The sequence below is a fragment of the Oratosquilla oratoria genome, chromosome 41, assembly GCF_046742065.1.
Source record: "Oratosquilla oratoria isolate Oo_2021 chromosome 41, ASM4674206v1, whole genome shotgun sequence".
Lineage (NCBI taxonomy): Eukaryota > Metazoa > Arthropoda > Malacostraca > Stomatopoda > Squillidae > Oratosquilla > Oratosquilla oratoria.
The window spans coordinates 25407197-25459696 of NC_134817.1; the positions used below are offsets into that span (position 1 = coordinate 25407197).

The 52500-nt window shown below is 39.3% G+C and overlaps 2 protein-coding genes across 2 annotated transcripts; both read left to right on the top strand.

The window, feature by feature from the left end:
* The first annotated feature begins 12484 nt into the window (after positions 1–12484).
* On the top strand, positions 12485–30617 carry tw (Protein O-mannosyl-transferase 2). Its single transcript, XM_076178259.1, has 18 exons — positions 12485–12703; positions 17362–17463; positions 17766–17850; positions 18451–18555; positions 18714–18822; positions 21644–21752; positions 22923–23082; positions 24333–24439; positions 24558–24640; positions 24809–24956; positions 25047–25227; positions 26253–26404; positions 27148–27236; positions 27338–27486; positions 27740–27899; positions 28074–28214; positions 30109–30220; positions 30347–30617. The coding sequence occupies exons 1-18, from the start codon at positions 12639–12641 to the stop codon at positions 30450–30452; spliced, it is 2163 nt and encodes a 720-aa protein (XP_076034374.1). The 5' UTR covers positions 12485–12638; the 3' UTR covers positions 30453–30617.
* An 18635-nt stretch (positions 30618–49252) lies between these two features.
* On the top strand, positions 49253–50854 carry LOC143021052 (A disintegrin and metalloproteinase with thrombospondin motifs like). Its single transcript, XM_076178260.1, has one exon. The coding sequence runs from the start codon at positions 49254–49256 to the stop codon at positions 50733–50735; it is 1482 nt and encodes a 493-aa protein (XP_076034375.1). The 5' UTR covers position 49253; the 3' UTR covers positions 50736–50854.
* Positions 50855–52500: the final 1646 nt, after the last annotated feature.

Here is a 52500-nt window from a genome sequence, read left to right on the forward strand (position 1 = left end):
AATTAATATAGGTGTAATATATAGGCCAAAGACATTATCATTAGCAGACGACAAACTGTTATTTCAAGAACTGTCTAGTTTCTGCGACTGGGATTTATTGATAATGGGTGATTTCAATTTTACTGACATTGATTGGATGACCCTTGAACATGGCCATATAGGTAGTCGCTTGTTTGATTTTCTTGGTGACAATTACTTAATTCAGCATGTAAAAGAGCCCACAAGATATGGAAACTTACTCGATCTTTTTATCACTAGCCGCGAAAGCATGGTAACTGATGTAGAAGTCGGTGAATCTGTTGCAAATAGCGATCACAACCTAGTTAGATTCAAACTCCTAAACAATTTTAGAATAGATACTTGTGTTTCTAAAATACCCGATTTCAGTAAAGCTCAGTTCATAGAACTACGTCAGGAGCTTCAGCTTACAGATTGGGAGGCAAAATTAAACGAAAGACCTGTAGATCAGATGTGGGAAATATTTCAAAATACGCTCACTAAGATGATTCAAACTTACATTCCTTTTAAGGACAGACGTCCCCCAAATCAGGCTCGCCCAAAGTGGCTCGACAAAGAAACTGAAAAAAGTATTGCTAAAAAGAGACAGGCTTATAAGAAATATAAGTGCTCGGGTGTATCTAATGACTATGAAAGTTATGTATCAATACAGAGAGATTTAAAAAAGAAAATAAGAAAAAGAAAACGACAATACGAAATGAACATCGCTGAGAAATCCAAAGAGAATCCCAAAGAATTCTATAGTTACATTAGAGATAAAAAGGTTGTTAGGAATCACATTGGTCCACTATTATCTGCTGACGGTCAACTTGAATATTCAAATGAAGGAATGTGTAATATCTTAAACAATTATTTTAGCTCGGTATTCGTAAACGAAACACCTCAAGGTGAATTCCAAACTGAAACCTGTGAAAAGTCTCGGGAAACTTACTCGGTACGGTAAATATAACAAAAGAAAAAATTAAAAGGTGTATAGACAAACTCAAAGTTAATAAAACACCAGGGCCTGACGGTTGGCATCCAAGAATCTTAAAGGAAATGAAAAATGAGATTGTTCTTCCATTAGAAATTATTTTCAAGAAATCCATCATATCCGGAGATGTCCCAAGAGAATGGAAGCTAGCTAACGTTACTCCCATATTCAAAAAAGGTGACAAAAAGAAACCAAATAACTATAGGCCTATAAGTTTGACTTCAATCATAGGAAAAATAATGGAAACTATCATCAGAGATGCTATCGAACATCATTTAGAAAGTAACCGTTTGATAAATGATAGCCAGCATGGTTTCAGACGGAAACGTTCTTGCGTGACTAATTTACTCGAATTCTACAACACAGTTATCTCGAATTATGACAAAAGAAACAATATAGATTTAGTATATCTAGACTTTGCAAAAGCTTTTGATACCGTCCCACACGAAAGACTACTTACTAAATTAGCTTTGCATGGAATAAGTGGTAGCCTACTAGGTTGGACTAGTAATTGGTTGAATGATCGAAAACAGAGAGTTGTTTTAAATGGAAAAACTTCTGGATGGAAAAGTGTTGCAAGTGGAGTTCCTCAGGGTTCCGTTCTTGGGCCACTTCTATTCATAGTATATATAAATGATATAGACCATGGACTAAAATCTACTGTTTCCAAATTTGCTGATGATACAAAACTGTGCGGAGTGGCAAATGATCACTCAAACCAATTAGATATTCAAGAAGATTTAGATAAATTACAGCAATGGTCTGAAAAGTGGCTAATGAAATTTAACACAAGTAAATGCAAGGTAATGCACATAGGTAAAAATAACAGTAAGTACGATTACAAGTTATTTGGAAATTCGTTAACAAAAGTGGATAGTGAAAAAGATCTCGGCGTAATTATCAGTAACGACCTCAAATCATCCAAGCAGTGTATTTCAGCCTCTGAGAAAGCAAATAAGATTCTAGGACTGATTGCGCGATCTTTTGATTTCAAAAGTCCATCACTCATTAACAAGCTATATAAATCGTTAGTTCGTCCACATTTGGAATATGCTGTTTCCGTATGGTCACCGAATCTCATTAAATACATTGACAGATTGGAAAGAGTACAACGGCGAGCCACAAAACTGATTCCATATATCAAAAATAAATCATACGAAAATCGACTAAAACATATGAATCTGTTTTCCCTAAAAAAGCGTAGACTCAGAGGTGACTTGATACAGGTCTTTAAGATTCTAAAGGGAATTGACAACATCAAAAGTGACCAAATTTTTACATTGAATGAGAATCAGACAAGAAACAATGGTCTCAAACTGTCCGGAAATAGATTAAATTTGGAAGTAGGTAGAAACAGCTTCGCCAACCGTGTAGTTAATGAATGGAATAAACTTCCTGCACAGGTAGTGCAATGTAGTTCAGTTCAAAGCTTTAAGAATCATTTAGATAAATACCTAAGTAAGATGCTGTAATGATTATAATTTATCTTATATTATTTGTTTTTGTTTTGTTATCATTTGTCTGTCTGATTTTGATTTATTATTAGTTATATGTCAATTTATTATTATTTACTATTTACCTGTTTGTTTATCATTTAACTATACCTATGCATTTATTTATGTATTTTATTTGTTATTTACATTATCATAGTTTTTATTTATTATTTTATCATTAATATGATTTTTTTTTCGCATCCGACCTAGATATGGATCAAAAGGTCTCCTGTCGGCATGCTCCGCCTTTGTAATCCTTTGTAATTTCAGTGTCGCTACGCTGCGGGTTGTTACTCCAACTCTCGAGGGCGGGGAGTTGGGTGTGTGTGTGTGCGTGCAAGGTCATATATGAGCTCTGAGCTCTCTTCCGGGAGGAAATAGCTGTCGATCACGAGTCCAACACGTGGTCCAGGACCATGGTGAATCACACAAACACATCCGCATACGCGCGCACTAACACATATACGCATATACGTCAAAGGGTGGCATCAGAGGAAAATCATTGGAATGGATGAAAGACTTCCTGATTGGGAGGAAAATGAGAGTTGTAATTAGAGAAAAATTCTCCAACTGGGAAGAAGTAAAAAGCGGTGTCCCGCAAGGATCGGTACTGGGCCCGATCATGTTCGCCGTATACATTAATGACATGAATGAAGGCGTGGAGTGCTATATGAATTTTTTTGCAGATGATGCAAAATTACTAAGAAGGTAAAAACGGAAGAGGACTGCAACTCATTGCAACAAGATCTGGACACGATATGGAATTGGACTCAAAAGTGGGAAGTGAAATTTAATATAAAGAAATGCAGTATAATGGAATTTGGAAAGAGTAAAAACAGAATATCAAAAGATTACAGAATTGGAGAAGAAAAAATAAAAAAGCAAACTCTGAAAAAGATCTTGGAGTGATGATTGGAAAGGACGTGAAACCTGATGAGCATATAAATAAAATATTCGGAGAAACCTACAATTTATTGAGGTCAATCAAAGTGGCATTTACTTATATGGATGAAGAAATGATAAAGAAAATACTAACTACACTAATAAGACCAAAACTTGAGTACGCAGCATCACTTTGGACACCCAGTACCAAAAAGAATATTAAGAAACTAGAAAGATTACAAAGAGCGACAACCAAACTAGCACCGACTCTCGCCGAACTAACATATGAGCAAAGACTGAACCTACCAAACTGAACCAAACTGAATCTACCAACTCTGGAACAAACAAGAGAAAGAGGAGATTTGCTGACTATCTACAGAATATTGAAAGGAATGGAAGTTTTAGACAGGAACGACCTGTTAGTGTGGGACAACGGTAAAACAAGAGGACACGAAAAAAAAAAAACTGAAAAAAAGATAGTTATAGAAAAAACTTGAAAAGGAAGTTTCCCACACAGAGCGATTAATACATGGAACAAACTAGACAACAAAACAGTATGTGCAAACACTATACAAGATTTTAAGATAAAACTTGATGCGGAGAGATACAGAGACAGGTCACCACGAGCATAGCTCCCCTCCCGTATATTACAACTAGGTAAATACAACTAGGTAAATACATACGTGCGTACGAATATACACATGCATACGCACATACGTGCACACGAACACACACACACGCGTGCGCGGGAATGCACACACACAATTTGAGCTTTGAGCTCTCATTTGGAGGGTAATAGCTGTCGATCGGGAGTTCACCACGTGATCCAAGACCATGGTGAATCTCGCGCGCGCACACACACACACACTCTCTCTCTCTCTCTCACACACACACACACACACATACACGCACGCACGCACACACACACACACACACAGAGCGCTGAACTGGGAAGCAGAAATGCTCCCAGCACCCAGTTCGAATCCTGCCCAGGGCCGAAATTATTTCGGTATCGCTGTGCCTCGGGTCGTTACTCTGACTCTCGTGGGTGTGTGTGTGTGTGCAAGGTCATAGCATTACCCATAGATCGGACCTACGAGCTCTGAGCTCTCTTCCAGGAGGGAAATAGCTGTCGATCACGACAACACGTGATCCAAAGACCAAGTGAATACACGGCACAGTGGTAGCGCTCGCGGCCGCCACTACGACGGTCCGAGTTCGAATCCCGTCCACGGCTGAAATAATTTCAGGATCGCTGCTCTGCGAGTCGTTACTCCAACTCTCGTGGGCGGGGAGCTGGGTGTTTGTGTGCGTGTAAGGTCACAGTATTACCCATAGATCGGTCATATATGAACTCTGGGCTCTCTTCCGGCAGGGAAATAGCTGTCGATCACGAGTCCAACACGTGATCCAAGACAATGGTGAATCGCACACATGAATTTGAGGCTAGATATGGTAAAATTGGACAGTGGGAACCAGGATCCAACGCGCGTTGCTCATGCCTTGTAAACTACACATAATAATAATAAGTTTCTTTTAGCAATGAATCAAATACATGAAATACAGATAATGAAAAGAACGACTAGTTCGAAATTAGTTACAATTGCCGAGGATAACACAAAAAAAGCGTGTTGGCTTATTCCCATTGTGGTCCTAATTACACTTATTCTACACTAAGTTACATAGACAACATACGTTATGCGTATATTCAATTAAGTGCATTACACACACGCGTATGCACACAAAGCTATTCATCTCTCCTGTAAGACAGAAATAGGTATCTACAAACGGCGGATGAATCTGAGATACCTGCACTCGAGAGCTGACCAGGGGAGGTGAGGGACGTGGAGGTGGGGGGGGGGGGGTCAATGCCCAGGGCGTGGGATGCCAAATGCCTCTGTTCGCGCCATTCCAGTGGAAGGACAAGCGGTTGAGGTGAATGACCGAGATGCAGGCTACATAGAGGCCCTAGCTGGGTTTCTGCACTCAGTATTTGATTAAATTTGTAACATTACCTTTATGTCCGTCCATTCATTTTGTATTCAGAGGTTTATTCGTTCGTTTATCACTTTTTTCACTCCCTCACTACGGCAACTTCCCCCCCATGCCTAAGAAAAGGGCTTGGCTTCATCCAGAGTACGTCGCCATAGCGTTACAATATGTTGCCATGGAACACAAACAACTTGTAGACCAGACGTACTGATAGATAAACAAGTATATTCTAAGTTCCCGTGTATTTTATTCTATTTCATTCGATTTTATATGATTTGATCTGATTTCATATAATTTTATTCATTAATCTCCGTATCCATTTTCATCCTTTCTTTTTTTTGTGAGGAAATGCAGTGACCTAGATGATCTAGATCCGCATTGTTCCAGCTTGCACCCCCCCCTTCTAGCGCGACATACGTTGTTAATATTCTGAAAAACACCTGCAATTGTCTTCGTTTATAGTAGCTACAGTGGTTGATGTAACCTTGGGAGGTGCAGGGTATCTTCGGGTCGTAGATGAGCATAAATAAAATTTATACGACCCACTAGAACTATTCCTGGTGTTAATATTTGATGTAAAAAAATGGGCGTGATACTGGTTCGCAGATGACGCTAGCTTAACCGTATCTTGTTCATTATGAGCTCAAGCCTCAGAGGGTGGGAGTGAACTGGCAATTATTATAAAGTGTCCGCGTTATATCACGTCTTTTAGGGGTGAAAAGAATGTATTATAATAGTAAATTGGTCCATTCATATATCCAATAGCAATATATAATTTTTTTATGACTGCCACCAGTCGATTTTATTCGACAGAGGAAAACCCTTTATACAGTCTACATAGTGAAAGTATTTATGACTTACGCACCTGTACTGGATGCCAGGCGATTCTCTAACTGAAGGAAATTCAATGTTCAGCGAAATGGTCAAGTGAGCCATACTTAAATCAATGCACTGCCATGCGAATTGGTATGACTACATTTCACCTTCATAAAAAGATCAGTTACACACTCCTTGATTTTAATCAAAACTTGAGGAAAGGTAAGAAGTTTAGACCTGCTAGCGCTTAGGTGCGACCAAGCCCAACTTTGCCATAAATGCTCATCACTGTTCCCCACCTTATCGCTCTGGCCAAAGGCAATGTAGTGAGGCACAGCTTCTCCACAACAGGGCCTGACAATCGTAACTGGTTTATCCTCACTGCTTCATCGTATGGCGAACCCCATCACCTCATATATAATCCATTTACAATCCTTCCATTTACTCCTGCCTTGACTACTCTTTTTTCCCTGCTCGACAGACATTCCCCTTGTACACTCAGAGCCCTGTATCACTCCTACAACCCAGAGTTCCACAAAATTCATTTATGTAGTGGTTAGTCCTCACTGGAACTACATATGAAAATATTCTTTTATTCATAATTTATATACATTTCTCCTATCCGCTTTTCTTCTGCAAAGGAATAGAAAGTTCGTACCACTCTCCCCGCCTTTTTTTAAGTATGAATTGACAATTCATTGATGGTTGCGTTGGTGATCTGTTGATGATGATATACATCACTGTAATCAGCATTATTATCGCCACAATGTTGGTGCCATTTCCTCATCGTATTGCAAATAATAAGACCCGTACATAGCTGAATTTGTCAATGTGTGCACAACATTCATAAATGCATATTCAAGCCTGCAAATATCGTACATAGCTGAATTTGTCAATGTGTGCACAACATTCATAAATGCATATTCAAGCCTGCAAATATCCTACATAAAATATTAAATAAAAACGATGTTCCCATGGACCGCTCCTCGTTTCATCGCCACCACCGTCGCCATCGCAGCCGCCATCACCACTGACCACTGCTGAGGTCCTGTTGTGGTAGCATCTTCGTTGTAAGCCCCCCACCCCCCAACTCCTAGAGTTTGGGCCCAGTCAGCCACAGCACGGCTCTGCCACCGGATCTTACGCAGGTGGCACCAATCCACAGTTTAGTTCTATCTCCTACACTCTTAATCTATACATGCACGATATACCCAGAGTCCCACACCTGACGCCTCAGAAATACAATCTCTTCTTACGCAGACGACATAGCAATTACATGCACACACCGTAACGCAAAGCTGCAGAAATACTACAACCATACCTCGACACACTCAACACCTAATACACTACAAATAGGCTCAAAATACCCCCAACCGAATCTACAGCCACACTTCTCACCAAGTGGACAGCGGAACACAAATACATACCACCTCTACATCAATAACACTCATACCAAACACACGCATACACCAAAGTTTCTTGGCATATCATACGATACATCCATGTCGTTCAAACAATACATCACAAACATAAGGACTAAATGTACACCAAGACTTAACGTGCTTATGTCAATTGCAGGAACACAATTTGGACAACAACAAAAAATTGACTACAGTATACAAAGCATACATTCAGTAATGAATTCTGCACACATACAACACCTACTGACCATTTGCACCATAAAACGAAAGTCCTTAAAGTCAAGGATCATCTTGACATGAGAAACACACAAACACTTGCCACAGCCTCCACAAACACAGCAAACCCACTACACTACATAGCAGAACACCCACACACACACACCAAGAAACCTCAAAACAACACCCAAAAACATATACCACACACAAATACTCTCCTCTTCCTCCACAACCACCAGACACCAAGTCTCCAGAAGCATATCCATAATCCATAATCATATCACTCTCTGCTCTAGGAACTTATTGAAAGATAACATTGCTTATATGCCAGACTCCCCTGATATTCATCTTCTGAATACTCTCTCCCCAATTAGAGTCCACCTGGCCAGGCTGCGGTGCAGCCACCATCCAGGCCAGGAGAGGCTGGATGACCGCATCGCAGATAACTGTCCAGGATGTGACACTTCATCCCATACTATACAACACATCATGGAAGACTGCATTGTACACTCCCACGTACAGCAACAACACAATATACATTCTATAAAGGATTTGTGGGAAAACCGCGTTCCAGCCGTGGCGTTCTTCAGGGAGAGGGGACTGCTCGGCAACAACAACAACAACAACAACCACTTGCCGACGGCGAGTCATGGTCGGGGAAAGTAGAAAGTGATTCTTTAGCATGAGTTTTATATGCGGGCTGTATCACCCTCGTTGCCGAAGAGGCACTACACAACTTCATAAAATCGCCTGAGATTAACCAGAATAAAGCAATTGCCGCTATGTACTGCGGGAATCAAAATGAGAACTCGAAAATCAAGTACTGTAATAGTCGGTTGATCTTCCGTCTCGGGCAATTTGCTTTTCGTACTCTGTTGCACTTTGAGAGTAAAAGTACCTTTTTTTGCGTCTCCACTTTCACTACAGCTTCTTTCATGGGAATCAATACTTGTGCAGTCAAGAAAGTGCCATGGAGATAAAAAGAATTACCTGACGAAATTCAGAAGAAATGGAAAAGTGTCTACAATTATGGAAGCGGTTAAACCGTTAGAACTTTCCAAGTAGTGAAGCAGCATCCAACGTGTTTTCATTCTAGCGTGAACACTTTCACTCGTTTTCGTTTTTTCCTTTTCTTTCACTTTTATAAAATGATTTGGGGAAGCTTAGGCGAGTGCGCTTAGAAATAAATTCGCAGAGGAAAAGAGTTAACTGTATCTATTTTATTGAAACTCGATCACAGAGCTACATGCCTAAGTGCCGAAAGTTCTCAGTGATAACCCCCCCCCATCACCACTTCCCACCTTCATCCCTTACTGCCTATTTTAGTTATTGGTTTGCAAAATAATAAAACATATTTAAAACTTTGTATGTCCCTATTGCAGAAAGGATACAGGGGGAAATCATATTTTGTTGATTCTAACGCTAAAATCGTCGATTACGGTAAAATATTCAGGGCATCTTTTACCTCTTATTTTTTTTATTATTATCATTATTTTGTCAGCTTTGTGGGTGGCAAGACCAGGCTAGAATTGCCGCCCCAGGGCATGTCCACCCCCCCCCCCCATGAGAGGGCTCTGTGCGATTCAATACCATTCGATTTCCCGTAAAGCCATCCGCCTTACTGAAATACTCGACCTAACCTAACCAACGTAAACTCTCAACGCTTCTGGCAAAAATGAACACTCGATTGGGAATCCTAGTAATCTAACCCAGGAATCCAGTAGAGTGAATGAAGACGTAGTCAGGAGATCAGGCCGGCCCAGAATTTTCCGAGTATGGCCAGCCGAGGTGAGGTCTACAGCATGTGACCTCTGATAGCCACTATCCCCAAGGGAGTTTAACCTTCCTGACCTCGATGAGTCGGGATGATGACCGTCGATAAGGCGTGGTGTGGATCAGACGTCTAACCACCAAATAATAGATAAATAAATAAACGCATGAATAAATAAAGATAGATAAATAACTAAATAAATAAATGGGGGATGTTTTACACTACAAAGGAAAGTTATTGTGATCGTTACTGGCTGAATCGAATTTGGTGAAGCATTGTTAGATTAAGTTAGGGTTATATTGAGTTAGGATTTTGCACAAGCACTGATAATACATAATAACTTTTACAAAAAATATATATTCTATTCATTCGCACGTTTTAATTGTCATTAGTATGGAAGTAAATTGATCTTCACAGCATGTAATATACGGTGAATTACGGCGTGGATTGAACTTTCTAGTCATATTCGTGCTTGTGAGCACACGTCCAGCCGGTCTCGCCATGGCATTACAAGCTTCTTTTCTTCTGCTTCATCGCTGACTGAAAATGTTTATCACCACAATCATGCAAAGATGGGGTTATTAAATCTGTATTCAATTAAATTTAGTGTGCTCGTCTGTGAAAGTACTTACAACTGCTACATCTTCATTTTTTCTAAAATCACTCCTCAAAAATACACCGCGGTATCTATTGCCAAGCAATGTCTCTCTTACTAAGTGGTACCAGGATATTTACACTGAATATTTTGCCTTCGAAATGTCAGCCAACAGCACGATGGGATTAGTAAAACACGATTGTTAGAAAGTATATTTAATTTGGAAGTGGGTAGGAAAAAACTTCGCCAACTGTATAGTATATGAATGGAATAAACTTCTTGCAGAGATAGTCCAGTGTTATACAGTTCGAAGTTTTAATATTCATTTAAACACGAAAGCAATATGCTGCAATGCCTGCCCTTCATTTTATTTGATCTTTTATTCATTATCAATTATCATTATTCATCTGTTTATTTTTATTACTAATGTTTGTATTATTTACTACATATTATAATCTATCACTTTTCCTATTATTAATATGTTTTTTAGTTATCGTTATTTACTCATTTCATTTGTATATTAATTTATTGATCTATTTTATTTTATTTTTCGCATCCGACTCAGCTATGGACCAAAAGGTCTCCCATCGGCCTCTATAATTCTTTGAAAATGTAGGTCACTGTGTGTTCGATGCTCCCACGATGCAAACCTCAAAATGTACAGTAGTTGGCAGAGCTGGGCACGTTACCGCCGGGCAGGTTATAGTGCATTATCGTCAATGCATTTACTGTCAATGCGTTACCGGTTTCAACTTTTTAGAATGATTTTGATGAAAAATTTAAATGGAGACATAATTAATTCTTACAAGTATTCTCAATAAAATAATACCTAAACTACAACATTAATATTCCCTATTCTAAAACATAAAATAACAGAGCTAGGCACTTGCGTTATTACGTTACTAATTAATGCACTACCTGTCCGGCGGTAACGTCCAACTCTAGTTGGGCTCATACACCACTGTGGCTGCGTATATTTAATTAACAGTTATCGCTATACACTTACAAAGTCGACTGTTCTGCAGCACCTCCATGAAGTCTTGTTCGACTCGACAGTAACCTATGTTGTCAGTATAAAATTAGAGACTGAACAGCCCACGGTATGGGCAACACAAAATTATTTTATTCTAGAATCAGAATGTGAAACAAAATTGAGACCTAGAGTTTATTGTGGGGTGTTATTTAAAAGCTTTCTCAAGGTCCGGGCGGGTGCTCCTCCCCACCAGAAATAAAAAATATCTGGTCACAGCTTTCTGGAAAAAAAAAGAATAATACATGTGTTTCTCGAGAGGTTAATATGACTTCCTGGATTACATATTGAATTTGTGAAGTGAAACCAGCAACATTCTATTTTCTAATGATAGTGAGCGTTCTCCAGGGCTGGCAAAAGGTTTCAAAAGTTTCAAAAGTTCGCGCGCATACTATAGTTACCTGTTCAAAAAGGCGGTGAATTGCAATCTCTAGTGACCTCCCGATGGTGTATTAAGTTTTATTCAGTAAGATTTTTAGGTATTCTAGTGATATCCCATCAGACCACAGTCATGTAGCATTCTCTTATGATTGGACAATAACCTTCATTCAGAAAAAAATGCTGGCCAGTGGTCACTTCTAACATCCGCTATACTTCCTTCTGATGTCCTTGCCTTCCATGATTCCACGTTTCCAGAGCGATTTTGTCCCCGAATAAAGAAACGCTAATTTTCGCTGGCAAATTACTAATCTATATTTAATTAATTTATGGGGCAGAACAAAAATGAATAGTATAGAATCTATGAATCTCCGCAATATATAGAAAGGTTATGGGGAACGGGTATACTTGAAAATAGAAAACCAGTGAAAAGGCCGTAGAATGAGGGGGAGAAAAAAGAAAATAAGCATAGGGAAATAAAAAGATGCCACTGGAAACAATGAAAGGAAGTCGACTTATATCAGTGGAACTTAGGTCTGGGCGATGAATGAAAGAAAAAAAAAATGCATGACGGAAGTGTAACGAGATGCTTTGGGAATGCTAGAAATTAATCTGTTTTGATTTTACTTCCTATTTTTTAATAATATCGAAAGTGAAATAAAATTAACCTTGTAAGATGTCTCAACACTATGATATATTAAGAACATCTTGTACATCTCAGGATATAAGGAAGTTTTAAGGTCGTGTAAAATATTTCTGCATTGATGTTTCATGATTAATTCTACTTGTTTTTGTCTACCCATAAAATTGTATTTAGCAGATTTTTTAAAGTACTTTGACCTTTCTTTATAAGCGTTGAATTCACAAGTGGCAACACTTGATATTTGAGTTGTTGACACTTTCACAGAAGGATCCTCGGTTCCGGAATAGTCGGCGGCCCGGTGCACGTCAAGTACGGTGCTCAGAAATCGGCGTGAGCTTGTGAAAGTGTAGTTGAAATTATTATTCATATACTTTCAAAGTGGTACTTAGTTACCAAATCCACCATTAAATATGGCTAACAAAGCCACAAAAGCTTCAAAAACATCCAAAGTTGAGCAAGTAATAAATAAATACAGGTAAGAAAGAGGTAATTTTTACTTTACTGCAACAGGTGAAGGTCTGCTATGCCCATGCAAACACTATTATTTTGATCTACCATTGTCGCCACTAATAATGTAGGGGCTCGTTATTTTATGTTGGAAAGACCATGGATAATAGAATTGGTAAACTGCACATGAAAATTGGCTCTACGTCAGGTGTGCATTGAACATATGTCAGCCAAATGAAATGAAAGGGGAGGGGCACGGATCCTAGCAATAGCGAGGACCTGTAGAACATTTTCGATTTTTATCTCTAGTATGTGAGGTTTAAAACTCGGGACAATGTAAACATTACACACGAAATTCCCATGCAATGGAGTTTTGGGTAGTTTTGGAATAATGCAGGGATCTATTGACAAAACTGATTGGGACAGTTGATAGACCAACCATTCTGATTCTTAAAACATCATGATGATGATGATGATCATGAACCATTCTTAAAACAAAATCTAAATAGAACAGTAAAGGCTACTATCATCTATGAAAAACTTGATGTCAGAAATAAGTTGACCTTTTGGAAACAAAGCTACATGACTATTTTTACAGGACAAATAAACCACCAAGCATTTTTAACCTTTACCTAAAATAACCAAATGTTTCTCCCAAGGTTGGATCTCCCAGTGGGGAGCATTGATGAACAGCGTCACATAAATAGGAATGCTGGCTACTCTTATCTTTGGTATTATAATTATTCCAATATCACACAAATAAATTTTTCACCTTTGATTTTGCATTTCATATACACAAGTTTTTCTATGGAATGACTACATTAGGTTATGTTAGGATAGAATATAAGGTTAGGAGCTATTCATGTTGCATATCCAAGTCCTCATGATTTTCAAATTTTACCTTATCTTCTGTTCCTCATTTCTACTGTCCTATAATTTCTCCTATACAGTCACATGATATTGTCTGTAAGGATAGAAGCAGTAATGAGCACTGACAAAATACTGATATTTTGCATAGTGGTATTCTAGAGTAGAGTTTGGAGAAGATTTTCATCAAAGTACCATCATTTTCCAAAGTTCATTATTACTTCCACCTCCACATGACTAGCTTCTATTAGCTGTCATATTTTCCCACCATATGACATGTGGAGAGCTAACAACAGGTGACTTCCTCTCTTGCCATCTTATGACAAGTAAACATGCCCTTGTTCATGCAATACAGACAACAGTTCAGGTCTTCATAGAGTTTGTAGGAGGACCAGGATGGCATGCCAGATACTGTGGGAGTTACATATTAAGGGGTTGCATGTTAGAAATTGGAAGCCTGAATTGGTTGCTCGAGATAGAAGTTATTTTTAAACTTCCGTAACTTGACAATTTGTTGGGCAAAATTTAAAGTATTGATTTCAGGGATGATGCATAGTGCTGTCAAGAATGGAAGTTAGATTAATAATTGCATTGAAGCAGTTTGAACCGTGGAAACCTAAAGAAACAAGATGTATTTGTTAGAGGGGTTCCTGAAGTGGGAATATGATAGTTGTTTTAAATCTATGGTGGCTTGATAATTTGATAATAGATGTGAATAAGATATCTAGACTTGAATTGCATTGTATTAACAGGAGCCATGTATCTGCTGCCAAAGCAATTGCCTTGGACTCTTGGGGTTGATGAGTCATTGCTTGGAATCTGAGAGAAGTGCATATTTACTATTATATACTATGTTACTTTTTATTTTTTATTTTGGAGCTCTGAATTGACAATTATATTGACCGTGTATGGGCGATATATCGTCCATACACGGTCAATTTAATTGTCAATTCAGAGTATTGACAATGAAATTGCGCAATATATAATTGATCATGTATGGGCCGCTTTATAAGGGGGGGAAAGCCTTTGGTATATATATAGATAGAATTTTGAACTTGTTTCACACAATGGAAAAATGGCAGAATTACAGACTTTCATCTGAAAAGGTAATAACCAAACCTACCTTATCCAGTGAAACCAAACTTACCCTAATCTAATCTAACCTAACCTGTTGGTCCTAGTTGGTACATGCATTAATTTTTTTTTTTTCTCCTCTCCTTACAAGGGAGGTAGCCAAAGTCAAAAGGGATAATTCCACTTCCACCCATTTCATCCTCACCCACTCCACTACCATTCACCACCCCTCCCTACCTCCCTCCCTCTTTTCTTGGCACCTGGATGATTGGTCATCCCTGCATCCCGCCCATTGCCCTGGGTCAGAAGCAAGACACCACATCCACAGCAAGGCCACTTCATTTAATTGGCAACCTCACCTCCCTCTCTGTCCCCTCATGCATAAAAAGAGAAGATGGGGAGAAATCTCTTTGGGCTGTCAAAATATTATTCACACGTAACCACCCACTCCCTTCCATGCATCACTGCATCACCCACATACAGCCATTCTCCATGCACTCCTATCTTATGACTTCTCCCTTCCTTCCTTAATAGACATCTCCCTCTTTCTCAACACACCTTTCACCCCATCCATCCATTTCATCCTTGGTCACCCCTTCCTGTTCATTCCATCCACCTCTGCCTTCCACATTTCTTTTACTTATCTTTCTTCTCTTATTCTTTCCATGTGTCCAAACCATCATAAAAACTTTCATCAACCGTATCTCCCAACTCTTTTTCCACCTCCACTCTCCCCCTTACCTCCTTCTTTCTCACTGTCTAGCCTAGTATCCCCTTGCCATACTCGGACATTTCATCTTGAACACATTTAAACTCTTCTTCTCTTATGTTCCATGTTTCTGCCCCATACAGTGCTGTCAGCACAATCACCTCTTCATACAATCGCTTCTTAGCATCCATTCTCAAATGTCTGTTTTTCATTACACTTTTTAATCCCCCCAAGGCATTTACTTGTTTTTCTCAATCTACAATCTACTTCCGCTCCTCCCTTTCCTGCCACATGTGCTTCCAAGTTTCTAAAGCTGTTCATTTCCTCCAGTCTCTCTCTGTAAATACTTGCTTCCAGTTTGCTGCCATCCTTTCCCCTTGTGCATCTCATCATCTTACTTTTGTCCACATTTACCTTCAACTTCCTCCTTTCACACATCTTCTCAAACTTGGCAAACAACAACAGGCTTATCTCCTATTTTTCTCCATTCTCTTTAACCATCTCCAATCCCCCTACTCATTACCCCTGCATTAACCTCCTGCACCATCTATGTACATGTTGAACAGCCATGGTGACATGACACATCCCTAGCAAAGTCCCACCTTTACTTCAAACCACTCACTGTCTCCCTTTTTAATTTTAACACAGGCTCTACTATCATAAAAACTGTTGACTACTCTTAACCATGTTCCTCCTATCCCATATATCTGCTAAACCTCCCACAGTGCCATCCTGTCTACCCTGTCATAAGCCTTTTCTAAATCCATAAAGGCCCAAGAAACATCCTTACCCTTTGCTAAAGCTTTCTCACATGTCTTACCACAAATCTAATCTATGCAACCCCTACCTTTCCTAAATCCACACTGCTCCTCATCAATTACTCCCTCTGCTCTTCTACTCTCAATCAAAACCTTCCCAACTACACTCAAACTGATCCTTGTGAAACTACTACTCACATTTCCCCCCTGTAAAACGGAATTATACAGGCAAAAGTATTTAAATTTTTATATTAAGTTCATTATTACCTTCACCTCCACATGACTGTTCAGCCTAGATCTGTCAGCTTTCACATTTTCCCACCACATGACACATCATCACATGGAGAGCAAACAATAGGCAACTGCTCTAGTTGTTAAACACTGCTGTGGAAAATCTGTGCTGTGCTACATTTCTTTTGAGATAGTATGTGTCTAGGAACTTTATCAAATGACTTGTGATGCAGCTCCAAAAGTTTATTGCTATCTAACTTTTTTCTGGTTGATTAATGTTGAATCCCTCCAGCACTTGTTGGGTTATGTTTGTGAAAGGTGTGATGGTCCTTGTATCAATTTTAGTTTGGGGAGGTGGGTAGATTAGCTGTTTCTTTTTGCTTTTTTTTTCTACTAGCCTTTCCATCGGCTTTGATATAGTGGATAGTAGTGAGATTGGTCTGTAGGATCCTTTGTTTTCAGGTGGTTGATTGATTTTGATGTATGGTAGGTGTTATATAGGCTCTTTTCCAGTTAGCTGTAATTTCATTTAACATTAGTGGTTGAAAGTATTGGTCAAGGATTCTGTTGTGTTTGGGACAAGATGTTAGACAAGTTTTTGAGATCTTATCCTGGCTCTCAGAGTGAGCTTTTACATTTCTTTATGCCCCTTCCATGTATTTGTTGGGAAAAGGGACAGGGTGGCATCTGTGTTTTGTTTAGTTTATATATATATATATATATATATATATATATATATATATATATATATATATATATATATATATATATATATATATATATATATATATATATATTGTTACTTGTTTCCTGGAGTTTTGTGTTTGAAACTTGTTTTGGAAAGGAAAAGTGCTTGATAATTACTGGTAATGCATTTTTGGTGATATTGCTTAAACAACTTCATGGGTAGGTTGTGGGTTTAAACTTGAGCTTTTGGTGGTTTTTCCCCTTGATTGTATTTACATATTCCCAGTTTTGTGATGTTTTTGTTTATTTTTTTTGTGTAATTGTATCATAAAGGCAATTTTTTTTTTTTTTTTTTAAAAGGAATTGTGAATCTCCAACAGTTTGGTGGATTGTATTTGGATTGATTTGCCTTCTCTCAGCTGGAACACGATTCTATAAAGTTGGCGAACCTGAGCATGTTGTGTAAGTAATAATTTTCTTTACAGTTGACATTTAAATATTTGTAATCCGTTTAGCTTGGGGATGGGTGCTGCTACTAAATATGTGTAAGTTACGAGTGAATGTGGGCCAAAGTAAAATTTAGATGTTAAAGGAACGATGGTGGCAGGTTAAATGGGAATGTGGTGGGGTCCTAGGTTTGCTCCACAGGCAGTGAATAGCTACTTTTCATAAGAGAAAAATTAGTGTACATTTTTTACATTTCAAAACAAGTGCTTAGAATTTATTTTTATTAGTAAAGTACAATATCCCAATTACACTTTCAGCTGGGATGAAACTCACTTTGGGAAGTTTGGAAGCTGGTATATAAACCAAACATTCTTCTTTGATGTGCATCCTCCTCTTGGAAAGGTAAGAGTATGAGACTTGAGTGTATTGAGATCCTGTTGTTTGTGTGTACCCTCTTAGTATGGTAGTTTTTTTTTATAGATTTTGTGACTAATGCTAGACAATTTTGTATAGCCAAGGAGTAGGCATGGATTAAGTGGGATTCCATGTAGTCCAGAGAGTGCTCCCCAGCAGAATAAGATGGTCTTGCATTAGCCATAATAAAATTTGTATAGATTATCACCATAATAAAGAGATTAAACTGGAATTCTGAAAGATTTATTTAAGTCATTGGGACCATCTGCTTGCACATAGAACAAAATGGGTCAAGTTTGTATTGATCAGTTTGTTGATAATTATAAAAAAAAATATGGCAGTAGCGTATATGGAAATTCCTTAATGGTTTCATATGCTAAAAGGAAAGTCTAAATTCAAATATTTTTCTTGCACTTTTACATAAGGACTGAAGTAGTTTTAGATTAAGAATAACAATTTTGTATGTTAATTAAATGAAAAGATAGTTGACTATGGTTGACTTTCTTTTGCTAAGAAAGGGTGAAAAAGTAACCAGTGATGGATAGAACCATTTTCAAAGAGTGAAAGGTTGACTTTTTTCTATTATAGATGCTGATTGGTGCCTTTGGATATTTGACTGGTTATGATGGACTATTTCCATTTGTCAAACCAGGAGATAGTTATGAGGGTGTCAGTTACTTGGGAATGAGGGTGGTAAGTAAAGATTCTTGACCACTGTGCATGTTATATATTCACCGTGTTTTATTTTTATTCCCAAATGTAATTCTTATCATTGTGTGTGTACTTCTTGGTGGTTTTTCATATACCTGGAGACTATAGGTCTGAGGCAAAGTTTTATCTTTAATTTCTAGTGTTGTGCAGGCATGGGAGCTGCCCTGATTCCATTTGCTTTTGTGATTGTATGGGAGATGACCAAATCACTTCCTGCTGCCACCATTGCATCATCATTAATTTTATTTGGTAAGTTTTTTCAGATGATTCCATTTAACATTGTGAAACTCTCCATAAGGAAGTTAGGATGGTACCTCTTACAGAGGATGTTCATTGGCCAAGTGGGTGAGCATCACTACTTGCAATAGAGGTCAAGGTGACAGCAGTTAGAACCCAGCCACAAGTGAGTTGGACCAAGGGCATGGTTCATTAAAGCATGTGTTACAAAGTCCTCTGTAAGGGGCACTGTCCTAGCTTCCTGATAGGTGGATTTTATGGTGTTTAATTGAACAAATTTCTTCTGATTGTTCAGGGTATATTATAAAACTGGTATTCATTTGGGTTTAGCTATACCAAGGGACCAATGGTAAGTATTTGCTTGTGGTGATCCTGCAAAATTGGTGTTTGAAAGTTTTTTTTTTTTTTTTTTTTCTGCTTGTTTTTGAAGCCTGTTAATACCCAACAACCTTGCATCCACCTAGAGGTGCAGCTCCAAAAGGCTGACACTCTTAACTGGGCCTAAGAGCTCTCTTCATTAATTTTGACCATCCCCTGCATTTTCATAAAAGATCCCACATCTGGTGACTACACCCTTCATTTTTCTCATACCAGCTGGTAATACAAACACCTACATTAATGCAACAGAGACAGCAATCTAACATTTCTTCCCAGAGTGATCTATGAAAGAGCCTGAGGAACACTGTTGACCATTGTGGGAATGTGAGTTTCCAGTCAGTGAAACTTGAAACAATATTTATTAATAAACATCTGGGACTCTTTGTAGGGGAAAAATAGTCAAGTGGGTTTCTAGTATCTCCCCCCCATCCTATTTAATTTGTAAAGTTATTGACCCAGATGCATTGGGAAAGAGGGGGATGTTTGTTGAGGAAGGAAGGGAGAAGAGAGAAGATAGGGATGAGTGGAGAATGGTTATGTATGAATGATGATGTGATGCATGGAAGGGAGTGTGTGGGAGGTGAGGGAGTTTGTGAGAATGATATTTTGATGCAACCCAAAGGGATTTCTTCCTGTCTTCTCTTTTTCTGCATGAGGGGATGGAGGTTGGGGTCACCAATTAAATGAAGCAGTCTTGCTATATATACAGTAGCCGCAAAAAGTTTGGGCGCAAAATTATAGGCGCCCCAACTTTCCCCTAAACTCAAAACATGCGAAAAATACAACTTTCCACCCAAACTTTTCGCTATTTTTCAATGCTAGCGTTTGTACCCGTATTTAGCCGAGACAATACACACTATTTGGCAACTCTGTTTAGGCGCACTCGATGTCACATGGAGTCACTTTCTAAACATCTCTCACGGAGAGTAGTCTTTTTTTTGCGGTGGTCTCTGTTTTTGTGCCTTGATATCTCCGTAATGGGAAGTGGTAAAGAGCTGGAAAGAGACACAGTTGTTACAATCATAACCCTCTATAAGGAGGGTTATAAGTGTAAAGATATTGCTACTCGTGTGGGCATTGGAGTGCGTCAAGTGCAAAAGTGGACCAAGAAATTTCGAGACGAAGGAAGTGACATCATTCGTACTCCAAAGCATCGCTCTGGTCGGCCAAGGAAGATATCAAATCGTACTTCTACGGTTCTAACTGCCTCCTACGGTTATTAGGAGGCAGTTAGAACCGTAGAAGTACGATTTGATATCTTCCTTGGCCGACCAGAGCGATGCTTTGGAGTATGAATGATGTCACTTCCTTTGTCTCGAAATTTCTTGGTCCACTTTTGCACTTGACGCACTCCAATTCCCACACGAGTAGCAATATATTTACACTTATAACCCTCCTTATAGAGGGTTATGATTGTAACAACTGTGTCTCTTTCCAGCTCTTTACCACTTCCCATTACGGAGATATCAAGGCACAAAAACAGAGACCACCGCAAAAAAAAGACTACTCTCCGTGAGAGATGTTTAGAAAGTGACTCCATGTGACATCGAGTGCGCCTAAACAGAGTTGCCAAATAGTGTGTATTGTCTCGGCTAAATACGGGTACAAACGCTAGCATTGAAAAATAGCGAAAAGTTTGGGTGGAAAGTTGTATTTTTCGCATGTTTTGAGTTTAGGGGAAAGTTGGGGCGCCTATAATTTTGCGCCCAAACTTTTCGCGGCCACTCTGTGTGTGTGTGTGTGTGTGTGTGTGTGTGTGTGTGTGTGTGTGTGTGTGTGTGTGTGTGTGTGTGTGTGTGTGTGTGTGTGTGTGTGTGTGTGTGTGTGTGTGTATATATATATATATATATATATATATATATATATATATATATATATATATATATATATATATATATATATATATATATATATATATCTATATATATGCTGTGTCTTGGTACATTGCTTCTGACCCAGGACAGTGGGTGAGATGTAGGGATGACCTGTCATCCAGGAGGAGCTAAGAAAAGAGGGAGGGAGGAATGGTGAATGGAAGTGGAGTATGTGGGGATGGGGAGTGGATTTATGCCTTTGATTTTGGCTACCTCCCTTGTAAGGTGGAAAAAGCCATTGGTATAGGTATGTATTGACCCAGGGCAGTGACCAGGAGAGAGGAATGACCATTCATCCATAAAGAGCTAAGATGAGAGGAAGGAAAGGGTAGTGGATGGGAGTGGGTGTGTGTCTTTTGACTTGGCTACTTCCCTTGTATAGACTAAAGTTACTCAAAAGTTGGGTTTGGTAGAGGTTATTAAAAACCTACTGAAGGTCATAAGGACATTTCATTAGTCTACAGCATAATCACAACTGCATATTAAACACAGGACTTGTTTTGTTATGGGAGGGAATGGAAAGTTCTAAGTTGTTTCTTACAATGTGAGAAGTTCTCTGATTTTGTAATTTATCATTTCAGATATTGGAATGTTAACACTGACCCAGTATATTTTGCTGGACCCAATCCTGCTTTTCTTCATAATGGGATCTGTATTTGGTCTTGTCAAATTTCAAGCCCAAAGTCATAGGTACGATATGTTTTTAGATTTATTTCTTCATAAGTATTACATATTGAAAATCTAATGAATGCAGACTTACAGGTATTAAGTGCCTTTTGGGTGTTGCTGGAATTATTGTATCAAATCAGAGGCTGTACTATGAGACTCAGTCTAGACCTGTTACCAGCATAATTTGTGATCATTAATTTTTAGTTATATGGGCATGATGATCCCACTTGTAGTGTTTTCTTCTCAAGAGATGACCCTTGATGGGAGAGACGTAGGGAACACCCACAATTCATGTCTGAGGCAAGTTGATTGAACCAGTCTGGAGTTGTTTGGAAAGTGGGAAGGAAGGAAGGAAGGGTGGTTGTATGGGAGCTTGCTCAGAAACTGGAGATAGGGAACAATATGAGGGAAGTAAGGTGCCCACTGGCTATGCTCCTGATTGATGATGATTAACCCATTCAACTCCGATGACAAGATGTCTTGTCATTTGGTCAAATAAAACAAAAAATCATAATAAAACAACAAAATGTTTGATGATCAAACAGCACCAGAAAAATATGACGTCATCAGTCCTCCTCGAGGAGGACTGATGACGTCATATTTTTCTGGTGCTGTTTGATCATCAAACATTTTGTTGTTTTATTATGATTTTTTGTTTTATTTGACCAAATGACAAGACATCTTGTCATCGGAGTTGAATGGGTTAATCATCTTTTTTTTCATGTGGGATTTGCCACATAAATTTTTCCAAAAATAGAGAGTGAGAAGGAACAGGAAGTTTAAAGCAAAACAGTTTGGAGGTACAGCCTTTTATCTGGAAATTATATTCAGTGAAATTGAATGGGATAAGGAAGGTCTTGACAAAAAGTCAAGTAAAATAGGAACAAAGTCTTGTGTGAGATGATGGCAGAAATGTGTCACCCAAGTAGAGGAGCAAAATTTTGATAACTGCAGATATCTGCTCATTTGTGTCAATAGGTAGTTGTAGAAGGAGAGGAGGTTGTGAGAAAGTTTAGCTGGTTTTGGTGGTAAATGAAATTTCAGTAGCAGAGGAAATGTTAGGCATAGTTGTGTAATCTATGTGAATCAACACAGAATTCAAGATTAGTCTCTTTGTGTATGGATGTATATTTGTATGTACATTTGTGCATATTTGATTTTTGTATTGATTTTTAATGTTTTATTTTTCAGACCATTCAGTGTCTCTTGGTGGGGATGGTTAGTATTCCTTGGCATCATGCTCTCTGGATCAGTGTCTGTCAAGTTTGTGGGTGTTTTTGTTGTCCTTTATGTTGGACTTCACACTGTGGCTGACCTTTGGGAGATATATGGTGACACTAAGAATCCATTGGTAAGTATGAAATAATTGAATAGTTTTAGTTCTCTCTAGTTGGTATGGAAAGGATTAAGGACTGATACTTGCTTGTGGTCATCTAAGAAGATGGACATCTGGAAGAATGGTCTCCCAGTTCTTCATTTTCAAGACACAACACCCCCAGCTGAAGGTCCGACAGTCTTCAGACAGGGCCCAAACTGGATTTTTATTAATTTCAACTGTATTTCCTCCACCTTTTCATATAAGGGGAGCTCATGGCAGGTGAGTTTCCACCTCCCACTACTGTGAAGATAGGGGTGAATCAAGAATGGTTGTGTATGGATGATGCTGTGATGCATGAAAGGTAGGAGAGGGGGGAAGTATGTGTGGAAAAACATTTTGACTCTGCCTGAAGGGATTTCTCCCATCTTCTCTTTTTTTTTTTTTTTTGCATGAGGGGACGCAGAGGGGGTGGGTTGCCAATTAAATGAAGCGGCCTTGCTGTGGATGTGCTGTGTCTTGTGGCACTGCTTCTGATCCAAGGTGGGGGACGAGATGCAGGGATAACCTGTCATTCAGGAGTAGCCAAGATGAGAGGGTGAATGGGAGTGGAGTATATGGGGATGGAATGGGTGGTAGTGGATTTTATGCCTTTGTTTTTTTTGCTACCTCCCTTGTAAGGGGGAAAAAGCCTTTGGTATATGTATGTACTACTGTGAGATAGTCGCATAAAGCTGTTCTACACTAATACAACACAAGCATCAATTCAAATCCTTCCCAGAGGTCTATGGGGACACTGAAAGGCTGCTGTCTGTCATTGTCAAGTTTGAAAAAAAGTTAAACAGAGAGAGAGACTAATGAAAATTTGCAGCCTTACAGTGGCTGATTTTGATCCATGGGTCTTTCCTTAGTCATTTTTAGGAAGAATATTTGGACTAATGTCTGTGCTGTATTGCATGTGATTATTTCACTTGATGGCTGATAGTACTAGGAGGAAGGGAGCAATTGCCACTTGTTAGCTGTCCATGTGTGAAAAGGTATAGAGCTACAGTTGAAGTTGATCACGAGAGATTATGGGCCCAGTCTGGAGACAGTGTCAGCCCTGAAGAGCTGACAGTCTCCTGATGGTGGCGAAAGAGTATATTTTGAAAATAGTCAGCTCCAATGTCCATCTTGAAAGACCACCACAAGCAAGTATCTTTATAAATTTGAAAAGAAAACAAGTAAAACAATTTATGGTATGATTTCATTTGTTTATTATGTATGTATATTTTTTTAACGACCAGAAACTTGTGGGGAAGCACTTCATTGCCCGAGCAATTGGTTTAATTGTATTGCCAATGGTGATGTACTGTATCTACTTTTACATCCACCTGGAAATTCTGAAAAAGAGGTAAATGTTCATAGTTCAGAATGTAGATTTTGTATATATCGTATTCATTAATTATGATTAAATGTGAAATTTATTTTCCTTTAGTTTAACTTTTTCTTGATTGACATTCGTTTTTCAGCGGAAATGGTGATGGATTTTATAGTTCAGCTTTCCAGTCCCAGCTTGAAGGCAACTCTCTTTTCAATGCTAGTATGCCCTTGGGTGAGTAGTTGATATTTTGTGAGGTTGTGCGTGCAATGATGATAATAGTAGGCTTTTATGTTTGGGGTTTGTAAGTGATTTTATCTTGTAACTGGATTTCACAAGTTTGCATGCACTTACAGTGAATATAGTAATTAAAAGATTGTTATTCTTTCATCTTTGTTTCAGAGTTGGCATATGGTGCAGAAGTAACTTTGAAAAATGCAAGGACTGGTGGGGGTTACCTTCATTCACACATTCATTTGTATCCTGATGGAGTCGGAGCTCGGCAACAACAAATTACCACTTATTCACATAAGGACTTCAATAATCGATGGTCAGTTTAGTCGTTAGGTTTTGATAATGTATTGCATATTAAAATTGTTAGCTTATGTATATTTTTATTTTATTTGCATATTTTTTCCAGGCTTATAAAGAAATGGAACGAGGAACCTGAAGACTGGGATGATGTGGAGAGTCCTGTGGAATTGATAAAAAATGGAGACCTTATTAGGTTTGAACATGTACCAACAGGTCGCAATCTTCATTCTCATAGAGAACAAGCTCCTGTTACAAAACGTCAATTTCAAGTAACTGGATATGGTGAGGTAAGTTTAATCAAGTATGATAAGTAATTTGTTTACAGATTACCTCCAAAGGATAACTAAAGCAAACATGATTACCCATTTTACCTTTGCTGGGTATTTTTCTCAGATTTCATTTATTTGTCCTTCCTAAATCCATCATCATTGAAATAATTTATTTCTTAGATTTTTTTTTTTTCCTCTTCATGGCCTAGTTTTACAATCTCAGTGTGTGTGTGTGTGTGTGTTTACCTGATTGTAGTATACAAGAAAGGCACAATGTTTGTTGGGTCCCATCTATTCTCTCTCTCTCTCTCTCTCTCTCTCTCTCTCTCTCTCGCTCTCTCTCTCTCGCTCTCTCTCTCTCTCGCTCTCTCTCTCTCTCTCTCTCTCTCTCTCTCTCTCTCTCTCATATATTTTTTTTTATCATACCTAGCTTCAACTATGTGTACAGTTCCAGCTTAATCTATATCCTTGATTTCTAATTATCATATTTAGATTTGAACTCATTGTCTGTCCTGTGTCTCTGTAAACTAGTTACAACCACCTGAAAAACTCAAATGAGAACTTTTAATATTTTTAACCCTTCCATACGGTGCCGCACATGTAGGCGTCATGGGGAGCGAGTGTATTCGCGAGGCTGCCATATCGGCGTCTTGATTATATTTATTGTAGTCGCCCCTCCATAATGACATTCTTTCTAATTCTTTTGTAATCGCATTTTCTATGGTTATCAAAATTCACGGGTGAAGAGAGAACGATCGATATAAGCGGTGACTATATTTTATGATGCGAGTATTATTACGACACGTCGTACGGCTGGCATTGGCTGCTGCCACCGAGATCTAAGTCCATGACGCCTACGTGTGCGCACCGTATGGAAGGGGTTAATGTTATTTTTGAATGTCTGGGGACAACCCTATTCCTCCCATATATTGTTACACAATCTCTTGACTAGTGATTGGTTTTTACAGAATGGAACCCAATTGTTTAATGACTTGCTTGTACAATTGATAAAAACATTTGTTGACCAAGAAATTGTTTTACAGAATGGTGTTGGGGATGTCAATGATGTTTGGCGTGTGGAAATAATTGGAGGAGAGGAGGGTGAAGTTGTCAAGACAGTGGTGCATAAGCTACGATTTGTACATTACTTGGTTGGATGTGCTTTGATGTCGCATAATAAACAGCTACCAAAATGGTAAGTAGATTTTTTTCAAGAGTATGAAATATAGATGAAACTTGTGTTTACATCGGATGGATGTGGGATGGTTGGGCAGTGGATCCCTGCCTTGGCTAGCTATGCCCCAGGAGGGGGAGGAAACCTTTTGGTATATAGATATAGGTAGATAGAATGTAATGTATATAGTAACAATCTTCCACACCGTCTTTGTACATCACTGTTCCCACAAGATTCCCTGAAGTAGAACCTGCAGCTCCACAGTAGTCTTATCTTTCTGTATACCAAAAGCTCCCCTCCCCCCCATAAAGGAGGTAGCCAACTAAGGCATGTACCCACTCCCACCCATCCTAGCCCAATCAGTTGCCCATTTCTTTCCCAGATGAAGGGTCATCCCGGGAGACAGGAACCCATCACCCAATATTGTTCTTTTAATAACAATCGATCAATCCGTTGCCCCTGGTCTCTTGCAGAAGACTAGTGGCCTTCAGGAAACTGGCAACAGCCTCCAGGCAGTCCTGCAAGTCACCTAGGGAAGAGATGTTGTCTGTTAGTGTGGGGGCATTGTAGTAACAGCTATTTATAACATTTGACATTCTATAAAGTAATGAAATCCATTGGTGTTTGGCAAAATAAAATTTCTAGAGCATGTCACCATAGTGATGGGTTTAGGTCCCTTTTATGTGATTGTATTGGTATAGTACTGTATTGGTTGTAGTTTGAATAGATGCTTTTGCCTACTTGTAAACTGTTACTTTTTTCAGGGGCTTTGAACAAATGGAAGTTACATGTAATCCAAATGTTCATGATCTAAACAACATTTGGAATATTGAAGATAACATCTTCCCAAAATGTGAGTACAATTTTTTTGTTACTTGTTAAACATGTATAGCAAATAAATTGAGTGTATTGTGGATTTCATACAAGCTTATTAAATGAAGTTTCTTTTTATAGTGCCTAACACGAGCTTTGAGATATATGCACCAAACTTCTTTGAGAAGTTTTTCGAGGCTCACACTGTCATGTTGCAAGGAAATTCGGGTCTCAAGCCCAAAGAAGGAGAAGTTACATCTCAGCCTTGGCAGTGGCCAATCAACTACAAGGTTTGGATGCTCTTCATATTTCTGTTTTGAATTAATGATGAAAGTTTAGATACCTGGGAATTTATATACACGAGAGAAGATGGGAGGTGCTGAAAGAGTACGAAGAATTCAAGGGATGTTAGTGTCGTGAGAATTAAGGATCTGGGAATGGATGAATTAGAAGATGATATGAATGGGTGATTATGCCTACGACACTGTATGGGGCAGAGGCTTGGAATTTGATTTTTTGCATAATCTCATCTTTTTCTTGTAGGGTCAATGGTTCTCAGCTATCCAAGGTTACCAGGTATACTTGCTGGGCAATCCTGTTATCTGGTGGGGAAATCTCGTCATCATGGCAGCCTTCCTTTTTGTGTACCTAATTGATTCTGTCCGTCATCAACGAGGCGTTCAAGAAGATGACAATGCACAAGGTCTGTAAACATATATTCTTGATTTGGTTATGGATTCTTTTTAATGTGTTGAGGTTTAGTGTACATCAGTAAAGAGGGTTAGAAGGTAAAAGTGATCAACATTTTTGAGTGGAGATTAGTGTGTTTGTTAGTGTGGTTTATATTTATTTAAAGAATACATTTGTCATTTTTCAGCTCGCTCTGATGTCGTCCTTAAAGCGTGCAGTTGGCTTTTGGTAGCTTGGGGACTACACTACATACCATTTTATGCAATGGGACGTATCCTATATTTCCACCATTACTTCCCTGCCCTCCTCTTTGCATCAATGCTTTCAGGTAATGTTCGAGTACGTTTGATATTCTCATATGCAAACAGACATTAATATAATCAGCACAACCCACATGTGCTTCATAAAACAAATCATTCATAAAATTGGATTTCATTAGATTGCATACAAAACACAAGACTGTGTTTTTAAAATGACATTCAGATGGGAGATGAAGTTAATATTAAATCATTTAGTCATGGAAGCATGAATATTTGTCGGGAAAACAATTTGGAAAAAGAAACTTGGAAAAAAAGTTGGTATAAGAACTGATAAAAAGAAAAGGTAATATAGTAAGGTAAAATTGATCAACTCTCCGTCTCCTTCACCTGTTATACTACTTTACAATCTTGGTCTATCTATATACCAAGGTAGCCAAGTCAAAAGGCAAGTATCCACTCCCACCCATTCCACTTCCATCCCACACCCTTTCCTTTCTCTCATCTTAGCTTCTCATGGATGGTCATCCTTGTGTCCCACCTGCTGCCCTGGGTGAGAAGCAGTGCAGCAAGACATGGCACATCCACGGCAAGATGCTTCACTTAATTGGCAACCCCCCTCCCCATCCCCTCGTACAGAGGAAATGAAGACTGGGAGAAATCCCTTTGGGTTACATCAAAATATACATAACCACTCCCAACTTCCCTGTCCCCTTCCTTCCTTGCATCACGGTATAATCTCTACACAGCCATTCTCCACACGCCCATCTCCTGCCTTCACCCTTTCTTGCTTACTGCCCCTTTCACCCCATCCATCCATCTCATCCTCTGTTGGCTCCTCAAGTTCACTCCCTCCACCTCTGCCATCCATACCTCTTTTGCTAATCTTTCTTCACTCATTCTTTTCATGTGTCCAAACAATCCCAATACTCTTTCATCAGCCCTGTCTACTATCTTCTCTACCCCTGCTCTCCTCCTCACCTCTTGTTTCTCGCTCTATCCAACCTTGTAACCCCTACCATACTTCTCAGACATTTTGTCTTTAACACGTTTAAACTTTTCCTCCACGCCTTTCTTAAATTCCATGTTTCTGCCCCATACAGTGCCAACAGTACAATAACCCCTTCATATAACCTCTTTGCGTCCATTCCCAAATGCCTATTTCTCATGACCCTTTTTAATCCCCAAGTCATTTACTAGTTTCTCTCAGTCTACAATTTACTTCCACTGCTACACTTCCCTTTCCTGCCACATGCGACCCCGAATACCTAGTTATTCACTTTCTCCAGCTTTTCTCCTTAAGACTTCCTTCCAATTCGGTGCCACTCTCTCCCCTTGTACATCTCATCAGTTTACTTTTACCCACATTTACCTTCAACTTTCTCCTATTGCATACTTAACCATTAGCTTCCTTAATCCCTCTGACTTTGCCACAAGTGCAGTATTGTCAGCAAACAACAACTGACTTGCCTCCCACTTTTATCTATATATATTTTTTCCACCTCCAGTCCCTTGCCCATTACCCTCCACTTTACCTCCCACACCACCCTATCCACAACTGCACCATCCCCTCCACAATGAATAGCCATGGTGACATGATGCATCCCTGTTGCAGTCCCACCTTACCTCAAACCACAAGCTCTCCATTTCCAATTGTAACACATGCTCTGTTACTCTCGTAAAAATTCTTGACTGCTCTCAACAGCTTTCCTCCAATCCCATATATCTTCAAAACCTCCCACAGTGCCTTTGTCTCCCTTTTCACAAGCCTTTTCCAAGTCCATAAAGGCCCAAAAAACATCCTTACCTTTTGCTAAAGCTTTTTCACATGTCTTATCACAAAAATCTGATCCATGCAACTCCTACCTTTCCTAAACCCACACTGTTCCTCACCAATTACTCGTTACTCCCAACCTTGGTGAAATGGAGAAATAATCATGAAATATGTCCCTTTTTCTTCCATAGGTGTACTACTGGATTACTTCATAGAACGTCTCCCCAGTTACCTTCCAGAAGTTGTTGGGAAGAACTCTTATCTCTGGTCTTCAGCCATCTTATATGCTATACTGTTGTACAGGTAAAAATCTTACACAATATCCATAGTGTTTCAATAAAGGTGTACTAGTTAAATCAATTATTGTTTGTGTTAATGATACAAAGAGATTTTTGAACGACTTTTAAAACTAGTGTATTTGCATTCCAGCTTCTACTTGTTTTCTCCTCTTGCATATGGAATACATGGAGGATCCTCGACAGATTCAAACAGCACGGTTCATGGATTAAAGTGGCTGGAATCATGGGAGTTTTGATATAGGAAGAAAAGATTTATATTACTGATGTTTGTGCTGTCATGTACATTGTTCTTGTTGAAATGTATAGTATAAGTTTTTCATTGTTTTTATACCATGTTTGATATTACTGTTAACTTATTCCCTGGGTGGTGGAAATAGCTCTATAGAAATGTTATATTTGAACTATGCCTTTTATTATACCCCATATGAAACTTGCATCTCCACATGAGGGGACAGGGAGGGGCTGGTTGTGGTGTAAGTGAAGCAGCCCTGCTGTGGATGTACTATCTTGCTGCATTGCTTCCAACCCAGACAGTGGGCAAAAGACAGGTATGACACTTCATTCACAAGGAGCAAAGATAAAAAGCAAGGGTAGTGGATGGGAGTGAGTGCATGCCTTTGACTTAGCTACCTCCCTTATGAGGGAGAAGATATAGACATACTCATAATAAATGAAACTGGCTTGGTTGAAAGTAGAGGGGATCCCATGCTGCTGTATGGAAATAAGTTGTGAATTTTGTACAGACAAGAGGAGGGAAGCTTCGGTCTCTTGAAGATTCTTTGATAAAGAATAATGCACTGCTTGTTCATTTTTTTAATTGGGTCTTAAGTTAATGCAATGATCTGGATACTTATGGGGAGGGGGAAGAAAACATTTGTTATATAATAATGATCTGGTAGGCTGAACCTTCAATCAGTTAGTCAACTTTGTCTTATGACTGTACCTGATCTCTGGTTCTACTCCCTCCTTGGTCCTGTCATCTGATTGGAAATTACTATTGTTCCCTGCAGGTTGGTGTCATTGGTTGATTGTAGCAGTTGGATTGGTTGGCTCCTCTTGTGTTTTGACCTCTTGGAGACGGCATTTCTTCAGACAACTAACAATAAATATCCATATCTATAATCATAGATATGGAGATTTATTGGGGATAGAAATGATCACTGATGGAGTCTGCCTACCAGAGCTGCATCAAGGGGACAGTTCCTAGCACAGCACAACAGAGACCAACCAATCATAGGCCAATGATCTGCACTCTTAAAATCAACAGGGATGAAGTTTTTCCTACCTGTTGTATGTCATGTTTTGAGGTCTTGCAGCCCTCTGTCTCATTTTCCAGATGAGAGACTAAGATCTTGGAGTGTTTGAAACCAGGCTGAAGGAAAACTAACTACTGCCTCATGACCTCATGGTACCTTTGGATGGACATCTTTGTGAGAGTTGATTCAGAAGTCTGAGGCTGAGAGTAAAATTAGTTGCTGTCAAACCTCTGTCCATTAAATAGATACCACTTTTCCCCCAACAAACAATCTAAAATTCTCTAGCTATAGTGTGTGTGAAGCCCAGTTAAACTTGCACAGCAGGCAGGTTATTGCCAGTGATTACTTGTGGGAGGTGGCAGTACAACTTGGCAGCAACCTACATGACTGAGCAGCCTTATTGAGGATTTGCTGTGCTCACTATACATGGGGAAGGAGCCAGAAAAGATAACCTAAACCCAAGCTCCCTCCACAATCTGGCTGGGGAGTTACCCCCCAATAAAGTCACCCAAATACAACATGAATGATGAAGCAATAACCCTTACAAAACCAAGGTCCTATACTGCACTTGTCTCCCATTTTCCCAGTCATGTTTTCAAGTCCCATACTTCTCATTAATTCTCCAGTGATTGTTACCTGCTCCAACAGATCAAGCACAGGGGCAAGGTGACAACTGGAGCTATGCATCCATAAGTGTGTGCTCCTCATGTGGCACTCCCTTTGTCCAGTAATACTCTGTAATATGAAGTGACCTCCCCCCCCCCTGCCAAATAAAAGTAATAATAAATTAATAAATAAACCTTAACTAAAGGTAAGGATTTCTTAGGGACCTTTATGGATTTGGAAAAGGCTTATGACAAGGTAGACAGAAAGGCACTGTGGGAGGTTTTGCAGATAAATGGGATTGGGGGAAACCTGTTGAGTGAAGTCAAGTTTTTTAATGTAGTAGAGCCTATGTTAGAAGTGGAAAGAGAGCGAGAGGTATGAGGTAAAGATGGGACTGCAACAGAGATGTCATGTCACCATGGCTGTTTAGTGTGTACATGGATGGGATGGTGTGGGAGTTGGTGGGGTAATGGATAAGGGACTGGAGATGGTTAATAAAGAAAATTGGGAAGTGAACCAGTTGTTGCTGACAATACTGCACTTGTGGCAGGGTCAGAAGAGGGAAAGGGAATTTGGGAGGGTATGCAATAGAAAGTTGAAAGTAGATGTGGGTAAAAATAAGGTGATAAGAGAGGGTGGAGAGTGAGTTGGAAGTAAGTCTTAAAGGAAAGAGGCTGGAGGAAGTTGATATTAGGTATTTGGGGTTGCATGTGGCAGGAAAGGGAGGAGTGGAGGTGGAGGTAAACTGAAGACTGAGAGAAGTGAGTAAATACCTTGAGGATTAAAAGTTGTGCAAAATGGGCATTTGGGAATAGATGCAAAGATGAGACTATATGAAGGGGTTATTGTATGGGGCAGAAATGGAATTTAAAAGAGGAAAAGTTTAAATGTGTTTGAGGTGAAATGTCTGAGAAGTAGGGTAGGGGTTACAAGGTTGGACAGATTGAGAAACTAGTTACAAGGTTGGATAGAGTGAGAAACGAGGAGAGATGGCAGAATGATGAAAGAGTATTGTGATGGTTTGGGTACCTGGAAAGAATGAATGAAGAAAGATTAGTAAAAGGGGTGTGGAAGACAGAGGTGGTGGGGGTGAACTTGAGGGGACAACCAAGGACGAGTTGGATGGATGGGGTGGAAAAGGGTATTGAGCAAGAGGGGAATATCTGTTGAGGAAGGAAAGGAGAAAGCATGAGATAGGAGTGGAGAATGGATGTGTATTAATGATACTGTGATGCAAGGAAGGAATGGGATAGGGGTAGGGAGTGGTTATGTATGAATGATAGTTTAGCACAGCCTGAAGGGATTTCTCCCTATATTCTCTTTTTCTGCATGAGGGAACGGAAAAGGGGGTCGCCGATTAAGTGAAGCGGCCTTGCTGTGGATGTACTGTGACTTGCTGCATTGCTTCTGACCTAGGGTAGTGGTGGGATACATGGATGACCCATCATCCTTTAGGAGTTAAGATGAGATGGAAGAAAGGGTGAGTGGGAGTAGGTAGTTGCCTTTTGACTTGGCTACCTCCCTTATAAAGGGGAAAAAGCCCTTGGTATATAGATATAAATAAATAGATAAAATCGAGATCAATCTACAGTGGTAACACTAGGATATGTCTGCTGAAAACATGCCACTGATATAATCAACCAATAGCATCATGCTCGAGAAATGTTGTTGTATACTGTAGACTCTACAGCGTGGATTCTGTGGTCAATAATACACATATGTACTCGTGGACATGCACATACACGAGCGCGCGGATCCACACATGACTTTACGGTGCAGTGGCACCGTTCTCCACCGCTGATTCAGCACTCGGTCTTTGATGTCTGGTATAAGAATTCAATAATTTGCTTTGATCCAATTCCCTTGCAATTACGTGTAATCCTTGGTCCCACCCTCACTTTTTTTCTGCCACTGCTCAGTCGATAACAACTCTTCTTAAATATATCATTATGCTCCAAGCACGTTCTCTAAGAAAGCGAGGAGCCTACGCCAGGGGGCGTTACGTAGCTGCGGTCGTAGCCGTCACCGTTGCCCTATACACTTGGATGTTGGGAGATAGGTAACAGTCACTGCTGGGATTCGGAGAGGAGTGCGGGATTCGAACCCACAATTAAGCGAATGTGAAGCCAGAATGTTTCCGATACGTCACCACCTTATGTGACTATCTGCTTTTGGAGTGATATGTCATCCCCCTCCACAATGAAAAAATATAATATTGATAAAATATACAATAAAGAAGATATAATGGAAGGTCAATGTATCATACTTGAACATTTTCTAATACCTGCCGAGCCATTATACTGTACATGAATGGAGTCGGCCCACATATTTTCTTTCTTAATCAGAGTTTATCTTTTATATAACCTTAATTGTAGATGTGAAAAAGAAATAAAATCAAGGATAGCGATAGCTAAAAGCACGTTTCAGAAAATGAAAGGGGTTTTAACAAACAAGAAAATGTCTACAGATATAAGGAGAACAGTTAAAACATTTATATGGTCAACACTATTATATGGTTCAGAAGCGTGGACAATCAGCAAAAAATTGCAGGAAAACTTAGAAGCAGCAGAAATGTGGATATGGAGACGAGTATTAAGAGTACCATGGACAGCGAAGAAAACAAATGAAGAAGTATTGAGAGAAATGGAGACAGATAGGGAATTGATGACAACAATAAGGAAAAGACAGTTGCGATTCTTAGGACATATAATGAGGAGGGAAGGGTTGGAAGAGGTGGTGATGACGGGAATGGTGGAGGGAAGGAGAGCAAGAGGAAAGCAGAGGGAGAAGTATATGGACGGGCTGATGAGGGCGACGGGAAAACAACTCAAACCAGCACAGATGTTACAAGTAACCAGGGTTGCCAGGTGGTTCCAACATTTTGTGGCATTAATTTGTGTGAATTTTGGCATTTTTTGGCAACATTAATGCCCAATTTGGCAAGCATTTTGAAAAAAAAAAAAAATAATAATAAATATGGTATCTCATTAATACGATTTTAACAATGCATGCATATATATATATATATATATATATATATATATATATATATATATATATATATAGAGAGAGAGAGAGAGAGAGAGTGTAGTTACTTGAAAATGGAAGAATATTCTTCTACTTCATCTCTATGAAAACCAAGAATTTTTATCAATGTAAAACCAATAAATTGTAAATAAGTAACTACATACCAGTAATTAAAAATAAGGGATAAAGTCTAGACATGTGTCCAGACACAATTTTTTGAAAATGATTAAGTCATAGGCAGGAGGAAATACAGAAACAGGCAAAAAAAAAAAAAAAAAAAAAATTATATCAGGAATTAGGCAATTTCTCCATCAATATGAAGCCTCTTACCATCTTCATTCACATCAAAACTAGGTTAATCATACATATACTAACATAAAAAATCTGTATAAATAAAGTTTGATTCCTTCCATTATCCAGCAAAATTTATCAAAGACATCTTATCTCAAAAGACAATGGAACAAAAATTGACCCATACTATTTGGTATTTTAACTAAAATATATAATAGAAAATAAAAGTTTGATTCCTTCTATTATCCAGCAAAATTTATCAAGACATTTCATAAGACACTTACTAAAATTGACTCATGTATTATATCTAGTATATTATAGAAAATAAAGCTTGATTCCTTCCATTATCCAGCAAAATTTATAAAAAAAATTGTTGCATAAGACACTGGAACAAAAATTGACTCGTACTATTTGGTATTTTAACAAAAATATATTATATAAAATAAATAAAGTTTGATTCCTTCCATTATGTAGCAAAATTTATCAAAACATTTCATAAGACACTGAACTAAAATGTATTATAGAAATAGCCTCTCTGTCTACTTTACATACTCAGTCACCTTTAGAGCATAAAATTATCATCCATATCAAGATGGTCAAGTATTCCTTCTACCTGTTCTTCTTGTGCTAGATCTTGTGGCTTATTCTACATACTTACATTGAAGTTTTGTAGCATGTCGTCTGTCACTGAAATTTCTCAAAATACATTTCTCAAAATTTGGCATTTTTATGACAAAACTACAAAAGTGCCATAAGAATTTGGCAGTTTTTTTAAGAGATAGCCATTTTATGGCACATTTTGCCAAATTTGACACCACCTGGCAACCCTGCAAGTAACTAGGGACCGTGAACGGTGGCGTTCCATGGTTGCCGAAGTCCAAGCGGATATGGCACGACGGTAAGGTAAGATAACCTTAATTAATATTGGAAGGTGTTTTATTAAATTATTTATTTGTCTGTTTCCTCATCCATCTATATTTATGTATTTGTTTAGTTGTGACTTTCATTTATTTATTTGTATCTATCAATTTATTTGTCTTATTTTTACTTCTGTACAATGATGATGAGTATGCAGTTGTTGTACTAGAGCAGTGGTTCTTAACCTGTGGGGAATTCCCCACTGGTGGGGAATGGCGGAGTTGCCAAGTGGGGAATGACCGGTCGGACAGAAGAACCACTGTCTTTTTTTTTTGTAATCGATGTGTTTTTGTTTCTTTTTGTTTGTTTCTGGTGTCTTCTTGTCATCACATTTCGTGAATTTGTTTCCACCCACAAATAATCGATAGTGCTTCAAAATTTAATACATTACATCCAAACGTTGACTTACTTTACAAATCAGCAAATCACAACCATTTACAGACTGTTAAAATAACAAAAACAACCAATATATGAGGTATTGTAAGTCATGTTTGGGTAAAAGTGACAACACTATATTTACGTACTAAACACTGCATGGGTTGAAATCGAATTTGTCAAAGATTGATGCTGTGGTGGGAAATGGAGAGTTGGCTCACTAAAAAGTGGGGAATTGGAGCAACAGGGTAAATTCCAACTGCATCAAGCGGAGGGCCGGGATGGGGGGTGTATGACAGCAAGGATTGATCATTGTCGCTTTACTATTTCTTCCACTACACAATTCGTAGCGAAAGGCTAATGCGAAATTTACGTTATTTTTATGTCCCAAGCATCTCATATCTTCCTCTCCCTCTGGTTTCTGACTAACCGTACGGAAATCCTCTAATCCCAAAATTTTCCAGGCTGACGCCGGCGCTCTTGCCTTCTAGAAGGAATATTAACGCATTTCCCGTAAACACATGCGAACCGATTTCTTTTTCTCCGACTTTGGACTTTACGTACCAAAGCTATGCATTCGTTTACATAGTGAATAATATAGTAGAAAAATCCTCCAAAAGGTGATACAAATGTGCAATATGACACATCTGTAGGTTAAAGCATGCTCTTGATAGGCATGATTGCCAACGTGAAAGTCGAAAATGGCGGCCAAAATCCAAGATGGCGTCCAATATGAAAAAATAATTGCGATGAACAGGAAATAAGTTTAATTATATTAAGTGTTATTCATTATGCATTTTTACACAAATAGCCTTATATTCAGGTTATACAGGTTTTATCAATTAAATCCGTGGACAGGCAAAAAGGGGAAGTAAAATGAAGGGCTGACTTCTTGCATGTGCAACGTCCTACACACTCAGTTTTGCACTGACACTTTTTAAGTACTTAGTATTCTTCTGCTATGGCTCTTAGTTCAGTCCAATAAACCGTCAATGTGCCATCGTCATTATTTTTCCACCCCTAGATGACAGCAAGGTCTAAATATACAGGTCAGACCGTTTGAATTCTTCTGCGCAGCTTCTGACGTCATTTGGCTGAGTCCATTTTCTCTTTGTGAAACACTGAAGAAAACTGTGAAACGCCAAGGAAGACAGGAACTATAATATTTTATATATTATATATCATATATATTCATATATATAGACAGGAACTATAATATTTTATATATATATTTTATATAATATTTGTCAGAATATAACTAATTGCGCGGAGCGGTGCGAGGGAAGGTAAATTCTTTCCTATACGACGCTCCAGCTTCAACTGACAGCTATAGGACCCGCCAACCCCACTTTGAACAGCCAGGTGACGTTCACGGGCCCGCTGCGCCAACTCCCTCGAAATTCGGTCGGAAGTGGTTAGACCTTATATTCTTAGATCTTGGGTGACAGGTGAGGGCAGTGCTGGCTTCGTCTGGAGACCCTGGTCCCATATACAGTGCTTCCACTTTTAGGGTAATTACCCTATTTTAGGGTAATCAAGCCTATGCTGGGGTAGAGTTTAGGGTAATGTTTTTTTTAGGGTAATTGGGCAAATTTTGGGGTACAAATAGAGAATCTAGGGCAATCAGACACATTCACATTCCTTTAGAACAAAACCATTGAATTTAGAATATTTTTTTTTATCTTTTCGACATTGATAAATAACGAATATATATGATAGACAGGCATGATAATATTCTGTCCAGTAACTCCTTGGCCTTTTAAAATTGTGGAGCTTATTCCTAAATCTCTTGTGGATGTAATTAATGCTTGACCACAATTATAAAAATTTGTAGACAAGCAAAAGCTAGATGATGAGTGGAGATCTCACTATTCAGTAGATGGGTTATCCAAACATATTTCTTGTGATGAGTACAGGAACATGGTTTTCAACAAAAGAAATGCAGCTGGAATTATATGCTTTCCCAACCTAAAAACTGTGATCAGTAGCTTACTGTCGCTGCCCTTTTCAAATGCATCTGTTGAAAGGTTTTTTAGCAAACTAAATTTAACCCAAAATATCCCAAAGGAACAGTCTGAAAAATGAAACAATCTGTGGTCTCATGCACGCAATTTACCACATGAAGAACAACAATGCAAAAGTAAATACCTTAATTATTGACGAAAGTTTACTTAAAGCTGTTAGAAATGTGAAAAGCAGTGCTACTTGCAAAGAATCTGCTGCTCTAAGGGGAGAACCTAGCTCCAGTACTTCATAAAATAGCATGTTGCACCTATTTGGAACCAGGAGTTCTGTCTTTATTTTCTGGATTACGGTCTCCAGTACTTCATAAAATAACATGTTGCACCTATGTATTTGGAAGCAGGAGTTCTGTCTATTTTCTGGATTACGCTTAGTATTGTACTTCTTATTTTTATGGAAATACCTAAATGTTTACATAAAGGTGACTTTGACTTACATAATACTGTTCTTATGCAGTTCTATTATTTGCATAATAATAATAATAATAATAATAATAATAATAATAATAATAATAATAATAATAATAATAATAATAATGATAATAATATATATATATATATATATATATATATATATATATATATATATATGTATATACATATATATATATATATATGTATTAAAGTTATAATTTAGGGTAATTGACACAACTGTCTGGGGTAACGAATTTTTTTGCTGTGGAAGCACTGCCCATATGTGCCCCGCTCGTCAGGCGTGCTTGATCAAAGCTCGCGTGGATGGGATTGCGTCATAGGGTCTGTTCTTTTCTGCAAACATTATTTTCCGGGCTTTATTTACAGACAACTCCGAACAGGATCGATCATACAGTGGAACAACGAATCGTTCTATTATTCGCATTTGATCTTCTGTGATGTTCGCACAAGGTACAGACAGCTGGCGAAATGTGTTATTGGCTTGAGAAAAAATGTCGCAGGTTTGAAGGCAGGATTTTTTACCTCTTCCTCTAAAGGCAATCACTGTGTCACAGCTAGTCACTGCGTGGAAAAACAATAAGCCACAGGCCAGAGGCAATGATCAAACTCTATCTAGCGTTAGTTAAACCCATCCTTGACTATGCGGTACAGTTTTGGTCTGTCATATAGAATGGACATAAATTCACTAGAATCATTACATAGGAGAATGACCAAAATTATACATGGGCTAAGAAATTTACCTTACGAAGAGAGGCTTAAGCACCTTAACTTACACTCTCTGGAAAGACGCAGAGTGCGGGGTGATCTAATAGAGGTGTTCAAGTGGATCAAAGGCTTTAACAAGTATGACGCAAACAAGGCCATCATAGTAAGACAATAGGGGAGGACTCGCAGTAATGGATTTAAACTGGACAAATTTAGATTTAAGAAGGAAATAGGCAAGAATTGGTTTACTAATAGAGTGGTCAACGAATGGAACAGACTTAGTAACCATGTGGTGAGCGCTGAAACTATCAGTTGTTTTAGGAAACGGTTAGACAACTTTATGGATGGGGATGACAGGTGGTAATGGACATGGAACTGCCTAGTGTAGGCCTCATGGTCTTTTGCAGTCTCCTTCATTCTTATGATCTTCCCAAGCTGTGGACTGGTAACCATCTGATTTTACCTTCTCCGTACTTAACCCGCAAGTGGTCTAGACCACTTCTCTTGAAAACATGGAATGCTCCCACTGCTATGATGATTATATCAATGTCATTTGCAAGGATGGTGTCTTTAGTGATGTAGCTATGCTTCACAGTATTCATGACATGGACAAAAATCCTAGTGTCAGCTTCTTCATGGGAACAGTCAGTCATGTCTTCCATCATATGTTTTACCTCATCTTCTTTATTGCCAACACATGATACCATTGCTGTAGCAAACACTAGTCCAACAATAGCTTGTTTCAGCTTATGGGCTAGGAAAGTGTACAGTTATTTTTTGTTCTCCTCATTTTGAAGAAAACTGGGCCAGTTCTTGGGAACCTTTCCTTTTTCTGTTACTCGGCATCGGGATCACCAACCTCTTTGTAATCTCGTAAATGATTTCAATGACTGTGAATTGTAAGTATCGAATACTACATCAGAACATTTGTACCTCTCAGTATATTTGTTTATCTTTCCAACAAAGTCATATTCAGCATAGTCCTTGAATGATAGATGCTTGGGTCGAATAGCATGTGCAAGGTGTACACCGTCAATGAATATGGCATCAGTCTGCAGACATTTCCACCTGTTTCTCTAGGCATGTAATAAGGTCTGATTTTGTTCCACAGTAGAGATCTCCATTTGAACTGACGGAAACTGGGAAGTTTGCATTTTCGTACCTCAAGAACTATTCCAGACCTACCTGTCTTGTTTGGCAAGAGAGGTTTGCAAAAATATTGCAGTCTTGTTTCACAGCATTTCCCAGCTCCTTTGTGGTCTTTGTTCTGGGCCTGTCGAATACTTTGAAGTTGTTCCGCTTCAAAGTGTGGCATACGTTTTCTAGATTGGATATAAACCACTCACAGCTACTTCGTTCCTTCAGGAATGTAGTTCTTCAAAGCATCAACTGCATCACTGTCCATTACATCTTTGGAATCCAGTGTCAGCAGCTCAGAGGATGTTTCGTCCAAGAATTAATTTCTGAACTCTTCCACTGTTTTACAAAAGCTCTGCACATCCTCCAGGAATGTCTTTTGGACAGAAGGAGTGCCTTCGTGGTGTGATGTGTTGGTACGCTGCCTGCGTTTCGATAGCTCTTCATATTCCACAACAAGGCGACATATCTCTGGCCCTGACACCATCCATCTTAGCAAGGCACTCATTTTCTGTGATACCTACAGCTCCTCCATCTCCTTTGATTAGAGCATTATTTTGATCATGGGCTTGATCCACTACGATGGCAGAAAATGGTCTTTCTGTCTTGTGGATCACAAACCTTCCTGATGCAAACTCTTCATAGACAGATGGATTGGCCTCAGGCAGCTTCAGCATATCATTGATGTGTACAGACACCCATCTTGCATAATGGGTGCTGTCATTGGCAAAGAAGTACGGCATCAAAGCATCCAGTGAGGCAACGTACCTTGTGAAATCTCCCACCCTGATGGACCTGATAAACCGAGGATGATTACCTTCAGCCTGAGCACCACGTTCCAATACAAGAACTGGGGTTCCTGAGCTTCCCGTTCGGCACACCAATCATCAAAGTTCCTAGACTCATCACTTGCCTCATATGCCCTTTTCTTTAGCTGATACAAACTGCAGGCTATTATCTGATGTTCTCTTCTTGTTTTTGTTACACTAGCGGCAGGCAAGAAAGACTCAGTTGTGCCAGAGGTTGCAATGCCAGCTTCTTCAATTGCTGTTGTCCACCCACTGCCATTGAACAAACTACCAGCTACTTTTAAAGCAGTGTGCAATGAGCCCATTACTATGACAAAACTGCCATACATTTGTGGCCACTTCCATTGAATCTGCTTGGCCAGTGCAAACAGTGGCTGATCTACAGCCAGAACTGGACTCTGACTTGGGTTTAAGTGATATATGACGTCTTTACCTTTGTCCATGGCATGCTTGGTAGTTGACACCTCGTTAGAATGGTCTCCTAGTGAGGGCATGAGGGCAGACATATCCACATTAAACTGCAAATCTTTCACTTGTTGAGCATTGTGTGCTGACCATGTGACTAATAGGATTGTCATAAGAGCTACTGACTGCAACCAGTCGTACTCAAGTTTTATATTCAGCGCTGTAGGTAGGGTGGGAATGTCACCTGAAGAGGGTATAGGGCACTTCTCCAGAAAAGCTGTTTTTACTTTTGTGAAGCTTTCTGGGAGCTCAGGAGTCTTTCTGATTTTTTTTAGAGCCAGTTCTGATTGAGGCTTTCCTCTTGCAGTACTCTGGAACAGAGAAATACTTGTTCTTGCTGTTGTTGCTTTTGGGTCGTGGTCAATGTTATCGACAGCTGCAAGTGTGAACACGCTGCGCTTCATCTGTGGTGGACACACTCTGTCATCCTCAACATAATGACCAACGACAGCTTCACCCTACTGGTTTGATATTTCAAGTATGCGATCATATGAGACAGACAAACAATGTTCAAACAGTGTGTCCACTTGCTGTTTTTTCCCCGAGTCCTTCAATGCAGAGACAGTCCCAAATAAACAGGTAAAGGTGGTTCTCTCTTTTTCGAGTGTCTGCAACTTGTAGTTGTGAGTTTTTTTCTTGGAACAGCAGTTAAACTGTAGCAACTGAGCCATTGCAACATCAGCTTTAGACACACCACTTTCTATTTGTGCCTTGATACCTGATCCGTGGGTAAGACAAATGACAAAAAGCTGCAATTAAGTATGGCTTCTTCATAGTTTATCGTGCCTGTAGATAAAACTGGTCCAATGTCTTTTTGGAAAGCTATTATAACGTCTCTTCCACTCTTATGTGCCTCTACCTCTGGAGCATGGAACAAGATCTCCTTCAACCTAGTAGCATTCACATTTGGTTCTGCTACACCTAGCTGAACAAGCCATTCACAATACATTTTTGTTAGATCAGCCAGTCGGAATACAGTCACTTGATCACCACCGGCAGCATTCCTGCTTTCGTGTAAGTAGTTCAGAGAAAGCGAATGGATATCCACTGTTACTGTCACTGTTCTCCAGCCTCCTTTCTTCTGATTAAGAACGAGCTTTGTTTCGCAGATCTATGTAGCAATACAGACGATATTTTAGCTCTTGGACAACTACATTAAGGCCACTAATCTTAGATTGCAGTTTGCTGGCATTGAAAGTCTGTGCAATCTCCTTTAGCGATACACTAATCTGCATTGTTGATGCATGTCTCAAATATTCCCAAGTGTCTTTCTTTTCACAGATGAAACAAATATTCTCTTTTGTGTTGGCGTGCTGCCTTTTGATCCTTCCTTCGTAACTACTAAAACCCTCTGTCGCACTCCCTTTCCTTTTTTCTTGCTCTCTCCACTTTTGTGTTACTGAACATCAAGAAACAGCTGAGGTGGTACTTTGCGTCATTTCTCTTTAGTGTCTCCTCTATGCCAAGATTGCCTTCATCTAGCCTGGCCGGATTGATGGGTATGGGATGGTCACCAAGTTCACACAGTGCACGAATATTCTTGTGCAGTCTTGTAGCCATTGCTGATGGGGAAGCGATGGTAATTACAAAGGATTACAAAGGCGGAGCATGCCGACAGGAGACATTTTGATCCATATCTAGGTCGGATGCGAAAAAAAAATCATATTAATAATAAAACAATAAATAAAAACTATAATAATGTAAATAACAAATAAAATACATAAATAAATGCATAGGTATAGTTGAATAATAAACAAACAGGTAAATAGTAAATAATGATAAATTGACATATAACTAATAATAAATGAAAATCACAGACAAATGATAACAAAACAAAAACAAAATAAATGAAAATCAGACAGACAAATAATAACAAAACAAAAACAAATAATATAAGATAAATTATAATCATTACAGCATCTTACTTAGGTATTTATCTAAATGATTCTTAAAGCTTCGAACTGAACTACATTGCACTACCTGTGCAGGAAGTTTATTCCATTCATTTACTACACGGTTGGCAAAGTTGTTTCTACCTACTTCCAAATTGAATCTATTTCCGGATAGTTTGAGACCATTGTTTCTTATCTGATTCTCATTCAATGTGAAAATTTTGTCACTTTTGATGTTGTCAATTCCCTTTAAAATCTTAAAGACCTGTATCAAGTCACCTCTGAGTCTACGCTTTTTTAGGGAAAACAGATTCATGTGTTTTAGTCGATTTTCGTATGATTTATTTTTGATATTTGGAATCAGTTTTGTGGCTCGCCGTTGTACTTTTTCCAGTCTGTCAATGTCTTTAATGAGATTCGGTGACCATACGGAAACAGCATATTCCAAATGTGGACGAACTAACGATTTATATAGCTTGTTAATGAGTGATGGACTTTTGAAATCAAAAGATCGCGCAATCAGTCCCAGAATCTTATTTGCTTTCTCAGAGGCTGAAATACACTGCTTGGATGATTTGAGGTCGTTACTGATAATTACGCCGAGATCTTTTTCACTATAAACTTTTGTTAACGAATTACCAAATAACTTGTAATCGTACTTACTGTTATTTTTACCTATGTGCATTACCTTGCATTATTTGTGTTAAATTTCATTAGCCACTTTTCAGACCATTGCTGTAATTCATCTAAATCTACTTGAATATCTAATTGGTTTGAGTGATCATTTGCCACTCCGCACAGTTTTGTATCATCAGCAAATTTGGAAACAGTAGATTTTAGTCCATGGTCTATATCATTTATATATACTATGAAAAGAAGTGGCCCAAGAACGGAACCCTGAGGAACTCCACTTGCAACACTTTTCCATCCAGAAGTTTTTCCATTTAAAACTACTCTCTGTTTTCGACCATTCAACCAATTACTAGTCCAACCTAATAGGCTACCACTTATTCCATGCAAAGCTAATTTAGTAAGTAGTCTTTTGTGTGGGACGGTATCAAAAGCTTTTGCAAAGTCTAGATATATTAAATCTATATTGTTTCTTTTGTCATAATTCGAGATAACTGTGTTGTAGAATTCGAGTAAGTTAGTCACGCAAGAACGTTTCCGTCTGAAACCATGCTGGCTATCATTTATCAAACGGTTACTTTCTAAATGATGTTCGATAGCATCTCTGATGATAGTTTCCATGATTTTTCCTACGATTGAAGTCAAACTTATAGGCCTATAGTTATTTGGTTTCTTTTTGTCACCTTTTTTGAATATGGGAGTAACGTTAGCTAGCTTCCATTCTCTTGGGACATCTCCGGATATGATGAATTTCTTGAAAATAATTTCTAATGGAACAACAATCTCATTTTTAATTTCCTTTAAGATTCTTGGATGCCAACCGTCAGGGCCTGGTGTTTTATTAACTTTGAGTTTATCTATACACCTTTTAATTTTTTCTTTTGTTATATTTACCGTAGTGAGTAAGTTTACCCCAGACTTTTCACAGGTTTCAGTTTGGAATTCACTTTGAGGTGTTTCGTTTACGAATACCGAGCTAAAATAATTGTTTAAGATATTACACATTCCTTCATTTGAATATTCAAGTTGACCGTCAGCAGATAATAGTGGTCCAATGTGATTCCTAACAACCTTTTTATCTCTAATGTAACTATAGAATTCTTTGGGATTCTCTTTGGATTTATCAGCGATGTTCATTTCGTATTGTCGTTTTCTTTTCCTTATTGTCTTTTTTAAATCTCTCTGTATTGATACATAATTTTCATAGTCATTAGATGCACCCGAGCACTTATATTTCTTATAAGCCTGTCTCTTTTTAGCAATACTTTTTTCAGTTTCTTTGTCGAGCCACTTTGGGCGAGCCTGATTTGGGGGACGTCTGTCTTTAAAAGGAATGTAAGTTTGAATCATCTTTGTGAGCGTATTTTGAAATATTTCCCACATCTGATCTACAGGTCTTTCGTTTAATTTTGCCTCCCAATCTGTAAGCTGAAGCTCCTGACGTAGTCCTATGAACTGAGCTTTACTGAAATCGGGTATTTTAGAAACACAAGTATCTATTCTAGCTTGTTGAAGTCTCTCCGTATTGGCGTTTTGGCATAGGCAGCACTTTGCCCAGTCCGTGGGGATGTGTACACTTGCCATATTCATACCTGCAAAACTGAAACATATATTAGGAAAGACAGTATGTTACAATGTTTAAAGGGATTGTTATAAAAATAAAATAAACGGCCTTGAAAGACACTGAAACAACACGAAGTCAGTACGGTTATTTGTGTTATTTTTAATTGTAAATTGATAAACAATTATGTACTCATCCATTCAATAAGTAATGAGAAAATGTCAGGAGAGACATTAAATATGATTTGATCAAAATACTACTTCATGGTGAAGTACACATACATATATTCTATAGACTTATTAACTGGCAACTTTCTATATTTGTAGGTCTGAGTGCAGCGGTGAACGTGGTGGAACCAGTCTGATTCGGTTTGCCGATCTGTGAACACTTGTCAAGATGCAGGGACACATGGAGCAACGTTACGCCATCAAATTTTGTGTTAGATTTAAGAAAACCAAACAAGAAGCTTATGGAATGTTAAAGGAGGTCTATGGGGATGAACAGATGAGCCAACCAAGTTTCTATCGGTGGTTTAACAGATTTTCTGAAGGAAATGAACAGGTTGAGGATGAACCCAGATCTGGAGCACCGAAAAGTGCACGCAAGGAGGAAAACATTGAGGAAGTGCAAAGGTGCAAGACCGTCGAATATCTGTGAGGATGATATCTGAAGCTGTTGGTATTGGTATTGGCACAATAGAGACAGTTTTGACCGAAGATCTGAAGCTCCACAAAGTCTGTGCCAAGTTCGTGCCAAAGATCCTCTCCGACGACCAGAGGCAGTTTCGTGTGGAATGTTGCACTGACATTCTCGAAATGATAGAGGCTGATTCAGGTTTCCTGAATAAGGTAGTGACTTGCGACGAGAGCTGGGTGTTCACCTACGACCAGGAGAGCAAACGTCAGAGCCTTCATTGGAAGCACGCGACCTCCCCCAGACCCAAAAAGGCAAAGATGAGCAGGTCGCAAGAGAAGGGCATGGTCATTCCTTTCTTTGACTCCCAGGGGCTCATTCACGTTGAATGGGTTCCTCAGGGTCAAACCGTCAATAAGGAATATTACCTTACTGTTCTGAAAAGGTTCAGGGAGAAAATGAGGAAGAAGAGGCCTCAGCAGTGGAAGAGTGGTCAGTGGTGGTTCCACCAGGACAATGCCCCATGCCACAAGTCAACGCTGGTGACCACCTGGATGGCCGGCAGGGGAATGAAAGTGGTACAACACCCACCCTACAGCCCTGACCTAGCCCCTTGCGACTTTTTCCTGTTCCCACGCATGAAAGACAGCCTCAGGGGAACCAGATTCCAGTCAACAGAGGAGCTGAAAGAGGCATCGGAAAGTTACCTGAAGGGACTACTGAAAAAGGACTTTGAGGAGGTCTTCCAGGATTGGGAGAGACGCATGCAGAAGTGTGTTGATATGATAGGCAATTGTTTTGAAGGAGACAAAGTTCTGTAAGCTTATGAAAATAAATAGTATCTCTCCTGACATTTTCTCATTACTTATTGAATGGAAGAGTAATAACTTATTTTGCATATTTTTTAATTAGAAATTAGTGTTTTTATTCTACGAATGTTGAAAATGTGTGCATTTGTGTTTGAACGCATTTATGCCTCGTTATGCTAAGTCAGCTGAAGTTGTGTGACAGACGCAGTGTGTATGTGACCGTTGAGGAGCGGGATTGTAATGGCGGCCATTTTCGATTTTTACGTTGGCAATCATGCCTATCTTAAAGAGCATGTTTTAAACTATAAGTGTGCCAGATTGCACGCTTGTATTACATTTTGAAGGATTCTTACAATATTTGACGTTTATCCTATTCACTAATAATTTATGTCAGATTTATCCTCTATACACTGCATACTTGTTCTTTTAACTTCATCTTTATGACATATCATTTGTTATTCAGATCTTGTTAAATTCAAAAAGTTAATTACTAATTTCCAATATCATCCTGTCGCCCCACTACCTATTACTTTCCCCAAATCTTTTCACCATACTCAGGGGGGGTGGGGTTACCACCTACTTGGGGTACTAATGTCTAAATAAATTAGAAACCTGATAAAGACCGGCTTAGACCGCTTCCGCAGTAACCAGTCAGTCCTATCCGTACTTTTCGATTTAGAGAAAACTTAGGGGCATTTACACGGTCAAACGGTTTGTCAAACAAGTGTTTGAAGTGATGTTTGATCGTGTGAATAGGGTGTTTGGTAGTCAAACACGTTTGTCAAACGCGTTTGACAACCAAATTCCCTATTCACACGGTCAAAAATCACTCCACACTTGTTTGTCAAACTGGGTTTGACAAACCGTTTGACTGTGTAAATGGCCCTTTACGATACTGTATGGTATCACCATGTGATAAAACCGACTTTCAAATTAGACTATCTCTAAATTGATGAGAAATTCCTGTTTTTAAAAAATTCGTCCCGTCAGGTTTAGTGCTGTCATTATGATTATGATGAAGCACGTAATTTACCCTTTTCGTAATGACGACGGGTGTAATCGGGTCCTGTAGTAATAACAGGGTTCCAAAATCATCATCGGTGTTGCGTCTACTAATTGGACAGGTGTAACGAATGGTCTACATCAGCAAACAAATTAAACGCGGGATTATTTTGCCAAAATGAGCGTAAAGAAAAAGTTATGTTTGTTTAATATAAGTGTTTAAGTAATTACTAGATCTGAAATATCAGATAATGACTGAAATGTGTACACGCGCAAAGAAATTTGTTTACTCAGCACGAGTGTACGAGTAATTGCTAGATCTAAGTTATCGTTTAATGATTAAAATGAAACTGTAAACAAGTTTGTGCGTTTGATTCAAAATTATATAATATTTTGGCGATGAAATGTGGGGTATAAAAGATTCGAACGCCATGCAGTAGGGCACACTTCCGTTTACTGCCAAGAATGGAAAACGTCCTCACCACTCTTACTGGACTTTTACTCCTGGTCACCTTTGGGCTGGCCCAGGTCGAAGATGATTCTTCGCACGATGTAATACGATCTAGGGCTGCAGTTCAAATCCGCCAGGCCCGTAGCCCAGGAGAACCTGTGGAAATGAATGTTGAAGCTTTTGGTACGACACACAAACTCCAACTTCTGCCCGTCGATGGTATCCTTGCCGAAGACTTCAAGTTGCTCCAAACGCGTCTCGACAACAGCGGGAACGTTACTTTGGTTGAAGATTCTTCTGTAGCCGAAGAGGAAGGTAGCTTGTATCACGACTACGCCACTGGCGCAGTGATTCGCCTTGAAGGCGACTCTGCTGAGGGTATTATCAATCAGAACCTTTTCCTTCAGAGCGAGGATGGAGAACACGAAGCAGTTCTAGTAAATTACAAGGGGGATGATTTTGATACTCCCGATTTTGTGGAAGTTTCCGATTTGGGTCTTGACAGAAGAATCCCTTCCATGGGGCCTGAGGGAGGCGAGCCAGTTTCGTCAGTCACGGCTGAGATGCACGTGGTGATGGACAGCACCCTGAGCAAGCGTTTCAAAAGTGCCAAGCATGTGAGGAGGTATTTGTCCATCTTCTGGCAGGCCGTCAACCACCGCTTTGCAACCCTGACTGATCCCAAGGTGAATCTGGTCCTTCGGGGTGTTACCATCATCAGTGACCCTGACCACGAGCCTTTCATCACCTCCAGCACGTTCCATGACAGTTTCATCTCTGCAACTAGAACCCTAGATGGCGTGAGTGCATGGTTGTTCGAGAATAGCGGGAAGGTGGGAAAGCACGACGTGGCCTACCTCATGACGGGGAAGAACTTAGTAGGAGGGACGCCTGACAGCATGCAGAAGGGCGTAGCTGGGTTGGCGCACAAAGGCGGCGCTTGCTCGGTGAGGCCGGGGAAAAGGCATAACATGAACACGGCCATAGGGGAAGACCGAAAGGGCGTCTACGTAGGGGTGTTCACGGCAACCCACGAAGTCGCACACACTTTCAACGCCGGCCATGACAGCAAGACGCTTGGAGCTTCGTGCTCCTGGGACGACGGCTACATCATGAGCTACGTGCAGGGCTCCAAGAACAAATTCTTCTTCTCACCCTGCTCCATCAAAGCCATGAGAGCCTTCTTCCAGACCGAGGGCGCCTCCTGTCTCCAGAAAAAGAGCGGCAAACCCAAGGTCACGCTGTCCTCAAAGCTGCCTGGGGATATATATTCTTTAGACGAGCAGTGCCGTCGCATCACAGGCCGTCCCGAAGCGACTGTGGCCAAAAGTGCACCCGATGATAACATATGTATGAATCTGGTGTGTATCTACCGTGCTAGGATCGGCGGTGGAGGTCGGTCGTCGACGTTCACTGTGAAAACGGGCCACCCCGCGGCAGAGGGATCGAAGTGCCTGCACGGGGGCCGGTGCATCGATGGCACGTGCCAGGAGTGATGGAAACGAGATCTGAGGAGCTGGGGGCGCACACTGAGCCTGTGCCGATTATTTGTCTTCGTAATTTATGATAAATGTATCTATTGGTACAGAAATCGAGGATAAAAAAAAATCGACATAGAGTACTGTATGTATACGCCATACTTCTGTGTAGCCCACTCCACTTCACTGCCTGTCTATAATTAATCAGTAGACCACTTGCACTGAATTGTTGGGGTTGTTCAGACCCAGATGATGGTATCACTGAGAATCAACGTGAGCTGATCTGGTTTTTTTCACTTTTAATCATATGCACCCCTTGAAACACTCCGCGTCTGAAAGTTGAATTACATGTACTGTCTGAACTGACAGCAATATGCCTACTCTCCCCTTCAGCGTTCTTCTTGATCTTTTTCAGTGTCCGTACCCCTTGATATCTCAGAAAATTTTCTCGCACCCCCATCCAATATATATACAATGTAAACATATGAAAGGTATTAGTGAATAGTGATACAAACCTTGCTGAGAAATTATTAGATGCATTCAATTACTGAACAAATGTACTTTTTATATAAAATTAAATATATCAATTAGTAGGGTACAATGAATGCATATCATACTTTCTCATGGTAAATATTGCACAGGCTGTCTCGTACCCCCAGTTTTAAGGTCTCGTACCTCAGGTTAAGAGGGTGGAAATGGCCATCAACATCTTCCGTATCGGAAGAGGCTCACTCTCTTATTCTAGCCTCCTACAGTATAATTTCTTAAGTTCTGTTGCACTTCCCTGCCTTAATACTGACTGTATAGCCATTAAACAGTCAATATCTTGTGAACATGACTGACTACCCCTACGGACCAATTTCGCAGCACCTTTTTTTTCTTATTTGATAATATATTCTACAGAGAGAAATACTAATTACTTTGACTTTTATTATCCCTGATTTCTTCTACTTAATATCTCTCCTTTACCACTTCCATGTGTCCCCAAATAGAAAAGCACTGGTGAACTGGCAACAGAATGCGTATAACTCCCACGGCAAAGGGATTGTTTTGTATGAAAGAATGTCGACAATGAGAGGGTTTCGAAAACAATGTAGACGACACTATTGAACAAGTACAGACTGTACTCATTTCTTTTTATCTTTTTATTAGTAGAATACTGAGGTAAAGCCACGATTGAAATCAGTCAAGAGGTTTTATTGTACTTAATGTAACATATGAAAAAAGAAATGAGAAACATAACATATTATGTTGAAGTATAGAAGACAAATGAGTGGAAGGGCGGTGAGCTAAACACATGGAACAGTTGGAGTTTTATTTACTGACTTTTCGTCCTTACCAGGACATTCTCAAAGTACATACAGTCAGAAAATGAACAGCTTACATAATTCCTCCTTGCCGTGTTCCTCTCCCTCCATACTTTCATCCGGTCTCAACCCTTTTCATGTAACTCCGATCATGCCGCTTCTCCCTCTGTTCTCAATCGTCCTTTTGACCTCCTTGATAATTAGAGCGCCTGCTGTACCTGCTAATTTTATAAACCCTTCCCTATGGTTGATCCAGGGGTGGAAAGTAATGTAGGCTGCCTCCACTATTTTTATTTTTATTTTCTCTAGACCTTTGTGGAGCACCTCTATCTTGATCCAGTCGTAAAGATGACCACATTGGTCTAAATGAACTACTAGCGAGTTGGAGGTTCTGTGAGCTCTGATGTCATTTTTGTGTTCAGTTGTCCGCAGCTCCACTGATCTTCCCATCTCTCCATAATATCCTAACGGACAAC

Coding starts and splice junctions, on each gene's coding strand:
- tw (XM_076178259.1), top strand. CDS start 12,639: ATGGCTAACAAAGCCACAAAAGCTTCAAAAACATCCAAAGTTGAGCAA. Junction 25,228..26,252: donor AAGTAACTGGATATGGTGAG/GTAAGTTTAATC, acceptor ATTGTTTTACAG/AATGGTGTTGGGGATGTCAA. Junction 30,221..30,346: donor TATGCTATACTGTTGTACAG/GTAAAAATCTTA, acceptor TTTGCATTCCAG/CTTCTACTTGTTTTCTCCTC.
- LOC143021052 (XM_076178260.1), top strand. CDS start 49,254: ATGGAAAACGTCCTCACCACTCTTACTGGACTTTTACTCCTGGTCACC.